The following is a 72089-nucleotide window of genomic DNA, read 5'->3' on the forward strand; positions in this document are numbered from 1 at the left end:
ACGGCTCCCAACGCATCCCAAACGCCTCCGCACGCCTGATCCTCGACATCCCGTGCCGCAGCCACATCACACCCCACCTGAGAGACCTGCACTGGCTCCTCATCAACAAGAGGATAGCCATCAAGCTCCTCACCCACGCACACAAGGCACTCCAGGACAGCGTACCTCAACAGCCAACTCAGCCTCTACACCCCGTTCCGCCAGCTCCGGAGACCGCGCCCTCACCACTGTCCCCCGCATCCAAAGAGTGACCACCAGCGGCAGATCACTCTCCCACCTCGCCGCCAAGACGTGGAACACCCTCCCCATCCGCCTATGGCAGACCAAAGACCTCCTAACCTTCAGGAGACTCCGCAAGACCTGGCTCTTCGAACAGTAGCAGCGTTCCCCACCCAGCGCCGTGAGACCCTCATGGGTATGTAGTGCGCTTTACAAATGCTAGGATTGATTGAACGTAGATCTATGTAGGAGAGTGATGTCGGGGAGTCACCACCCTACTCACCCACACTGGCAGGTTGATCTTGGGCAGCCCTCCTCCAATCTCTCTTGAGAAGTAGGGATGGGCTTATTGATGCTTCTAGGTCAGCATCACTGGATTCCAATCAGGTGGAGTTCTAGCATTGAAGAACTAGGCAGGACTCAGAACCACATTCAGGAAAAATCACATCAGGGTCAAACCTAGGCTGCATAAATGTTGTCCTACAAATTGCAGAAATAGCTCTCCATTTTATTTTTCATTTCCATTCATAAGCAGAACATCTTCAATTCTGAAGTGCCAACCAACCAGATGAGGCCAGGTTTTGTCACTTTTAGATAGGGGCAGATGTGCTCTACTCTCTACGTGCACCACAATACTGGTGGCTAGGTTCTATCACCCAAAGGTACTAGGGGCTGCCCCTGTGTGAAAACATGGGAATCAAACAGCCGGACCTTGGTAAGAAAAGGTGGGTAGAAAATACTTTGAGCATCATCAACTGTATAAAAAATACATATGCTTGTGATGAATTATAGGAAATCCTAATTATAAGAGAATAATACAATGGGTTCTATACTTCTGTATGTTCAGATGTTCACGATTAGTGGTGCGAGCACAATCAGTCAATGATCACGAACACTGCAATCTATTCAAACAAATGATAAACACAGATGGCCCTTCACCAGAAGTCAGTGTATTTAATTTTCACCAACAGTACGTGTCATTATTGTAAATTTCTGCCACCAGCAAAGACCTAGGGTTGAGGGCCAAGACTATGGCATGTTTGAGGCCTATTTAGGATAATCCCAGTCCCTGGAGCCTCCAAAAGGGGCGCTGGGGATTATGGCCAACTCAAACTGGGCCAAATATGAAAACTACAGAGGAACTTAATTAATGAAAGAAAACATTTCAATAAGAGGGACAGCTGTTCCAGTTAGGAGCCCATACACACATCCCTGCATCTGAGATAGTTATGCAGTCCTTGAGGACAGCCATAATGATTCAACCTGGCACATTTACCAGCAGAGCTATTCAATAGATTGCACCTTTCACTCCAGGAAGAGCCGACACCTGAACAGACGATGTTCCAACAGTGCCATTGTATCTCTGGATGTACATTTGTTTCACCATCCACAGAGAAGGTTACCAACCTAGTTCTTCATCGGAGCTGCATTAAACAGCAAACATTGTACTACTCTCCTGGGCAAACACATTAAAATGATCAATTCTGACCGCAAAACAAAAAGTGGAATTTAAAAGTGGAAATAGCTGAACCCCACACAAGAATCACTACTAAATATGAAAAGTTGCCACAACGTTGGAGCACCAGTAAAGCCTTCCAGAAGTGAAATTTAAAATATATTTTTTCAAGAGTAGGACACGTGGATTTTGATGCCCTTCATATTTAAAAAAAACAAATGGTCTGCTTTATAATGGAATTTAAGTGACCCATCAAAACCCTTGGTATTTCATGAACAATATTCCAGTACTGTTATCTAGGACCTGATAAATGTGATGGCGGAGAGTAATCATTTACCATCTTCTGTCACTACAAGTGGGCAATGCTGTACTAGGTTTTAGGATTGCTCAAGTCAATAATGTTCCTTTGCTTTGTAGCAAACTAACCTTTAATCCAACTGATTTTGGACTTAAGTGTCACTATTCCCCATGACACACCAAGCAGAACGGTGCAGTGACTTGAAAGTTTGCAACCAAGAAAATTTAATGTGGCGATAATGAGCACGAATCACGGCAAAAGCAGACTCAGGGTAGCATCTGCCAAAGGTCAGTAAATGCAGTTCCTAAACTAGGTTAGACGGGCATCTATTATTTATATGGTTTGATAAGGTCAATGTGCGGTGCAGTACCTGCAATTTGGTAATGCATATTCTTCCTTGTGAGAGAACTTCTCATATACCTATTGCCTTCTAGTAAAACAATTGTTAATCCGGTGGTAGGATTTAATGTCCAGAAGTGAAGAGTTCAGGAACCAGGCAGCTAAATCCAGTGTTTACAAGTTGAGATGTACCACTTTCTCTTTCATCCTGGCTATTAAGTAAAGTCTGAACAGCGAACGTCTACACAGTTGCTCCACTATTAGAAGCACATCTATTAAAAGTGCCAATGCTAAACAGAAGTTATTTTTTGCTGTGGCCTGTTACAGCTCACAGATATCTTTGAGAATTAGGGACATTTTTGGAAAGATGTAGAGAAAAGTCTTTGAATATTTCCTCAAAAGTAAATGCTCTTGGAACTAGCCTGATGGACCTGGACAGTTTTGTAATGTTGCAATTTCAGCCATTCCAAAAAAGTCCATCAACGCTTTTCCTCAGAGATGGAGATCACTGCATAGGACTGATGTGTGAATCTCTGATGATTCTCTTTCAGCATGTTCTTGCTAGTTCGGCATTCCTAGGGGGCAGATCATTACAATGGAGAGGTTTCCTACAGTGAGCGAATGCAAGATGGCCAACGCTTCACTGCAGAGGGACCTTACCAGTCACTATTTAATTTGCTGATAGACAATTGTTATATTTTCTGTTTATACCAGCAAAATATTGTTTTTAATGCTGACCAAAAGGACTCTATATTAAGATGAGCAACCCTTGGTTCCATCAAATTTATGTTCTACAACAGCTCACTTTAGGACCGCATCCCCTGAATCTGCAGTAGGCCAAAATGATTCACCTTTCTCCTACGACGGGCTATACAAAAGCCATTTTTGAGGTGGAACTCCTTTTACCACAGTTCCTAAAGAATGATTAGAGAGGTTACAGGGGTTACCCTTTAAGCTCTTATACCTCTGCTTCGGGGCAGATCCCAGTGACGTGTGACTTTGGCCGGTCAGTGGTTATCCTTCGATTTGTGACATCAGTCACTGAGTAGATCACATAAATACACTACTGGGCCAGAGGCTACAAGACTTGTATGTGAACCCTTTAAAACGACCATTTTGGGAGTCTGTAGTCACCTTCAGGCTCCTACATCTCCACATTTGGGTGGATCCACCAGACCTACAACTGCGGTATCTATTATTTCCAAGAGTAGTGGCATCTTCGAAGTTTGATAGAGACCATAGATCCACTACTGTGACTGACTGTGGTTATTTTAAGTGTTGCATTAGAAATAATAAATAATAATAATAATACAATAATACCAATGCAATACAATCTTTTTGTTCTTTAGCCACCATGGCAAAGATTGGCAAACTGTCATTGAAAGTGCCAATTTATCCCTCATTTTCCAATAGCCGTACACTCTTGATACGTCACAGAAGTTCTAAAAAACGTTTCTATGCATTCTCATACTGCAAACTTACAATACCTAACTTCCACAGGAAAGAATTCCATGCAAGCATACAACAAAAATATTGCAGATCCCTGTTGAAACATTGCATATTCCATTCTTAAATTACTTTAGAAATACTTCTCAATCAATTGGCTCTCTTCCACTTTCACCTTTGCTCTCATTGCTGCCTCCAACTTCCAACACTCCAACACTGCCATCTACCATGTTATAAACCAGACCATCCTTTTAGTCAACCTATTGACATTCAACAAGGTACAGTCACTTAGTTGCGCATAATCCTACACCAATTTTCACAACCATCATAGCCTTCTGAATTACAGACCACCCCTTTTGTGAACATTTGGAGATTTTCACCGTTACCATATTCCTAACTTCAATGTCATGCCTTCAAATGCACTACACCCAATATCTCTTAATTCTGATTAGTTACCTCCTACACTTAAACACCAACTGGGTCACTCCTTTTCATCCTGGCAAGATTCAGTTTGTTATCTGGCAGGGTCTTCTCATTACATCAAACAGACTAACCTTTATCACACTACTAGCCATTGCTCTACATGACCATACCAATTCTTCAAGCATGCTCTCACTATTTATCCCAATACACAAAGTTACTTGCTCATTTCCATATTTCATATCATTCACCCTTTTCTTCATCGCTTTGCACTTGGGAGTACAGCATAAAGTGCAAAAGTGGTGCACACGTCCCTCAAAAACGATTTAATTACAAAGAAACAAAATTGAGTTCATTGTATAAGCAGAATATTCTTTAATGCGCCCTCCTTTAAAACCAGCCTCCTCTTTGGTTGATATTTCGCCCACAATCTTTACCTCCTACCGGTTTAAAAAAACATCTCTACACTGATAAACCCGTTTTTCCTCAATCCATCAATCAGTATTTTAATATTTACAGTCTCTCGGACATCAACGCATTGCATCCTTGAGGGGCTACAAAGCGAGACATTAGTCTACAGCACTTATTCTCAATGCAAGTCAAATTATTTACTACGTTCACCATCTGTTCATCCTAATCTGGCCACCAATAACTATCTCTTATTCTAGACTTGTGTTACATACCTTTTTTTCTCACTCATGCCAAGCCACAATTATTGTACTTATTAAAGCACCAGTGGATAGGGGCTGGGCATACAACTCTCACTTCTAGTTATATGTAATTCAAATACAGATATTGACACTGCAGCAAAGTGGAATGATCTCTTCTTTACCTTACACCCATTCTGTAAACTCCTCATATCCTTTCTCAACACTTCATCTTCCTATATATCTTATTCCATTCTTCCCAAGTGTGGTATGATTATTTGTGGAAGAAACCATCCCTTTATAATCAAATCACCTGTTCCTTGTTATTCTCATTGATCCCTTCCAATTTACCTAGACCCCTGGTCAATCAGTCTGGCACATTAACTTCCTTACAAGGATTGCCATTCATGCTTATCTATTACCCACTTCCTAAACCTAGATGAGGCACAACCCAAAAATACTGGCATCAGCAAATAAAAACATGTTCTGATCTGAGTAATGTTTAAATGACACAAAGTACAAGGAGAATCAAACCTCAGATGCATGCAAGTGCCTCCAACTTAATCTGAATATTTCACACAACTTTTAAGCCCTTAATGCATGAGAAACCAATACTGCACACCGCCTTTCCTTGAGTGCGAATAGCCCCAAAACCTTTCATACTCATATGTGCCAGCAACAGAGACTCCGTCTATCATGTGTAACTACTAATAGGCTCCTGGCTTTCTTTAATTTCTGAAAATGATCCTCACAAGTTTTCCATTTCTTGTACAGTCACCACATAATTTCATTTCCCCCCAGAAAAATTGGTTGTCGAACTTGAAATAACATTCCAAAAGACATGGATTAAATCTTAATTGATCCTCATCATATGCACTTGTTAAAACTGCCTCAGGTGATTCTTTTTTCAGTTTGATATCTGCTTATGTTAATGTGTACAATAAATAAAGTACACTTTGAAAAGGTTTCCAATTTTATTGATAAACCCATCTCCTTCAGAACCTCCAATACCAATTTATACAACCGATCAGGTTCTGCTTCACAAGCTGCACATCAAAATAGAATTCTGAAAATACATCCCCCCTCACATTACACCCATTAGCCTTTAAGACATTTGATGTAAACAGCTAGTCATAGCATGTGACTGTAGGTGACTGCCATTTCATGGGAGCTTTCTGTGGCAGACCAGTTCCTCTAGGAATCCGGAAAACTCCTCTTATTCCGCGAGTTAACTTTGAGGAGTAAATAAAGGCATAAACCTTAGTTAATTCTCTCAAGATTAAAATAGTTAGTGTTTTCTCTTCACAAACAACTTGACTGAGTGCTTTGACACTGATCCTGATTGCAAATCCACCAGAGCCTCAATTTCTACTACATCATACTGCTCAAAGTTGAACAGAGGTGGCAGCATGTAACAACCCGTCTTCCTGTTGCCTTTTTTGAACATAATGCTTTCAGAAAGAGTAGAACTAAAAGCAACTGTAGTTCTACTAGGTTTATTTTTGCAAGACACCACCAACTGCATACTCTTAAAAAAACAGGATATCGAATGTTCCTGGTCTCCAAGACACATTCACTCCTGGTCTGTCACTTCTGGAGCAATGCGACTATCAGGAAAGCACAGGACCCACAAGAGTGAAAGCACAGGATCCACAAGAGTGAAGGCCTCAATGAGATTCCCACAATAGGCACCTTTTGTCAGATTACCAGAATGAAACCTGGATTCTATCAATAGGTGTGTGAGCACCTCAGTTAAGCAACCCAAAATCTGAATGTCTGACTCTAGTGGGCTGGAGTAGGAATGTAGCTGAATGTACAATGGTAAGCACAACCACAGGTTCAGAGTGTCAGTTGGTGCACCCTGCTGCAGCCCAGCTTTTTGGAGCTCTGAAACTGCAGTTATGAACATTCAGCTCTACTGACATGCAACACGGTCACAATAAGGAGAGAGTGTAAAACGCAAGTGTGTTAACCAATTGCTGTGCTCTGTATGACTTAAAAGATGCAGACCTTTTAATGGGTGCTTTGCAAAGCACAGACAGGTGTGCCATAAGGGTGGCTATGTAAAATGCAGGTTTAAGTCATTTGAAGATAAAAGCAGATTGCCCCCTCCCCAATTAAAATGCTTTAAATAACGATCATATCAATAAAAACAATGCTGAGAGTAAACTTTTTTTTTCCAGCAGGTCTGCTTCCATCCTTTATGGCAATATCCTCAACTTCAGCTCTGTCCTTAGTCAGGTGAGGACCCTCGGCTTTTATGAATTGCAGTTTCTTTTTCACCTGTATGCCAGCCGGCACCACAAAAGCGGAAAGTGCGCTTTCCTTTCCCACAGAGTTTGTTACTTTAGCACCGTGAACAGCGGGCAATTCTTCATGAGCAGCATTTGGCATTTCAACCCCAGGGTCCTAATTCAGCAGAACATTGAACGAAATTTATTGTGAGAGCAGTCCTTGGCTCACCCTTCACAAGGCACTGTTAAATCTAATCCATGCTCCCAAACATCCGCTTTAGGAGAAGTACTTGGTCCTTCCATTTATATTCTGTTACTTTAGCAACAAGTCCACCAGCCATGATTGAAGGAGCAGTTACTTAATCTTAAAATGCGGAGAGCCTGCGAATGTTACTTCAGCAAGTGTTATAAAAGAAGCCCTTTCCAGCGCTTTGATCTTTGGAGCAGCAACCTTTACACAAGGCTAGTAGAATTGTTCAGTGTGATATAGGGGTATAACACTTTTGTAAAACCACCAATGTCCAGCATTTCAGGAGTCCGCAGTACTAAAGCACTCCTCTAACCCTCATGTCACCTCACAAGCAATGACCTGGGAGAGCAGACAATATTCATTGTGAAGGCATTCTAGAACGAAGATCTGCTGATTGAGGACAAGGCACAAGATCTGTGGATTCACCCTGCCTAATCTATGACAGGTGTCCATCAACCCATAATGTCAGATTGTTATTCTGTTGTGTTGCTGGGTCCTTAACACTTGCCAGTAAATTTCATGTGACAAAAGGAACAATGTGGCTTCCTCCAAGAATCAGAATTTCTTAGGTTTCACAGGTTCCTCTTTTCGTCGGTTATGCCCAAATATCTCACGGAAGAAGGCGGTCCAGCCACCCCCTTTCTTCATTTCGTCAGCATATCCAGCGCTCTTCGGTCGAGGGAAACCCTAGGGAGAAAAATCACAAAGTGAGAGAATGGCAAAGGGAGGTTAGGTAGGGACAAGGCCTAGCTTAGGAACTAACAAACAGTTTGCAAAGGTAACCACCCCACTGTCTGTAAAAGCTTTAAAAATATCCTAACAACGAATGTATGATGTTCCAAGTTAAACAGGGTGAATATATCTGACACACAAGTGCTCTCCGCAAACATTCAGTCAAATAAGTACACCCAACCTTACTACTTACATTTCTTCAAATAAGAAAAAATATGTCTCCAGCTCACAGGCGGAGGGTACGGATGAAGCAGGTTAGTACTCTACAGATATGGAGTGTATTTTTATTTCACAGCCCGTAAATATACTGTGAAAATTAGCAAAAGCACAGTATTTGTCTGCTTTGAAAAAAATGTAAAATAGCAAATACAAGAGGAAATTACTTCAATGAACCACAGAGCTGTTTAATGTATTCCCATGTGATTTTTAAATAATCTGGGCCAAAATGCCCTCTTAAAAAATTGTATCGGGGATTTTGTGCAAAAATCTTATTCAAATAGCAGCTCTTGGCCCCTCCTGAATCTTAAATTATGAACAAATGGCCAGCATTTTTCCCTACTCAAAATGGCAATCCTTGTCGAATGTATTTGATGCTGAACAGAAAACATAAGATCCCAGCAGTTGCCGCAATATTTATCACTTTTTGAGGTCTAATTGGATAAAGAAGTTTGCACAGGTTTTGGAACAGTCGCTCAAGATATGTACCAAGGAGAATGGTTGTGAAGTCGCAACCAGGCACTGCACATGATACATGTTGTGGTGCATGTATCCTATGTTGTTGCCCGCATCTGCATGATAAACATTGATTTTCTGGTATATGTGCCAGATGCTGATCTTGCTTTTTCTAGATATTTTCAGAGCCCCATTGGCCTTGCTGCCGATTTTGTATGGTATGTACTACCTGGTTTGTCTTTGAATTCCTGGTAAGCACTAAAGTACTGCCTACTCAGTTTCTGTATGCTGTGTAAGAACCCTCTTTTGATTAAGCGATTTTAGGTGTGATATATGTGGTAGGGTCTTCATCCATGTACTGACGACCTTCCTCTGTGAAAGTGAGTTGCCTGTGTTGTGACCTTAACTGATTGGGAATGGAGTGGCTCCTTGAGTTGTGGTGGTGGTGGTTGTGGTGGTGGTGGTGGTAGGTGTGTGCCAGTGATGGAGGATGGTATGGACAATAAACTCCGCTCTAACGGAGTTGTAGTTTTTATGTGAAAGGATTGCGCATCTGTATAGAAATGTGTGTACTGTATACATTGTCCTCTAAGGTGTGTCGCCCCCATACAGTGGTTGGTATCTGTATGGGCAGTGAGTGTGACAGTGTCTGTACTGGCTCTGTGAGTAGGGTTGCCATGATGTGCGGTGTAGAGTGAACCTATGTTGTTCTGCATCTGTGCAGGTGGGTTGGTATGTCTGTGCATCCCTGTCAATCAACCCCCCCCCCCACCCCAGGCTCAGTATGGAAGTTATAAAGAGGGTGGAAATGTAAACTGTGTTTTGTGTATGAGGTTCTGTAGTTGAGTCAGTTATCTGAAGGGTGGGGACCGGGGGTATTGTGAAGAGTGGCTTTCAGAATGCTTGTTACCATGGTTCTCATTTCTGAACGCTAAAAAGAAAGGGGAAAATAGGTATTTTGAGTGTAGGCTTTTATAACATTACAAAAACTTTCAGCACTGAGATTGTTACATTGATGAATCAGTTCTGATTATCTCAGAATGGGGCAAAAAGTAGTGGGCAGTGATGGGGGAGATCTTTTCTCAAAGGGCAGAATAGATAGTAGGGGAACTATATAGTAAACAAGCAGTGGGGAACTATATAGTAAACAAGCAGTGGCAATGTCAAACGGTCTCACCTTTGAGACCTATTGGTTTTGAAAATTGTTTTCAACCCTACTGTACAGGAAACGGGCGGGAGAATGCAAAACTGGGAGCTGAGTAGTGTTCGGAGTGGGGTGGAAGCACTCTAGGGCGGGAGCTGAAAAACACATGCACTCTTGTGGAGTGCTTAAGAAACAAGCATTTGCAATGCAATAGGTCTCGCAAATTTCCCAGAGTTTGAGGTATTGCATTTTAAATGACAATGCCTTTTATGTACTTGAAGCAAATCCATTTTTGAGGGAAGTGAAGCTAATGGGAAGAGAGGAGAGGATGTAAGGTGTAAAACTGTGCCCTGGTACATGAAAGGAGATGCTAGAGAGGGGGTTTGGACTTGGAGGTGCAGGATGGAGGGTGAGAAGGGACAGTGGGGAGGAAGCAAACAAGGGTGAGCACATCCCGGAGGAAGTGGGGAGGAAGCACACAGGGTGAGCACATCACAGAGGGAAGTGGGGAGGAGTACACGTGGGCGAGCACAACATGGAGGGAAGTGGGGAGGAAGCAAACATGGGTGAGCACATGACGGAGGGAAGTGGGGAATAAGCACACAGGGTATGCACATGACGGAGGGAAGTGGGGAGGAAGCACACATGGGTGAGCACATCAGAGGGAAGGAAGCAAAGAAGTGTCACGGAGGGAACACTGGATCTCACTATCACTCAAACGCGGAGTCTCACTATCACTCAAACCCTGAATCTCACTCCACGTGCCCAATACTGTGTAAGGAGAACAGCGTGTGTTGTAAAGCGCACGGACCCCTGCCGCTGGGAAGGAGGCGCTATTGAAAATGTGAAATCTGAAGCTGCGGGTCCAAGGGTTCCTGTCCTGAGCCGGCAAGCCACTCAAAGAAGCGCGGGCCACGTTTGTAAGGCAGTGGGCGGTTTCTTAAAATAACAAATGCACGTGGACTTGTGTGCGGCGTGTGCAACAGAAAATGCGGCACACTATTTGCATCAGGGTACACAGGGCATTAAATGCTCGCTGGGCCTAAATAATGAGGAGAAAAAAAAATCGTCTCACTTTTGAAATTGGAAAAGTGTGACTACATCCGAGGGAAAATTAGTTTGCACATTTGTACACCAAGTAATAACAAGCGTTACCTTTTTGACAGTGTCATTAGCCTATTCAAACAAGAGGGCATCAGATTGCATTCAATGTGTTGACTGGGGTAAAAGGTCAAGATCACCAAAAGAAAAATTCTGCACACTAGACTGCAGTATCTGATTATTATGAGGGTCACCCACTTGGGATATCGCAGCTACCATATTTAAATGCATAAATGGCAGTTACACTAAAAAAGGTCAATATACAGACTAGGAAATGGCCAAGTGGATGAGTCTATCCCCTGTCCTAAATGAGCAATGTCTCGATCAATGTAGGTGGCTTCCTTCCGTCGCCTGGGCAAAATGGACACAATGGAGCCATGACACAGAGCAGCGGCTCTGACAGGGCCCAAAATACCACTCAGGTTCCCTGGACTGCAAGAAGCACTGTTTCACTATAACGCTTCTCATCTACTAGCCCATCGATAGGAGTAGGCCCATAGAAGGATTTTTGCTGCTCCTACTAGGGCAAGGAATTACTTGCAGCTCCGTGCCCTTGGAATGGGGCCACATTTGCTTGTTTGGTTTGCTGGTGCCTTCTGCTCTTGGCACCTCAGAGAGCCACCCTGGCGGTGCACCGAGCTTCAGCGTGTACAGGAAGGGGCAGTACACATCCTGAAATAGAGGCACACATGGGTGTGCACCGACCAGCTCAAGATATAAACGCTGGGGGCGGTTGCAGGAACAGCAGCAATGCCCCAGAAAACACCAGTGCGCCCGTCATCTCTCTTAAAAACACCCAGAGAGGCGACTAACGCCGTCCGCTCAGCAGGAGGTGGGGGATGTCTGAATACACTGTAGTTCTTTACAATGCTTTAGTTATACTATCTCAAGAGCGATAACAAGCAAACACACTTGTTTATCAAGACTGGCTTGAGAGTGGACCAACCCAGTGATTGCAGTGAGCGCTGTTCGCATCAGGCATCGGAGAGGAGTGGATGACTCAGCGAGCGGTAACCGCGGTCTAATCCCAGGGCATCACTTATCCCTCCGCGACTGCACAGGCAGCTGCTTCCCTTCATGCGCTCAAAGAATCTAGCGTGCGATACTGGAAAGATTAGCGGGGCAGGATGCGCTCGCAGGAACCTCCATGCTGTGAACACATATACAGGAAAGCCTCGCACGATGCAATGCATCCTAGAGTATGGAGGGGTTACATTTGCAGAAAAAGGTCTTTAAATCTTTTGTACGTTGAATAAAAGTTACATTGTGTCAAGATAGGAGGTAAGCGTAAAACACACTGTCTGCTATCTTCAAGGCCTCTTCACTGGACCACACTCACTGTGCTGATTAGTTTACTCACAATCTTGAATGTTAAAAACAACAAGCGGCAGTAAAAGCGATCGCGAAAAACACGCCCGCCAGTGGTGCACACGCCACAGTGAAAATGTGTTTTGAATTATTGTGCCCGTGTCTGGGCACGATAATTGAAACCAAATGGCCTTTGTGTGCGTAATAGACACCAATAGGCGATGGGTGGAGCAATGCACCCGCCTTTGGCCTATTGCGTGCTGGGTTTGTAAAATATACGCACGCAAAGCCAATAACATGCCACAAAAGGAAAAGCACCCGCTCGTGCGTGTGCCATTCCTAGGGCAGTCTCCTAGACCCCATTTTTAGTTACTAAATGTCTCGTGCTACGCACTGCAACGCTAGGCGTGAGACCTAAAAAGTGATCAGTGGAAGGACACAAGTAAATTGGACATGCTCTGGAGGAGCAAGGCAACCCAATGAATAAGAATCAAGCAAATGAGAGACAGGAAGCCAACTAATGTACAACCAAGTCTCTGGCACTCATATACAATAGTAGATATAGGATAAATTATTTAAGTGTAAGTCCATAGAAAAAGGTCCATTAATAACAATTGCAGAGGAGTTCCATATTGCTTTTAATTTTCTTTGTGTTGTAAATCACTCAGCATAGAACAACCAGCCGACACGTGTTTTGTCAGGGTGTCAATTAACCTCTGACTCTTCAGGGCTGCGCTGGTGTGAGCAAGGTGGTGTCGTCGACATACCGGTGTTAATTCCAACCCGGTGTGTCTAAACAGGCAGGTATTTGTACTTTCGTCAAGTATGAAGGAATATCTGTGTTTGGATGCGCCAGTTGGTGTAATCGAAATGCTGGTGTTAATTCCAACTCGGCACGTCTAAACTTGCATGTAATCGTATTAAAGAGGTAGTGTTCAGTTGAAAGCATAGGCTGTAGTCACCGGAGTCACGTCCAATCCACGTGACAAGAGACTGAGAGCCCCCGAATAGTAAGCCCACAATATGTCTCACAACGATGCATGGGCTGTCTAGTGTGCTTGAGCTTAAAAGGAACCACGCTTTTCAAGCTTTTAGTAAGTTGTTTCTCCTATGATTACTGATGGTGGGTATTTCAGAATTAATACAAATATTTAATTATAAAAAGAACAATTCACCATTCACCAAACAGCCCCAGCAAATACCATACAAATAATGTTACAAAGCTAGGCACAGTCTTCAAATGATATCCTGACTAATAAACACACGGTTCACACAGTCCTCGTCTAAAACACTTAAGAGAAAAACACTGCACGTGTCCAACAGGAGATATAGTAATGCATAGAAAGGGATAGCAACTTCCCGTAAAAGGGCAGTGTTGATTCAAAACACGAGGAAGCCCATAAACATAGTAACATCACCTCCATGCATATGAAAATACTAATGCAAGGACAAAGGCTGGAGAGGAAAAGATGGTCAAGCTCCCGAGATATATAAAAGGACAGAATAAATTAAATCAATAATAACATTTAAAAAAAATTATAAAAAACACACACCAACATAACATTTCTATTCACCTTAATGGTCATGTCAAACTCGTCGCTCATCCTACGCAGCTCACGCCCGTAGCGCATAGCCTTCCACAGATTAGGCGGTGCAGATTGGGATCGTCCCCTAATACCCCCAGCCTCCTCAGGGGTCTCAGCATCAGAGGGTTCAGAGGACAAGCGCACCCTCGAATTCCCGGTTTCAGCTGTGGAAAGAAGAAAAGAGAATGGCAGAATGCTAAGAAGACAGTAAACACTACGTGGAGTCTTTTTTGGACAGGCATTCGCAAGAAGGTTCTTAGTTTTGGGAAATTACTTGCTAGCATATTAAACGAGAAGTGTGGAACCTGGGAGGTTAGATGCAATCTTTCTATTTCAGGCTGCATCATCTTTTTTTATTTTATCCATTTCAGGAGATTGAATAGGTCTGTTATTACATAATTTGAATTAAGAAATCAAGAGATACTGCCCAATCAAAAGACATGGGCTTTATGTTGCATGGATTCTGTTCACCCTACCTGGGGAATTAGAAGTAGTTGTGTTTGTTAATGCAGCGAAGAAAGTGTCTGTTGCCAGCTGGGCATTGCAGCACATGGGCAGACTCTATTATGGGAGAGCGCGAAATTACGGAAAAATGTAGTTGCATGCAATTACAGCAGTTATGAGAAATTACGCAAAATGTATCTCTCACTTGCAAAATTACCTGAAGCGGTACAAATGTAACTAAGAAATGTAATTTTCATTTGATTTCCAGTCGCTTGCATTCAAAACACTAATGCTTGCTTATGAATTTGTAGTTTTGCACATAAAAATCACCAGGTCTGCTCGGATAAAAAAAACATCTACCTGAATCGTTTGTGGACTACCCACATTGAAGGACCTGCAGCTTGCAATCAAAATACTAATGATCACATTCTACCTGAAATGCCAAAGCGTTCTAAAATTACCTTAACGGCACATATGTAAAATTTTCTCCCAAAATTACGCAAAGTGGCGTAATCTCCGTAATTCTGCATACATTATGTTATGGAAAATGATGTCTATTATGTCAGTGTAATTAAGATTTCACCCAGGCCTAGTCTACATTACACAGATAGGTTGCACCATATTTAAAAACGTGCTGTTCCCACTCACTAAAAAGTTGCTTCACCCATCACAACACATGCTGCATTTTTTTTGTAGTTGGTGGCAGATGTCATCTTTTTAAATCTTCCATTTACCAATGACCATACTAGATACCAGATCCCTTTGCTTAGAAAATAATAATAAAACTGATCCGTGGTCTTTTCTGACTTGCGTGCCCTAAAAACATAACCTTCCAGTACATAGTGTGAGCGGTGAAATTCTCTGTAGCTCCTGAACAAAACCAGTATTGTCAGGCACTCAATTCTGGGCCACACCTTTCAGAAACAGCCATGTCCTTGTGCAAGAAAACATTTAATAGTAAAAGTGTACAGCTTCCCTTACCCTGGTTGATCTCAAACCTAAATAGAGAATACAGTGCATTGGTAAATGCTGAGAAATAACTGGCTTTAATGAAAACTGGGACATCCTCAACAAGCATTTGCCGTGCAATAGGTATCGCATCATTCAAGTTTAAGCTATTGGCATTGCTAAAAATAATGCAACACCAATAGCTCAAACATTCAGTAATGTGAGACCTATTGCATTGAAAATGCTTGTTATAAGCAGGGATGTAGGACGCAGAATTCCATGAGAAGAATAATAGAAGGAAATAGGGCTGGCCTCCCCCGTGAAAGGTGGAGGAGGGACAGAGGAATATGAGGCTGAATGTTAGGGGGATCAAGAGTAAAAATTGAGGGGAGATTATGATTAATTGAGATGCCGAGCACTTCTGTTCCAAATTGCCTGCATGAAAGCTAGTACCGTGGAGCTGCTGTTTGACTGCACTGAATGCAAAAATCAGACTGATGTAGCAAGATAGACAGACGGATATGTAGATAGATGGATATGTAGACCGAGAGATAGATATGTAGATAGATAGATATGTAGACAGACAGAAAGATAGATAAATAGATGGATATGTAGACAGACAGACAGACAGACAGACCGACCGATAGATGGATATGTAGACAGATAGACAGACCGACAGACAGACATATATATTGCATTCTATGCTCTGTGTTTCTGTGAACTTCTAAATGAAATATAATATGTTGTTACATCATGTTGTAGTACATTATGTTCTAGAGGTAGGTAAAGCATGCACTGTCATTATAATAGCCACTCGGCGCTGTTGCTTTAAATCTACAGAGGATGTGCACGTGCACACTCCAGTTTTGTTGCCTGTCGCTTATGTATGTGTAGTATTATGGAAAATATAAATCGTAACAGCCAGAGATGTTTCTTTTAAGTGACGGAAGAAGGTCTATCATGTCTATGCCGAAGCATTTGTTTATCCCGTTGCGTTAATCATGGGGTAAAACATTAATCTTAAAATGAATGACTCATGGGAAATAGGCCCACGTCCGTAGGGGCTATTATCGCGTTAATACTGTTCATAAACAATAGAATTTGAATGTAACGGTTATATATCTCAATCTGTTATATATCTAAACGCTGATCTAAAACAGTCTCCTCGGAAAAGCATGCAGCCCTCTCAGACTTCGAGACAACTTGGAGGGGAAGGTGGAAATGTTTTCTTAATCAGGTTTTGAGGGGTTTGGTGGAATAACGTCTCTATACACAGCTTAAATAGAGATTGCTGAACCTTAAACATGCAATTAGATTCAGTTTAACTTGTTGTTTATTATTCATTTTTCTCATACAGAGGCACAAGTCGAAAAGGTGATTTGCGCAAGATCACACCTTTGAACTCCCAAGTTTTCCCTTTCTCTTAAGTAAATCACCCAGTCCGGTATTACTGTTCTCGCATTTTGTGTCGTGTAACCCTGCATCTATAATGGGCAAGGGAAAAGGACAAGTCCCAGAATCCAAAGAATAGTGCCCTAACTGTACAAGCTACTCACACCTGACAAGGAAGAACTTCAGAGAAAGAAAATGTCATTATATCCTCAAGATAACATTGTGTCACTTAGGAAGAAACACAAATATACATAAGTCAGCACGAGGAGGAAAACGAGACAACACATAATTTTGCTACATCCGCAAGCCTAGCTGCTTAACACAACTAATATCCCATGTCAGAACTCTCCTGTCAATAGCAGGCGTCACACTGACAGGAGAGCGGCCGATGCTGCAAGCACGCCTCTCAGTGCTCATCCCCGAAGAGAGGAGCAGTGTTCTGAGCATGCTGTGTCTAGCTGTCTGTCAAGATGATTTTGCAGCCTGCCGTCACCTGCTGTGCAGCAGAGAGAGAGCTGCAACAACAGCATTCGCCGCTCCAGGGAGCACTGCTAGCTGCAGTGGCACGCCTTCCTCTATTATGGAAAGCCCAGAGTTGCTCTTACCTCTGCTTCTTTGCTCAGTCTTTGATTTTCCCCGTTGAACTTCGCCCATTACTAGAAGGCTCCCGTGCAGGCACTACGGAGATCTGCTGCAGCGGCATGTTGACGGTGCTGCAGGTCACCCGCACCTGATTGGACGCCTTGTTTCTTCACATCCCCGGCCCAGCCCACCTGTGTAATTGTTCATATCCTTCTTTAGGGAAGCCCGATGCTCAACTGCGAAGCGAAAACAGCATTCCAGTGACGACCACAAATCACGCCAGGGTCCTCGTTTGAAAAGTAAATCAGATCACGCATGAAAGAAAACTAGTGGTGCGCACGCACCACAGAGGAGCGGGGCTAGGGAGCGCGGCAGCGACGCGAGACACACCGACGGGAATGGGCGGGGCAAAGGCGGGACATGCACCCGCCTTTGCCCAATTGCATGTCTTATTTGTGTAAAAAAGACACGCTCAAGCCAATGGCAGCGGGCGAAAGCCTGATCACACGCACGAGCATGTGGTCAGCTTTCAGAACCCCGTACAAGAGGTTGCGAGCAATGCTGCGTACTCCAACGTTAGGCGCGAGACCTAAAAAGGCAAGTTTGATCAATGGCAGCAACCAAAGAAAACAAGATAAGCGTTTACTTCACACCTATTTATAGGGTGCAGGTAATACAGATACAAGAAGCATTTCCTACTTTAACCAACTGCCCCATTAATGGGACCAGATATTTTTCAGAGCAAATTCTACTGATGTAGGTGCTGTTTTTCTTCCAGCACCAATATGACACAGACACTGCATTAACCCTTTGTCCCTCTCGACGTGATAACTCACTTAATGCAGCCCATTGTGCCTCCAATCACAACCCTTTCCCGCATACAACATTCCTTACCCTCCTCCTCACTTGCTGCTCCTTTTTATGCTTTCAATCTATGGGAAGACGCAGTGCGCGTGCTCCAGCGTCTCCTACTTTGCCGCTTGGTGTCAGCGGTGTATGAGAGGCTGCGCAGACCGATACTCAGCAGGCTGGATCCTTGGGGTCTGCAGTCCAGTCATAATGGGGAGCAGGGCTGGACTGGGAACCGAAAGCTCTGGAAAATGTTGCCAGACCAACCCCTGCCCGGCTCGTAGCGAATGACTGCAGCGAGCGAACCAGACCACACTAAGTGGATTGGGGGGGGGGGGGGGGGGGGGGGTTCTCCCCGCAAGAAAACTTTGGAAAAAGACAAGACCAAAATGGTGAATTTTACAGCACATTTTTCATTACATATTTAATTGTATCAACTTTCAAATCACAGTTAATAGTAGATGATGACGTTAAAGAGCACCAGGTTATCCACCCAGTCATATGTACCCACAGACATTCTTACAGAGAGCACCAAAAATAGAAACGAGTTGAGAATCAGAGAGAACAAAGTAAAAGTGAGACCAGCTCCCACATGGCGTGTAGCGAGTAAGTGCAGTGAGCAACAACTATTAGGGGGGATTGGGGGGGTTCGACCCCCAAGAAAATCTTGGAAAAAGACAGACCAAAATGGTGTATTTTACAGCACATTTTTCATTGCATATTCAATTGTATCAACTTTCAAAGCATAGTAAATAGTAGATGATGACCTTAAAGAGCACAAGGTTACCCACCCAGTCATATGTACCCATAGACATTCTTTCAGAGAGCACCAAAAATAGACACGAGCACTCAGGCCACTGAGGCCAGAAACTGTGGAAATGTCACACATAAGCACCTAGGCACGGAGGACAGAAACTGAAAATGTCACACAAAAGCATCTGATAACTAGCACCTAGGGCACAGAGGCCAGAAACGCCACACCCAGGCCTGGTCACACCAGGCCAGAAAGCATGGAAACGTTACACATAAGCACCCAGGCCAGTAAGCATGTATATGCCACCCAAGCCTCCAGGTCACTGAGGAAACTATGGAAATAGCACACATAAGCACCCAGGCCAGAAAGCATGGCAATATCAGACATAAGCACCCAGGACAGAAAGCTTGGAAACGTCTCACACGGCACCCTGGCCAGAAAGCATGAAAAATTAACACAAAGACACCCAGGCCAATGGCACTGGAACACTTTTCAGAGTGTAGGTGCTGTCATCAATGTTGCCTGTACATCACTCATGTCTTGGGATTGTGAAAAACACAAGAATCACACAAAGAACAAGGGTAGCAATTGAGTCTCACCTACTCCGGGACATGTAAAACTTAAAAGTATATGCCAAACCATTTAAGTACACTGCACTCTGCATACTGCACCCTGCTGTAAGGTCAGGGCTTGCGCTAGTGGTGACATGACATCCTGGTGACATATGTTTTAAAAGGGAATATTTTTAGGTCTGGCAAAAGCTTCCTTTTGCCATGTCAAAAATTGCAATTTTACAACTGCACAGGCAGACTGCAATGGCAGGGCCTGGCCTTGACACATGTTTAAATAGGCTACTTAAGTGGGTGCAGGGCCACAATAAGTGTTGCAGGCCCACCCAGCAGCATTTAATTTACAGTCCCTGGGTACATGTAGAATCATATTTCTAAGGACTTACAAATAAATTACATTTTTCAATTGGGTGCAAGCCAATTTTACCATGTTTAAAGGAAAGAGCGCAAGCACTTTAGCAGTGGTTAGCGGTGGTAAAGAGCACTGAGCCCTAAGAGCCAACAAAAATGGCCTTTTGATGTAATAAAGCAGGTCAAACCTGAATTTAATTTGGAGGATTCTGAGGCTAACAAGGACTTATCTAGCCATGTCTCAGCAGTCAGTAGGAACATTATTTATCTAAGAAACACTTCTCTCTGTCCATATAATTTCATGGTCATCTCCTTCTCTTTTTGTGTCTTTCTGTCTTCCTTATTCGTCTAGGTATTGTTTTTGACTTTCTGCTATTTTTCACCTCTTTTCTGTTATTTTTCTTTCATCTTGTGTGCCGTTTTCTGCTCTTTCTGTTCCCTCCTCCAACCCCTCGTTTGACCCAATAGGAACGCATTCATATTTATACTGACTGCAAATTATGTTTTGCACTGGTTGGTCCATGCAATCGGTACAAAAAGGGCATGTCGACAATAATTACTCAGTCTCAGGTGCTATGCGCATAACCCAGTCCCTACATTTTATTTGTTGATAAACGACCCTCAAGCTTAGTGATCTTATTTCCAGTGGATTCCAGTCCGAGGTTTTAGACTGTAAGGTGCAGTGGTAATCACCTCATTGTCTTGCTTGAGTACTCCGAGGTTGCTATACTTTTCTGCACTACAGATCTAGAAGTATAAATTGGCTTAAAAAAGACCATGTTTTATTTCATTTAGGGCGTGTGCCTAGAAGTGCACCTTGAGTTAAAAATAACGCAAGTAATGCTTTTCTCTGGGAATCAAAGAAAATGCAGTCTACCGAATGATGGGGTGACATGATCAAATTGTCTCAAATCCCTCTCACTCTAGAATGGAGGGCCTGCCTGGAGCGGTGATATCTAGTACTAGGAGAGGCCAGGACACACATCTAAATCGATATAGATTATTAGGCATCATCATCATTCTTAGTCCTAATACTGATAACAAAGTAGAAATATTCTGAAACACATAGACAAAAACAGACTTCACCAGTCAGACTTGACGCCAGTGGGCGTTTGGAAAATTGCTTTAGGTACATTTGTTAGTTCTATGCTTTGAATGACTTTGCTCATCAGCCGCAAGCGTAAAAAGTGCAAATGCCTACAAATCTACCTGTGCGCATTTAAGAACATGCACTATTAGAGAGAGGATTCCAAAACAGGCATGACAACCAGAGCATGGGTAGAAGGAATTAGCCTAATGATCCAAAAATTAGCCCGGCAATTTGGAACCTGGTCAGTCACGAGTTGTTGTTGTGGGCGGCATCGAAAGTATTTACGATAGGCAGATAGCAGAATAGAAATAGCTTTATAAATACAGGATTACGCATTCGAAATACAAGAGAGAAGACAAGCTACTGTTTTCAAGTCATCGGAGCACAGTTGCAATCTCCTTCAATAAACAATTTATCTTCATTTGCTTTGTCATTTCCAATTTGTTGCAATCCTAGTAGGGTAAAATAAGTAATTACCTTAACTGAATTTTTCCCCCTATTTTAGACTGCGGCACAACCAGCAGTCTACATCAGAGACTTGTGTTGCAGTCCAGCCTGTGCACAAGCCAAAGCCAAGTCCTCACCTCACTCTGCTGAGGACGCTCTCAAACTGGAGGAGCAATCTACTGACACTGCACAGTACCGTGCCGGGGCCTAGTAGCTATTCTATAAGCCACGGTCCGATTTGCTTTTTAATCCCGGCTGGCGGCCGCCCGCCCACCTGTGCCCATGATGAATCATGATCAGGAAGGATGGTAGATGCCCATTGCCTGATGTCACCACCCTGAGTGGACGGACTATGGACGACACACACGAGGACAGAGACAGACACTCACCGGCTGCGACCTACGGGCGGCAGAGAGGAGACAGAGCAGAACTGAAGACAGCCTCAGCCAAATGCAAACGTTTAATTGCGCGAGCCTCGCCCTGCCTCAATGTGCATGACAAAATTGCAGCCCCCACCCTAAGACCACGCAGACACGGAGATGCATGTTGATCAGCGCACTGCGCAGGCTGCGCGCCGGCACCATCACCTGCCTGCCTAGGCTGCCAGTGGCACAATGCGGCCCCCGGGGGAAAGCAGGTCGGCAGACCAGTCTTTTCCCCGGGGTGTTCGCGCGATACCAGGACAAGGCAGGAAGTAGTTAGGGGGCTTAGGCCAGGGGTGGGAGGGGTTAGGAGGTTATTTAAGGGGACAGGAGGGGGAAGGACTTCCTCTTCCTGTCCCCGGTGCCTCAGGGAAAAGAAGTCAGTTTTAGGAGCTGTAGGTGGAGTGTGAATTAGGGGTAGTTTGGTTGCGTTCTGGTGCCCCAGAGCGACCTGGTTGGGTGGTTTTGCTGTGTCCAGCTAGGCGGGATATCCATTTAGGCAAATTTTCGGGTTTTTGTCCTCGGGTCCCGGTACGTCGTACGCGGGTGCCGTATCTCACGCATCTCGCGGACGGGCCGAGGGTGCCGAATCCCACGCATCTCGCGGACTGACTGGATTTGGGGTTGCCAAACCTCACGCATCTCGCGGTAGGTAAAAAAAAATCACTTTTAGTGACATGGCAGCACCTGATGCAGAGGCAGTGAGGGCTGCATTACTGGTTCTGGGACGGGCAGGACGGTCGGACCTCCTGCAACCAGGGGTCTTGGACCAGGCTTGGGTGGGGATGACCCGCACGCCCCGGTCGGCGTCCGCAGGGGTGGCTGCAGCTGTCCCAGCTTGTATGGACGAGCCCGCTGGGGCTCGGGCGGGCGCGCCTAAAAAGGCTAGGGGTAAGAAGCAACAGGAGGCGCCCAAGACAGGGGGGAGGCGGCTCAGCCTCCCGGCTAAGATTGAGTCCATTGAGGCCTTTTACGGTGGGGATGGTGGGGCGTCCGGGACTCCGCTGGCACTGGGTGCCGGGGGGTCGGGGAGTGTGGGGCCACTGGTGGGGTACGAGGAGAGCAGTGAGGGCAGTGGGGGGGGAGGATCTGGGTGAGTGGGAGGCGGCGGCTGGTGAGGATTTTGCGCTCACCCTGTCGGGAGGGGAGTCTGGGGGGGGAGGAGGAGTTCACCATCCTGGAGCAACCGGTTGACCTTTCGGGGGGCCGGAAAGGGGTTGTCAAGCAGCAGGGTTCCAAGGGCAAAGGCCCGTTGAAGGCGCAGCAGCAGCCTGGGGCAGTGGGTGCTGCGGCACCCGTGCCTGGGGGGGGGGGGCCTGGGGGTGCCTGGGCGGTCGTCCATTTATGACAGGTGGGAGCACATGTCCGAGGAAGAGAGGGCCCGCGACCAGCGTCGCGTCATTTCCGAGTATGAGAGAGAGTGGCAGCGTTTGAGGGAGGCGAAGGGGGCGAAGGCGGGTGGGGCGCTCAAGGGCGAGGGGGCCCTGGCGCCTGCGCGTGGTAAAGGGACGACTGGAGGTGGAGGCAGGGGGGCCCCTGGGTCACTAGGGCAGTGGGTCTGGGTGGACGGTTCAGGGACTGCCTTGACGGATCAGAGACCTGTTGGCACCGGGGCCTCCCCGAGCGCATACGGCTCGGGGGGGGGTGGGGACAAGCCGGCGGGGCCAGCTGGCAGAGGCCGGGGTGGGCCGGCGGGGCGCAAAACGGCCTCCAAACGCCGGGGCGAAGAAGCAGGGGGGTCCGCGGCGGCCTGCCCTCCATCGAGGGAGCGGGCACCATCGATGCTGGAATGCGAGTTTATGCCTGGTGTGAAAGGAAAGGGTGCCAAGAGAGTGGTGACTGAAGTGGTGCCGCTGGATGTTCAGGATGAGTGTTTGGACTATGGGGATGAGGAGGATGAGTTGGAAGAGGGTGAATTGCGCGAGTCGGAGTGTGTTGACAGGGCTAAGGTGGCATCTGCCACGGTGGGTGTTTCCCATGAGGCACGAGATGGCGCCAGTCGGGCCACCAGGGGGATCATGAAGCCGGCGGACGCACGGCGACGGGAGACGGACGCTCCTGCAACATTGTCAGGTGAGGGATCTTGGTGGGACGCATGGACTGACGGGGGGAAGGGAGGGAGGAAGAAACCCTGCCGGTCGGTGGGGGTGGGGGATGGGTCGGTGAGGACGGGGGCCTATGTTGGGGCGGAGCCAGTGGCGGCTGCCGGGGGGAAGCAGGTCACGACGGCCAGTGCGCAAACCGACAAGGTGGAGGATTTGGGGGGCAAAGATGATGGCGTGGGGAAGCTCCCCAAGAAGTTGCCTTATATGGGTTTGGCCGTGCCACTGGGATCGCATCTGTCAGAGAAAACGAAGGGAAAAATTTGGAGGCACGAGTATGTGGATGTGTTTAAACTGCTACATAGGGAGATTCAGGCGAAGGAAGGGTCTAAGGAGGAGGAATGGGAGCTGACCAGGCGGCCGAGGGTGCCGGTTACGATGGAGAATTGGACGTCGGCTTTCCTGATTTACGCGAGTATATATTGCGAAAAGCATGGTGATCGGGCGATTGCTCTGTTCAAGTATATGGACGTGATTAGGAAGGCGCAGCTGCATTTCGGGGGTTTTGCTTGGCTGAGCTACGACGAGGAGTTTAGGGCCAGGATCAGCGTCAATCCGGACAAGCCGTGGGGGGAGGTGGACCAGGAGCTTTGGATTCAATGGATGTCTTCGACGCAGGCGGCGGCTTCCACTCATACGGCTAGCGGTCTTCCGGTGACTCATCGGTCTTTTCAGTCGCGCCCCGCCCAGTCTGGGGCGGGTAGCCAGGGAAGTTCAGGTGGTTCGGGAAACCAGGCAGTGTGGTCCGGGGCTGCGGGACAACAGTACAAGCCAGTGTCTTCAGGAGCCTGTTGGGGTTTTAACAAAGGTTTCTGCAACCGCCCCTCCTGTAAGTTCAAGCATGAGTGTTCGAAGTGCGGGGGGCGGCATGCAGTTACACAATGCTTCACGTTGGCTTCGCCGTCAGAGCAGTGGAAGCTTACCAAGGGTAGGGGGTCAGCCTGGGCCGAAGGGCCCATACTCCGGTTAGGTTGGAGGCCATGTGTCCATGGCTCTCACGGTATCCTGATAAAGAAGCGGCGCTGCGTTTGTACTGGAGTTTCATGGAAGGTTTTCGGATTGGTTATCAGGGGCCGAGGGAGAGACGTTGGGCTGAGAACTTGCGGTCAGCCAAGGAGTTGCCGGAGGTAGTGGCGCGTAAATTGGAGAAGGAGGTTTCGTGGGCAGGATTGCGGGTCCTATTGCTGACTGGCCAATGTCGGATCTCATTGTTTCACCTCTTGGGGTGGTGCCCAAGAAAGACCCGGGGGAGTTTCGATTGATTCATCACTTGTCTTGGCCTGAGGGAGGATCGGTGAATGATTTCATTGCTGAGGAGGACTCAAGAGTACTGTATGCGTCGGTGGATGATGCCATAGGCTTGGTGAGGTCCTGTGGGAAGGGGGCGGAGTTGGCCAAGTGTGACATCAAGTCGGCCTTTCGCCTCCTCCCCATTCACCCCGCAGATTTTTCATTGTTGGGCATGCAGTTTGGAGGGTCCATCTTCGTGGACATGGTTCTACCGATGGGTTGTGCGATTTCCTGCGCGCTTTTCGAGACTTTCAGCTCCTTTTTGCAGTGGGCCTTTGTGGACCGCAGTGGACACCGGCTGGTGTCTCACTATTTGGATGACTTTCTGTTCGTGGGCGCGGGTCACTCTGGCACTTGCGGTGCGGCCTTGGGGCAGTTTCAGTTGTTGGCACAGGAATTTGGGGTGCCTTTGGCACCGGAGAAGACTGAAGGGCCTAGTTGTTGCCTGACTTTTCTCGGGATTGAGTTGGATTCGGAGGCTTGGCAGGCAAGGCTACCGGTACGGAAGGTGGGGGAGATGCAGGAAGCTTTGAGAGGTGCGATCGAGGTTCGGAAGCTGGAGTTGAGGTCCGTGCAGCGCCTGTTGGGGTTGCTGACCTTTGCGTGCAGGGTGGTGAGGGCAGGAAGTACGTTTTGCAGGCGGCTCGGCATGGCCATGTCGGGGGCGGCCCTCCCGCATCACAGGATCAGGATCACGCTGAGGGTCCGGTCGGACTTGCGAGTGTGGCTGGTTTTTCTGGAGGACTTCAATGGTGTGTCCTTGGATTTTGCGCGTGACCGGATGGTGTGGCAGATTCAGCTCTACTCTGACGCGGCGGGTGCTGCTGGCTTCGGAATTTTCTGGGACGGCCGCTGGTGTGCAGAGCAGTGGCCGGCTCATTGGCTGCGACAGGGCAGGAGCATTGCGTTTTTGGAGTTCTTCCCCTTGTTGGTTGCTTTGCTGGTGTGGGGCCCGGAGTTCAGGAACAGGTCGGTGTTGTTTCATGTTGACAATATGACTGTAGTGGACTTGGTGAATAACCAGAAGGCAAGGGACCTGAGGGTGCTGCGCTTGCTGCGAAGTTTCATGCTGCTGTGTCTGCGTTACAATGTGCTGTTCCGCGCGCAACATGTGCCAGGCGTCAGTAACGAAATTGCGGATGCGTTATCTCGTTCGCAGTGGCAGCGCTTCAGGGAGCTGGCGCCGGGAGCGGAAGCTTGCAAGACCAAGGTGCCGGAGGGTATCTGGGCCTGGGGGGAGTGAGAGTGGTTGGGTTAGTTGAGAGGTCGATAGCGCGATCCACTAGGCGGGCGTACAGGTTGGCGTGGGCTGAGTTTGGGTCCTTGGTGGGGGGAGCGATAGGAGTGAGACGATTGTCCAAGGAAGAGTGTGAGCGTGCCGTGGTGCGCTTTGTGTTGGATTGCATGGATAAAAGGCTGTCGCAGACGACGATTGCTGGCAAGTTGGCGGGCGTATCTTTCTACAGCATGGTATACTTGGGTTTTGATCCAGCTAGGGCGGATCTGCTGAGCCGAATGTTGAAAGGTTGGGGTCGGGTGAGGGCGGAGATGGGTGGGGGGGAATTGCCACGGGAGGCGGTCACGTTTGAGTTGTTGGTGCAGGTTTTGAGGGAGTTGCATTTCTGTTGTTATGACGGGGACGAGGTGGCGCTCTTCCGTTTATGTATGATTTGGATGTTTTTTGGTGCATTTCGGGTGTCTGAGTTGCTGGGGACGCGTGGGGTGCCGGGCCGAGTGTTTGCGGACGTGCGTGTGGACGGGTCTCGTTTGGGTATATGGTTGGGTCGTTCCAAGACAGACCAGTTGGGTCGGGCAAATGGGTGTGGTTGTCAGAGAGTGGGTGTGAGGGTGTGTGCCCCGTGCGTGAATGGCTGGCATTTTGTGGTCGAGTGCGGAGCTTGGAGGGGGAGATTTTTGTGCATGTGTCGCGAAAGCGCTTGACGTCCTCCCAGTTGTTGGCGGTTCTGCGGATGGCTTTGCGGAAGTTGGGCAGGGACCCGGCGCGTTTTGGCACGCACTCGTTTCGGATCGGGGCGGCCACGGCTGCGGCGGGTTTGGGTTGGTCGTGGGAGGAGATCCGGAGGATTGGTCGGTGGAGGTCGAGTTGCTGCGAGCGCTATGTGCGTAAATGAGGGTGGGGCGTGCTGCTTGGCCGGCTGCACTGTTTTATGGTTGTTGTTTCTCTTGTTCTGCTGAGGTACTAATCTCTTTCTCTTCGTAGGTTGGGTTCGTGGGCCGGGGGCCAAGACGGTCACCTGGATCGTTGGGCACTCTTTTGTGCACTGGGGGGAGAAGTATGCTGCCAGGCGGGTGTACGGCCGTAACCTGGGCCTGAGGAGCAGTTATCATGAAGTGCAATGGTGGGGTAAGAGCGGAATGGGTTGGGGAGAATTGCTACCATGGCTCACAAAGAAAGTGGCGCAGCTGGGCTGCCCGGACATGCTCATCATCCACTTGGGAGAGAATGACTTAGTGAAGCAGTCGGGGGTGTCACTTTTGCACTTGATGCAGAGGGATTTGGATGCAATGAGACGCAATCTGGCTGGCGCCTGTATTGTGTGGACTGAATTTGTTCCGCGACGGATCTGGAGGGGTGCGCTTAAGCCTGCGGCAGTCGAACGGGCACGCAGGAAACTGAACAGGGCTATGAGACTCTTTTGTGCAGATAAGGGGATCCAAGTGCTGGCTCATGTCGGGCTTCAGCTGGAGCAGCCACTTCTTTTCCGGGACGACGGCGTGCACCTTTCTCACATGGGGAATGCCTTTTACCTAATGGAGTTGCGCGACCTGATTAGCCATTTGTGGAATGAATCTATCTGGTGTCCGAGAGTATGAGTTCGAAAGGTGCACGTGTGGGGGGGGGCAGGTAACCGCCCTCCGGGGGTTCCCTGGGTGGCGGGAACTGGGAGGGGTGGGGAGTCCATGACGGGCAGAATCACCCTTTCAGGGAGGGGGTTACAGGTGCAGGATGGGGGAGTGGTAGACGGGAGTGCGATGGATGGAGATGACAGAGGAGTTGGAAAGTGAAAGGGGGAAAGTGAATGAGATGCAAAGAGGTCATGGTGTGAAGGGGGAGTGGCTGGTGAAGCACGTGAGTGGATGATGGGGTGAATGGCAGGATGTTGGGGGATTGTTAAAAGTTAATGTGTTATGTTTATTGCTGATGTCATGCCTGTCCTAATAAATGGCCTTTTACGCTAACTGATGCGTGGAGTGGTTATTTGCGCGACTGAGTGCCATAAATCAATGCATGCCGCTCGGCTTGGCCATTGATAAATGCCACATGGATCAGATCAGATGGCAGTCTTTTAGTTCAGTCTCAGTCTGACTGACTCGCACAGAGAGTCTCGGCCCGAAAATCGGCCGCACTCAGAGGGGGCCAGTTTTGCTGGATTGGCCCCAGCAAAACCGGCCACCTCTGGAAAAAACGGTCCCCACACCATCTGGCCTACCGGTGGATAGCCCGGTGCCCGGAATCACCAGTCCGGCCCTAATGGGGAGAAGATTCCTGCACTGGAAGCTGTAGCTGGCAGCGAGTACAGTGAGCGGAGGAGGAGTCTGCCTGTGCTGCAGCTTCCGAGTTTTCTTCTTTCACTCTTCTTGTGTCGCCTGGGGCGGAGGTCTGCTGTGTTTGCCTCCAGCCAGCTGGGGGGCATATCTCGGTTGCCAGGGACCCAGAGACTCATTAGCAACCACTACTAAGTGCTATATATGGTGACTCCAGCTTTATTTCTTTGTTTTTAGGGGATTTACATGGCTCGGTACCCTCATCGCGGTCCTGGAACGGCTTTCAGGGGCCTGGTTCAGACTTTGCTCCTCTACCTGCTTGCAGTGCGGCAGGTAGAGGAGGCATACGCTTGGAATCCCCGGGGCTAATGGGCACCTGGGGAGGCCACAAATTAAGTACAAATTGAATTATTAAAAATTATGGAACACTCTGGCCTACCCCTGGGTTGCTGCACTGGGTTATCAGCTTGGTAAGTGCGGCAGAGATTACGGCATGCGGTGGGTGTCCCCGAGAGCAGCTAAGCTCCGGCAGGAGACGCGGATGTGAGCACCTCTATCGGGAAGTTAGGGCTGTAAGCGCTATTGTGGAGGTCGTGGTGAAGTACAGACAGGCACCCCTGCGTCTCTGCTGTGTATGTTAGGAGACGTCATTTCCTACGGTGGTTGGTTACCACCAATGACACTAGGATGTTTTGTGTATGTCTTGTGTGCCACAAGTCGGTTTGTTAGGTTTGTCGGCCATGCACCACTTGTGTTGCACTAACCACTTTTGCATGTGTGTATGGCATATTTTTTATTTAGTTTTGGAGGCATCATTACTGTATATGCATACTTTATTCAAGTACCGTTGTTTCTTTCTCTATTTTGAATCTGATTAGGTTGGTTCCGTGATTTGAATTATTAAGGTACCTCATTGAAAGGTCAAGAAAGTGAGTGGTTCATTTTCCATAACCAACCTCGTAGATAGTGCATCAAGATGGGTCCTGTAGAATTGCTGCATGATTTATACATATAAGGCGAGAAACATGTTGACCATGACTACACACACACATAGGCACCTGAGACCATTATAATCTGCGGTCCCTTCTCTGGTTTTAATTGAGACGAGTGGGCTCGCAGACTATAACACATTGTGGAGCACCACCTCGCCTCATTTTATTTCTCCTCACGTCACCTCACATCTACACCACTAGGCCCCTACACGCACTTCACCTATATAGCTTGGGAAAAATATCCGAAAAAGAGCCCCTCATAGGGTGCCTATCAGGCATTGCAGAGCCGGCCTGACAAGGAGCAAGCCTTATAATTAAGCATGACACCCAAATGGGTGCGTGAGGGCCCCACTTCCCAAATTGGGAGTCACCCACACTCCACTCCTGAGCAAGGGTGTTGACCAACCTAGCCTCCTTCTCTTCTCTTCTCTTGTGGAAAAGTAGATTTTGCCATGTTCTGTGTCCCTACTCATCCATCATATGTTATGTGTGCATGACCAATATGCATATGTTATTCCCCATGGTCCGATTAAAGACGCAATTACAGTTGTGTCCACCTCTAGTATGCCAGTTTCCAGTCCTCGTGAATACTACGAATATCAGGCCTATGTAAAGTAATGTTGCCACGTTTCTCAGTGTGCACGTTATTCCATTATAAAGTCCCCGTTTCCAGGCCTCAAAAGGGCCCGGACATCAGATTCAGCTCCTGTCTCCTGAAAGCCTCGCTGAGGAGCGATACAGCCCCCACCTGTATCCTCGACCCTTCACTTACTTCCTGCCTCGCAGTGCCCGGTGCAGCTTGGCTCTGCCTCTGAGTCTGCCAAGAGTGTGTTATGATTCCCGCTATCAGTTCAGTCCTTCTTCTCTGCATTCCTAAGCTACTGAACTGCATCAATAGTTTCCGTCATTGTCTAGCCTATTCGGCTCCACGTTAGAGAAATACTGTATTAATGGTCATTTAATATTCTTCATCACGCACTACATGTAGAATAATGCATGGTCCAGTCTTAGAGTCAAGTTAGCTTTTCCCCTCATGACTTCTAGTTTATATCAACATGTTCCCTAAACATCAGATACCAGATAGGGTTTAGGTACATGTCGCTCCGACCCTCCAGACTCTAGTCTCTGCTCCTAGCACAGAGTTCGTAGCCCCCAGCTTCTCCTAGTAACACGTCATTGCCAGTTTTCGCGCACCATTAGGTTAGAGGTCCCGGCTCCTTAGGTAGCCCCCTCCAATGTTTCCGCCCATTTATGACATATTCTGTTACGTTTGCATCACATGCCTAAGTATACTCCCAGTTACACCTCTTTCTACTGTTATCTTTCGCGACTGCTACGCGTCACGCCTTCTGCTCCACCCACTGTTACGCCTACTGCAATGTAATGCTATGTGTTTGCGCTATGTATATAAGTTGATGTATTGTTATTAAAAGTTAGCGCGCTCATCCCAGATCAAGCCCCGGCAGCTGCTGGGCCCCAGTTGTCCTGCTGGGCCCTATCACCTCTGTTCCTATGCAGGTTGTCCTGATCCTGTCCTTATGCTGTAATAAACCTGCAGAAACTCCTACTACCTCGAATCTTGACTCTTATTTTATTGAGCTATCTGTTATTCATTCATTCATTCAAAAATAGATCCGGTATTATTTATTTATATACCACATAATGGCGCCCAAATAGGGACTTGCCCTTTCCCCACGCGTCGGTGAAGCCACGCCGACCCCCTGACCCTCTGCAGCCGTGACGGAACCATACCGGCCACGTGCAGATATTTCTGCTTCAAGTATCCCTCAGGCCCACGGAGGAGACGGAGGAGGCGGTCCAGCATCCGAACGAGACGGTGGAGGAACGCGGCGAGTCCCGACCAGAGCCCAAGCCGAGAGTCCAAGGTCCGAGGTATCCGGAGGCCCACCCGTAACTGAAGTCCGAAGTCCGAAGTTCGTCGTCGTAGCAGTCCAGTCCCGTCCGAGGCCTTCCGTTCCGTGCTGCCCGGTGAGTACCATTGCTGGGGTAGTATCTAGACAGGACCAATCTAAATTGACTCCTGGTCCGTGTGACTCTCAAGCCAGGTGTAGTGTTACCCCGAATCAGGCAGTACAGATTGCCACCCGAGGCTGTAGCAGCCTTATCCAAAATTATTGACGAGCTCATGGCTCAAGGAGTAGTTGTAGAAACTGACTCCAATGTATGTAATTCTCCGATCATTCCAGTCATGAAACGTACTGATCCAAATGCACCCCCAGTATATCGATTAGTGATTGATTTACGAGAGCTTAATAAATGTATTATTCCGCAGTACCCAGTTGTCCCAGACATCTCTTCCCTATTGACAGCCATTGATTCCGAAGCCATGTTCTTCACTGTCATTGACCTCAAGAATGCATTTTTCAGTGTTCCGATTCATCTAGACAGCCAGTTTCTTTTCGGATTTTGTTTAAATGGAAGGAGCTATATGTTCACACGCGCTCCTCAAGGTTACACAGAAAGTCCTAGTATTTACAGTCAAGCACTCAAGAGACAACTAGACAATATTCACATGCCAACTGACACTGCCCTGCTCCAGTATGTCGATGATCTACTGATCACAGCCCGTTCTGAACGTGACTGCGAGCGAGCATCCCTTACAGTCTTGTATTTTCTAGCCGAGATGGGGCACAAGGTGTCACCTTCGAAGCTTCAATTCTGTGTCCAGCAAGTGGTATACTTAGGACACTTGCTGTCCAAGAGGGGTAGGCAGTTGACACCAGACCGTATCCAGTTAATAGCGAGTCTTCCCCAGCCCAGAACCCAGAAGGAGGTACGTGCCTTTATCGGCCTTACTTCTTATTGTAGACAATGGATTCCCCAGTATGCATTTCTAGCCAAGCCACTGATACAGTTAACGACACAGGAGGCAGCCGTATCGACTGTCCTCCCTTGGACATCTGACCATACACTTAGTTTCAACGAGTTAAAGAAAGCCCTATGTCAAGCTCCAGTTCTAGCTACACCGAACTACAGTAAGCCTTTTACACTTTTCGTTACTGAACGCGAAGGTACAGCATTATCTGTTCTCACACAAGATCAAGCAGGACAATACAAGCCCTGTGCTTATTTTTCGAGCACATTAGATCCAGTCGCCCAGGCGTTGCCTGCGTGCCTCAAGTCAGTTGCAGCCACAGCACTAGCTATCAGACAAAGTGATTCCATAGTTTTAGGGCATTCCCTGACAGTACAAGTTCCACACTCCGTAGAAGTTCTTTTAAACCGAACACAAACACAGCACTTGACAATTGCACGTTTAACAGGTTATGAATTGACACTGTTCCAGCCACACATAGAAATCAGACGCTGCAACGTTCTGAATCCTGCTACACTGTTACCATCAGTTAATTCAAATCTAGACCCACATGATTGTGTGGAAGTAGTTAACATTACCACAAAACCAAGACAAGACCTGACAGACATTCCGTTACCAGACCCCGACCTGACACTTTATGTGGATGGTTCATGTATGAGAACTAGTACAGGAGAACTAGTCGCAGCATATGCAGTAACTACTGACACCGAAGTTATTGAAACACACCGTATTGATACCCTGTCCGCTCAAGCAGCAGAGCTAGTCGCTCTGACACAAGCCTGTATACATGCCAAGAACCTGAAAGTAAATGTTTACACAGATTCACGTTACGCATTCGGAGTTGTACACGACTTCGGAGTGCTCTGGCAGGAGAGAGGTTTCATGACTTCTCATGGAACCAAGATTCAGCATGGTCTCCTTATTCAAGCCCTGTTAGATGCCATACATTTACCGACATTTATTGCTATCATGAAATGCAAAGCACATACGAAAGTTACTGACATTATTTCTCAAGGTAACGATCTAGCAGACCGCACAGCCAAGCTTACAGCACAGACTCCAGACACTCCAGTTAACATGACACATACTCCAGATCCGATTACATGCATGACAGTTAAGGACCCTACACAAGATGTCATAGATATCCAGTTACATGCTACTCCCGATGAAATCAAGAAATGGTCTGAACAAGGAGGGGTCCAGACAGATCAAGGATGGTTAACGAAGGGTAGAGCCACATGGTTTCTCCCCGATTCTATGGTTCAAGTCATTATTAATACCGCACATAGTCCAGCACATCTAGGAGAAAAAGCTATGTTAGACAGTATTCAGAACATTTGGTTCAACAAGCATTTACGAGCTGCAGCCAAGCAGAAAGTCCGTACCTGTATGATATGTTGTCAGTTTAATCCAGGTAAAAGTGTCCCGGTGGAACAAGGTGGTTTCCAGCCCCCTGACCACCCTTTTGAGGTCCTCCAGATGGATTATATTCAGATGGAGCGATGTCGAGGTTTCAAGTATGTCCTTGTAGTTGTATGCGCTTTGTCCAGGTGGACAGAAGCATATCCAGTCCCAGATTACACAGCCGCGACCACTGCCAAGCAGTTGGTTCGTGAATTCTTCCCTAGATACGGACTCCCTAGAGTCGTATATTCTGATAATGGCCAGCCATTCTCCTCAGAGTTAATGAAGCACGTTTCCCTGTTGTTAGGGTACCAGTGGAAGTTTCATTGTGTACGCCATCCTGAAGCAGCCGGTCTGGTCGAGAGACATAATCAGACCCTGAAAATCCGTATTGCCAAAGTTTGTAAAGAAAAAGGTGTGGACTGGCTAGTAGCTCTGCCAGTCGCCCTGTTTTATATGCGCATGGTCGCACATTCTAGATCAGGTCTGTCCCCGTATGAGGTCGTATTCGGCCACCCCCCTAACATGTGGGGTACTCCTAGACCCCGAAGTATTACCGATGTTTCATGTAATATGCTGACAGATTACCTAGCTTCCTTGATGTCTGCCCTCAACTCATGTCGTTCACAGGTTGCCGCCGCATTTCCAGACAATACCGAGGTGGCACCGCACGAGATCGTTCCAGGCTCCTTGGTGATGATCAGAAATTTTGACAGATCAAGTCCGCTGGAACCACGTTGGAAGGAGCCACGTCAGGTCCTCTTGACCACCCGTACTGCCGTCAAGTTGGAAGGCAGAAAAGGATGGATCCACCTTTCTCATATTAAACTTTTTAAAGGATTGAAATCCGTTTCTAAAAACATTTCCCAGGATTCGAAAGATTGCCAGAATATTGCTCTTAAGGACTGTCCCGCAAAAGACATTATTACAACCCCTCCCTTGTTAGAGAAAACTCCGCAACAGGAGTATAAGTTAAAGCTCAGGTCTAGTAAAATAAGTCAGTCAGTTTGATTGTATAAGTCCTCCCCTAGGTGAAACGGTTAGACTGTTTCTGACATGTATAAAATAGACCCCCATAGTGAGAGAGTCAGTCGAAGTTCAATTCAATGTATCGTTTTTCTGAGTTTCGTATTATTCATCAGCATAATGATTTCCTGCACCAGCTATGCGTTCTATCTGTATTTTCCAGTTTCTCATGCTAATATGTCTGCTAATACTACAGTAGAGCACACGTTTAGTGATCTACCTCCTCACGAATATTCATACCGCCTCGCTATGCGCAACAACACATTTATCCGTATGTTACATTATTCACACCAGACCAGCAATGCCACTAATTGTTGGGTGTGTGGTCGACTCCCCCCTTTTCAGACACCGAAGGGAGTTCTGCCACTCTTTCCTTATCCATTCTCACATAATGGTTCGTGTGGAGCATGGTCCACGTTAACGTCATCCTCAACAGATATGTCTTTTCTTAACAGTACATGTTTTCCAGACAAGAAAGGTCTCCCCCACAGAACAGGTTTAGATCTAGAAAATGAAGTATATAATTTAGGTAATTATTCGTCGAATTTCATGGTCCTGAATGTTCAGTCTGATACTACTCCAGACTTACCTGCTATTTCAGTACTACCTGTCAAAGGCGAATTATGTGTCCGTAGTTATGGTTCCATACATGTAGGTCATAGTGAATGTACTACTGTTATCCAGTATAGTGACAGTGGGAAATCTGTTTTCAAAGCTTCACGTCATTCTTATTTTGTGGTCAAACTGCATATGTCCGTCTGCCCCTCGATTGGGAGGGAACCTGTTACATTGCCTTCCTACTGCCACCTGTTTTCCTAGCCCCATCTGATTATCACAGAAACACACATCTAGTACACATTAGACATAGAAGGGAGTCCCCAATTGTCGATTATACTGAAACTACTCTAGAACAGTATACAGATTTCAATAAAGGTTTCTTCTTTTTCGTAGGACCTGTCCAGAATAGTAAACTGATCCGTAGGTTAACAAGAACCCTTGAAGCTGTAGTAAATGAGACTGCCTCTGCTCTAGGTAACTTAACCGAAGAACAATCTGCTATGAGATTTGTCGTTTTGCAAAATCGTCTCGTCCTTGACGTCATACTGGCCGATAGGGGCGGGGCCTGTAGAGTCATCGGATCTAGTTGCTGCATTTTCATTCCAAATAACGCGCCGTCTGTTTATTCAGCTATAACCAGACTTCATAAAATTGCCCATCTGTTACACCAAGATCCAGGCACCTGGACATGGTCCGGTTGGTTCTGGAATATAATTTCCGCGTGGGGATGGAAAGTCCTGTCCTTTTTAGGTATTGCAGTAACGATCATATTTAGCTGCTGCCTCTGTATACAATGTGGCCCTGCGATTTGCAGCATGTGTGCTACCTCTTGTATTCCTAGTCCCAAGCCCCGTTCTAAATCCCGTTCCAAGACAATTCGAGACGAGCAAATGGTACTGTATGAAATGATAGATGGTATCATGAATATTGATGTTTCCTGATGGAAACGTAGTGACAAGGAGGGAATGTGGAAAAGTAAATTTTGCCATGTTCTGTGTCCCTACTCATCCATCATATGTTATGTGTGCATGACCAATATGCATATGTTATTCCCCATGGTCCGATTAAAGACGCAATTACAGTTGTGTCCACCTCTAGTATGCCAGTTTCCAGTCCTCGTGAATACTACGAATATCAGGCCTATGTAAAGTAATGTTGCCACGTTTCTCAGTGTGCACGTTATTCCATTATAAAGTCCCCGTTTCCAGGCCTCAAAAGGGCCCGGACATCAGATTCAGCTCCTGTCTCCTGAAAGCCTCGCTGAGGAGCGATACAGCCCCCACCTGTATCCTCGACCCTTCACTTACTTCCTGCCTCGCAGTGCCCGGTGCAGCTTGGCTCTGCCTCTGAGTCTGCCAAGAGTGTGTTATGATTCCAGCTATCAGTTCAGTCCTTCTTCTCTGCATTCCTAAGCTACTGAACTGCATCAATAGTTTCCGTCATTGTCTAGCCTATTCGGCTCCACGTTAGAGAAATACTGTATTAATGGTCATTTAATATTCTTCATCACGCACTACATGTAGAATAATGCATGGTCCAGTCTTAGAGTCAAGTTAGCTTTTCCCCTCATGACTTCTAGTTTATATCAACATGTTCCCTAAACATCAGATACCAGATAGGGTTTAGGTACATGTCGCTCCGACCCTCCAGACTCTAGTCTCTGCTCCTAGCACAGAGTTCGTAGCCCCCAGCTTCTCCTAGTAACACGTCATTGCCAGTTTTCGCGCACCATTAGGTTAGAGGTCCCGGCTCCTTAGGTAGCCCCCTCCAATGTTTCCGCCCATTTATGACATATTCTGTTACGTTTGCATCACATGCCTAAGTATACTCCCAGTTACACCTCTTTCTACTGTTATCTTTCGCGACTGCTACGCGTCACGCCTTCTGCTCCACCCACTGTTACGCCTACTGCAATGTAATGCTATGTGTTTGCGCTATGTATATAAGTTGATGTATTGTTATTAAAAGTTAGCGCGCTCATCCCAGATCAAGCCCCGGCAGCTGCTGGGCCCCAGTTGTCCTGCTGGGCCCTATCACCTCTGTTCCTATGCAGGTTGTCCTGATCCTGTCCTTATGCTGTAATAAACCTGCAGAAACTCCTACTACCTCGAATCTTGACTCTTATTTTATTGAGCTATCTGTTATTCATTCATTCATTCAAAAATAGATCCGGTATTATTTATTTATATACCACACTCTCCCTACCAAACAGGAACTGGATACTCTTTCAGTGCTGTTAGGAGAAGGCAGGCAAGCAGCCTAGAGCTACAGCTCAAAGGTGCAGGTATGGTCTGTAGTATCTTGGCCACCTTCATGAGGGGGTATAGGTCAAGTCAAGGGGATTGAGCAGTTCTTTATAATGAGGGAGTTTGTCTTCAAAAATGTGGGCTTCTTGATTGAAATCGGATGATGCCTTGCGTATTTGATTAATTATGCCCTAGGATTTCCAATAAGTATTCAGAGCGTTTGTTCTGGTTTGCAGAGGCGCGTGTTTCAAGCTTAACAGGTATTTCATCTTAAGCCATGGGCTATGGCTCCTTGGGCATGGTCTTGTGCTGTTAGTGTCAAAGGCCGCTCTCATGCGAGAGTTCGAGTTCCCACCGGTGGCAAAGTGTCAGATGATCTTCCTTGAAGTTATGTGTATTCATGTCTGTGATTTTCTGTTTCTATTCCCTGGATTATAAGTTAGAGATTGGTATGAGATTCGTTACACATGCCTAGGTGCTTTTACTTCAATTTGCTGCTTGTCGTATGTATAGATGTGGGCGAACAATACTGTGTCTGTGACTTTTATACAATTTGTGCTGCGGACACACTGAAATACTGATCATGCCTACAGGTAATTAGCTTTGTCACACCCTTATGCTTGATTGATGTGTTGAGTGTTAGAGTGTTACTTGGAGCCTAGTGATAATGGTCTTACGCTCTCAATCTGAAGATAAAAGGGGTTGAAGTGCCTGCATGCGCTGATGGCTAATTATGACCTTTCTTATTGATTTTTGGGCTCCGATTACGCTTTATAATGATGCGGTCATCTGTGTTGCCTGTATTTTGTGTTTCAGGGCCATATAAGGTTCAGTGGGAAATTCAGTCATTCGGCTGGTGTTGGTCGTTCAGCTGGGGTTGAATCTAAAGCACGTCAACGAATGGGTGGCGTCCATGCCTTTCAAGATGCTGACCTTACAGTTGTTCATTCCGCTGGTGTCGCTGGGAGACTTCATGGCAGAGATCAGCTTTTAAGATGCATCTCCACATTTCTGTCATAGGTTTCTGAGGTTGCAATGGGGTTACAGCATCATTTCCAGTTCTGGGTTTTCCGTTCAGTCTGATGTTTGTTACCCTAGTATTGGCCACAGTTTTTGCTAGTCTGCGGTGCCATCCGCTGGGTTGACATGGCTTGGTGCCGAAGGCGGAGTCACCCCGCCGGAAGTCTGCGGTACCTATCTCCGGGGGAGGGTGTTGTGAAAATGTCTAGGCTGCTAGAAGCATCCAGCAAGTGGTTTTGCTTTGTTTGTAGTGGGAAATTCAAATTACTTACAGCATTTGTCTGCCGGTTTTCTCGGTCTGCTACTGTATTCATGTCGTGTGGTGATTGGTCAAGCAAGTTGCAGGCCATTATTAAGGGTTGGTCCGTTTCATCTGCAGGAGAGTTCCTTCTTTCTTTTTCTGCCCGACTGTTTGGTCAAGGGGACGTCTCTTTCCCAGACTTGTTTTCCAGTTTGGCCATTGTGGGCTCTTCTTTCATCTCATGGCTTAAGTGAATGAAAGGACGTCACAGCTGGCTCAGACTCGGAATCGTGTTTTCTTTAGAGGACCGGTTCCGGACATTGCCTGTGTCAAGGGTGTTAATGTTTTGGTCACATCTGAGACTTATTGTCGCCACATGTTCGGGAGGTGGGTCCCTGGATGAGGTGCTTGGCGATCTGGCTGCCACGGTGTTCTTGGTGCTCCGGGCTCGGTGGCACCTCCGTGTCCTTGTGTGGTTCTTTCTGAAGCTCTATGTTCTAGATGTACAGGTTTTGTCCTGCCTTTGGCCTACGATTTAGGAGATCCGGAGGGGACTGGGCTGGTACCTGATGGCATCCTACCTCCTTTTGCTTGTGCTCTCCAGACAAAATGATGTTCTCTACAGATGCGGGCCAAAGTGATTGGGGGGCCTGGTCGGGGGCTCACCGGGTCTGAGATCTGCGAGGTGTCTTCTTGTGTGATTGTTCTTCCACCTGTAGGGTACTGATGGCAATTCGGCAGGCCCTCCTTCTCTTTTCCCCTTGGCTGGGGCAAGATCTTCTTAATTCCACGGACTTCTCCACTGCCGAGTGCTCTGTCAATTGGCAGGCAGGGATGGGAGCTCTGTCTTTGTCGACTGTTGCTGATCAGATGTTCCGGAGGACTTAATTATCTATGGAGTCTATCCGGGCTGTCTTTGTTCAGTGAGTTCTGCACTGTCGGTGGATTGCCTGAGCGGGGAGTTTCCATCTTCTCTGGCATTCGGTCTTTCTTCCCGGGTGTTTGTCTAGGTGTGTCGGTTGTGAGGTCACCCTCAAGTGGTTCTATTTGTGAGCCACTTTACAGCCTTACTCTCTGGTTTGTATTTCCAACCGCTGGGAGGAGTCCACCTCGGGGCGGCCGGCCTGCAGTGTCCCTTGGCCAGGGGGCCTGATTTTGGCATTCCTCCATACCTTTGGTCCAGCGGTTTCTGATACGGGTACGGAGGGTTCTGGTGGCTCCGACATGGCCTTGCTCTTTCTGGTTTCTTCTTCGGCTGGTGATGAAGGTGAAACTGGAGTGGTAGCTTGCTTTGGTCCTTCCCCCCCCCCCCTGTGGGTTCCATGTCTCTGGGTGCAGTTGTTGGCAAAACTCAAACTGACAGATTGGAGACTGCACAGGAGTTTTGCTTGGATTGGATCTCACAGCTTCTGTGCAGGCGACATTGTAAGATGTTTCAAGCTTGGTGTGGTCGGGTGAGTTTGGTTCCTCGCTCCGTTTTTCTATTCCTCAGGAGTTGGGGTTTTGCCATTCCTTAGGAGTTGGGGTTTCTCCATAATAGTTTTCAGTTGGGTCTTGGCCCTTCCACTCTTATTGGTCAGTGGGTCGCTGGGATGGCATTCCGATCCCCTTAGGTTGGTCTGGTGGACATGCAGACTCTGGTCTCTGGGTTCTTTGAGAAATTTCTCAGTTATTCTCAGTCTGTGGCCTTCAGGTACTTGTTTCTCTCCTTTATTTCGGGTGTTTGGGGTCAAGATTGTGCTTCAGCTGGGTCCAGGATTTGTACCCAAAGTGGAGTCTTCATTTCTTCTTCAGCAGGATGTGTTTCTTCTGGTGTTCTTTCCTGACCCTACGTTTCCTGATGTGGAGGCTCTTCGTTTCGCCTGAGGTGAGTAGGGCGGTGTTACTCTTCCTGGAACAGGTGTTGGGAGTCTTGGGTCTCCTCTGCTTTATTTGTGCTCCTTCCCGGAACGAGGAAGCCTTCAACTCAGACCATGAGCTGGTGGAACTTCTCTGTGTATCTACTGGGCTGGCTTATGAGCAGTTCGGTCAGTTTTCTCTGGTGATCCAGAGGAGGTTGACTAGGGCGTGTCCACTTCCATGGATGAGGTGTAGGGGACCTTCTTTGCAGGGGTTTTGTCTAGATGCCTCGTGGGCTGTTCCTTTGACCTTGGTGACTTGTTTTCTGGTGGTCCAAAGGTTCTGGATTTGTTGGGGGGTCCAGGGTGCTGGCTTCCGTGTTGTACGCCATTTTTTGCCTTTGGTTTAAACTTGTTTTGCATGTTCTGTGCAGTTGTTCTGGTCTGTTTATTGGCTCGGGTATATCTCACTAAGTGAGTCATTGCAGCAAGAGGGATGAATGGGTAATGCTGCGTTGACTTATTGTGAAAAGCATTGACTTATTGTGAAAAGCATTACTCAGAGTCCTTCTCGCACCATGATAACTCCGGACCTCTGACATATGGTGCTCACTTATGTAAGTGTAGCACCCTGCACTAATCCAGACAACCATTATGTTGATTTTAGTGGTCTTAGACAACATTAGAAAGCTCTCTAAGTGGTAGTTGTGGAGAGCAGCCTTCAGGCTTAGTCCAGAAAGAGTGTAAAGCAGCTTGTTTTACCAGTACTTAATATTATAGTTTAGGTTAAGTAAAAAAGAACCATACAGTGTAGTTATTAAAAAAATATGTATTTATTATTAGCACTCACTAACAATACAATAGTTCCTACCAGGAGATAATTGCACAATACTTTGATAATAGGACTTGTAAATCGCACAGAATACGCAGTGGTCTCCAGGGGGAGACCAAACCATATACTAAAATAGTGGAATGCGAACCAAGACCTAAGTCCTGATTGGACCCAGTAGAGTTATGGGGACCCAAGGAACCACCCAATGTGAATATCTAGGAATCCCATGGAGGTTGTGTGCAGAGTGGGAGTACAGCCACGTGCTCAATGTTAATCAATAGGTAAGCTGCGGTTGCAATTTTAAAGAAGAAGGACCCTTCCCAGCGGACCCTGAAGAAACCCTGTGGAATATGGAAGTATTGGACTTGGCCCTTTTTGGCTAAAGTTCCTTAAACTTTTTGCCTTCCTCCTACACCTTTTTCTGACATCATGTTGCCAACTTAGATGCTTTGGGCACTTTGCCACTGCTGATTAGTGTCAAAGTGCAAGTGCTCCCTGTATAAAGTGTTATGGTAATTGGTTGTCCATAATTGGTATGTTTGTCTTACTAGCAAAGTCCCAAGTAAAGCGCACTTTGTTTGCCAGGGCAGGTAATGCAAACGCTACTAGTTGGCCTGTAGCACTAATTAAGCCACCCACACAAGTAGCCCTAAAAAGAGATCTCAGACCTGCCACTGCAGTGTCTGCGTGCAGTTTGTTAACTGCCTTGTTGTCCTGACAAGTGCACCCACTTGCCAGGCCTTACCCTTCCCTTTTTATGCACATCAGACACCCCTATTGTAGGCCCAAGGTACCCCCCTGGACATGGTGCAGTGTATGTGAAAGGTAGGACATGTACTGAAGTGTGTACCATGTCCTGACAGTGAAATACTGCCAAATGTGTTTTTCACTGTTGCAAAGCCATCTTGCCCATAGGACAGAATGGGGAATGCTGCGTCACATGTTTCCAGCATATCTTCCTAAATGCATAAGCTGGAGAGATGGAATTTAGTGTGCCTGAAGTCAGAATTTAATAACACACCTTTTTGTGAAGATGTTTTTTAAATTGTGTGTTTAGAAACCACGGTTTTAGAAGTGGCGGGTTTCTGGTCCTAACCATCCTGCGTGCCTCTGCCTGGTTGTGTATTGACTGTCTGTGTTTGGATGTGACCGGGTCTGGGGAGTGTCCTGACACCAGAGAGTAGTAGGTGAGACAGCAACAGGATGGCCTGCATTTGGTGTGGTGGGAGGAGTAGACCCTTTGATGCGCAGAGGGCTGTGCTGCTGGCACAAAAGAATGGCTTCACCTCCTACGGAGTGTCTGAGGCCAGACCCTAACTATCAAAGAAAGGTGACCACTGGCAGGAAGACACCAAAGTATGGATTGGACCAGGCTCAGAGCCCCCTGAACACAAAGACTTCAAATGCATTTAGCTGTATAAATGTGACAGCTGAAACCCCTGAAATCAACACTGAACTCAAGCCTGAAAAAGGATTGAGACTACTTCGTGATCAAGAGGAACCACTGCCAAAGCAGAACAGCTGAAGAGACTTAAGAGAAGGACTGCCCTTGCGGTGTGTTCTGGGGCTGGCCTGCAGTTTGCTGATTTGACTAAGGCGAGGACAAGGGGCTTTGCTGTGTGCTGTGTCCCCCTGCTTGAAAGAACTTTGCTGTGTGCTGTGTCCTGAAGTAACTTGTCTCCAAGGGCCCGAGAGGAGCTGGCTCCCTGTTGTGGAAACTCAGGAACATCAAAGTTTCCAAGTGTGTCTCAACGACGCTGTGTGTGTGTGTGTGTGTGCACTTTTTGTAGGATGGGACCTTCGTAAGAATTTCCCCGTGACCGTGTGCCCCGGAGCAGTCTTGCGCTCTGCTTCGATCAACAGCATGACCAGAAGTGTTGTGATCGTTATCGCCATCAGCCCGGACCGTCATCCCAAGGGGGAGCTGTGAGAAATCACCGCCGCCGGCCCGAGCCTGCCTTTGCCAAGGACAGACCTGTGAACCTTCACCATCGTGGGTCCGAGGTCCTTTGCCCAAGATCAATGGAAGCCGATCAGCTGCGAGCCAGTCATCTCGTGGCCCGACTCTCACTGCGAAAAGCAGCCACCGCCAACCCAAAGCCGCACAGCGTGATGCCCAAGCCACAAGGAGAGGAAAGCGAGACTGCACCCCTACCCCCAGGTAACCCTCAGCGAGCGTGCGTGTGTCCCTGCCTGGGGCGGAGTGCATGCTACGAGAGACCGCTCTCAGCCTTTCCCATCTTTGCAGTGCGAGCCTCCGCCCAAGTCAGAATCGCGGCCCGTACTCGCAGAGGATTGGCAGTACCGGGGTCGGATTGTGGAGCTGCCCTTTGTTTCCTTCGCAACAGTATTGGGGCATATTTTGGCAGTCGCTGACCGCAAGTTAGCCAAGAGTGGCATAGAGACCTTCACAAGCACCGCGATCTGTGCCGAATTGCTTTTACGATCCGCATTAGTACGTGCACTACGAACTGCATTATTACTTACTTTTCGGATCTGCATTAGTACTTGCACTTCGAACTGCCTTATTAATTGCTTTTACGATCCGCATTAGCACTTGCATTACGGACTGCATTATTACTAGCTTTACGAACCACATTAGTACTTGCACTAAGGACGGTCTTATTTCTACATTACAAACTGCATTACGAACTGCATAGCATTACATTAGGACTGCACTAGATCGTGAACTGCTCATTAATACCGCAAGAACCTACAAGTGATTGTTGGCCTAATAACCGGCCCAGTGAAATAATACGAATACGCATATGATGGATAATTTTATCGTTTGGTCTCATCGTATTTCTTCTTGATAAAGATACAGCTATTTTCCTAAATCAGTGTTGTGTCCATTTGTGGTGTTATCACTGTGTTACTGGGAGTGTGGTTACAAATAGTTTACAGATTGCCTTGGAGATAAGCCTGGCTGCTCATGCCAAGCTACTGGAGGGTGAGCAGGGGTTATCTAAGAGTGTATCCCTACTTTCCTTGACAAGAATCGAGAGTCCCTATTTGGACTAAGGTACCTACCTCAGCCAACTAGAGACCCCCAGTTCTAACAGGAAGGTTGGAGAGTCACCCCACCAGTGGATATCCCAGGAACCAGGATACCCACACCAGGGAAGCTGGGTCCATAGGTGTCAAGTGACATTGGAACCTGCCATAGACCACAATGGAGGACTTCAGGAAAGGTGCTGGAGAAGACGACAACGGAGTCCGGTGGAAACCAAAGGTGGATTCAAGGTGAGAAGAACCTGCAAGCAGAGAGGACAGTCTATGCCACTCAGAGGTGACCAAGAGGCACAGAAGACGAATGCCCACCGATGTCTGTGGGTGCAGGGGAGTTGAATGTGCCCCTGAAGTTGTAGCTGTTATAGACCAGGGAAAGCAGGGGAGGACCAGGTGCTGTGCACGAGCTGTCCCACGTCGCATGTCAGGTGCCAACTGGTCAGTGTCGGGTTGGGGCACCAACAAGCCTTGGCAAAAGCACACAACGTAGTCGAAGAAAAAGAGGCAGTGTCGGGACCAGCAAGGTCCAAGTGACTCACCACGAGCAGGTAAGCCAGTGCAGATCCAGAGCATGCAGGGGAGCTGACTGGAGCCAAAGAAGACCCATGAGAGGACCAACAGGCCGGAGGCACAGGAGTCGCAAGAGGACCTCGAGCAGCTCACCAAAAGATGAAGACCCACGGTGCAGTGGACACGATGCAGGCGAAGATCTTGCCTGCAGGAGATGCTTGAGGTAAGAGCTTCTTGGAGTCCGAAGATCTCTAGTGGAGAGAGTCAACAAGTGTTGGCAACGGCAAGTCGACGCGGTGCACAGGGGTTCTGGTCTAGCCGTTCCGACGAGGGTTACTGGCCTCAAACTTGGTGACCGTGCAGGCCTCGAGGGATTTGCAGAACCACCACCTATTCTACTGAGTCTTTCGGAGTCCGTGGGAGCTCAGGATCAGCAGACCGGTCAGCTGCATTGCAGTGCCTGCAGATGCAGGGGAGTGCCTCCTTCGCTCCAAGGGAGATTCCTTCAGGTGTCTTGGATGTTCACAGGTCCAGTGAAGAACTTGTATGGAGCACAGGCACAGACGTTGCAGCAGACTTGCAGGATGAGAAGACCAGGAGCAGCAGGAGTATTACCATTTGCAGTCTCGGTTCACAACGCAAAGCCCAGCGAGGTCCCAGACGGGTGATGTTGAAGTGGTATGTGATCTGAATCTTGTCCCACGACGAATCTCGGGACCCACCCACAGGTAAGCCCTTAAGTACCCTAAGGAAAGGGTTACAAAGATTCAGGGGTCCCTACCAGAGGAGGGGCTGGACAATGGGGAGGATACGCCCATTTCCTTTGTCCAGTTTCGCGCCAGAGAGGGAGCCAAGTCACCCTGAACTTCTTTGAGCTGGAGTATGCAGGGAGGGCACCAAATGTGCCCTTCAAGCGGCCTCAGTGGTGCTGGCAAGCGCTCCAACCCTGTCCCAATACACTAAGTCCTGTCTGGGAGGTGGTCACCCCTTCCTGTGACAAGATACCTATAGTCCTGCCTTCCTCTGCTTGAGCTTGGCTCAGCAGCTGGAGGGCAGAATCGTGTCTCTGGGCGGCAGCAGCCATAGTTTGCTGTCCGGGTGTAGAAACCTGGTACAGGGAGTAATGAGGGCCTCCAGGAGGATCTTTGTAGAAACATGTTTGATACCAAACATGACCGGGTTCGTTACAGCCAATTTACAGATGGTCATCGCGTAATGACGCATGGCCACTCTATGTATCTTAATGGCTGATGCACTTGCAACCTGGGAGAATGTACTCCGAAGGTTGTAGGAGTGTCCTGCTCAGACACGGGGCACTCTCACACTTAGAATCAGGCACCCTGCCTTCAGGATTACAAGGCCTACCTTATAGGTTTTAAGTGCAGTGACCTCAGATGTAAGGCGCCTAGCACCATCTTACACAGGCTGCAATGGCATGCATGTAGTTACAATTTGAGTGGTCACTCATGGGTGGCATAATACATGCTTAAGGCCATGGGAGACCCCTGGTGTACCTATGCCCTGGATACCTTAGTACCACATACTGGGGGCTTATTAGGGTACACTAGTAGCCAACCTGGAGTGTACCCAAGTACTCACCATGTCCAATGTAGGGGATAAGCCCAGAGACTGGGTCCCTGATAACCAGGATCCTAGTCAGACTAGTCATTAAAACATAATGACACCAGCAAAAAGTGGGGGTGACCATGAAAGCAGATCCTAATTTCCTACACCCTGACATACTTTTCAGCCAGTCCAACTGTGTGGTGTTTGGGCTTGGTATGGAACAGGAAGCAAGGAGGTGGGGAGGGAATTTTATATGGGGGAAAGAGTTGTGATCGGAGGCACAGAGAACTCACTAAGTGAGTCATCACGGCGCGAGAAGGACTCAGAGTAATGCTATTACTGTTAAGTAAATGTAGCATTACAAGATTGCCAAATTCTAATGCTGGATCAGTCTTATTGAAGATTCACGAGACATGCAAAATACATTGGTTGTACTGGAAATATCAAATTATTTTTCTCAAAAGCAAATAAGGGTTGCTGGCTAATGACATGGACAGCGACATTCAATGACATCAACTTGAAGCCCACAGATGAATCCTCTCCACTTTCCCAGACTGATCTTTTACAACACTTGGTTTAGAAGCACACAAGGCATTGTAAGGAAAAAAAAAAATAACTGGGATGAAGGCCTAAATAGTTTACACAAGGCTGGAAAATGCAATGTATCAGCTGTAAAAATCCAACAACAACAAAAATCAACCCAGGAACCCTGGGTAAAAACTTGGGCACACAATTAGTAAACCATTTATGATAGTATGGAGCTTTATGGAAACCAATGACATCAAGGCTCTGTTGCCACTAAAGGGAACAGTCAGTTGAAGCTCTGCTGGCTGGCAGAGGAGACTATCAGTGTGGTCTGAGAAAAAGAAAAACCACACTAACTTATTGACTTCTTTTGCAGATTAGGTACCATCATTCGGCAACAAACGCCAGCTTCAGGAGACACCAGATCATGACCACAGAGGAGACAACAACCAACAAAGTCCTCCTGTTAAATTTCGAGCACCAATGTAACATTTGGACATCAGGTGTAAGCGATTGTTCATTTTTTATTGTTACAAGGGATTTATTAAATAATTTTTTGCCTGATTTTGCCTAATCGCATGACACTAAGCTAAGAAGCACTTACAAGAGCATGGACTCCAGCTCACACACCTGCCCATGCGACATTACTACTCAACAAGTGTTCAATGTGTTAAGCACCATACCAATATACTCATGTTTTGCATTATATAAAGCACATTAACGTGATATCATTACATGAAATGCACAATTAAAAATACGCACTGCTCCACAATGTGGCACAGCCACTTCTTAAGTACCAAGGAATGGAACACAGACAGCATCCAGAACAATGCCCACAATCTACACTTTTTACTAACATATGCAGGGCATACTCTCTATTAGGAGAAGAGAAAAAACACACACAACTGAACAAAACATTGCCTGTGCACGGGCAACAAAACTAGAAACTGTTTCCCATTATCATCAACTATTCTTACGAAGCTTGCAGTATATAAATGTCTGCCTCATCAAAATGTTAATATCTCTTTTGGTAATTCAGAACTTCTTTAATATATGCAATAGCTTAAATATTTGAAATATAAACTCCTTTAAGCTCCTTCGCTGTCTAATACAAAAAGCAGCACTCTACTTAATTTGCCCCATTTCACAGCTTTATAATAAAGCAATCTAGAACTATATACAAGCAACACAAAAATGATGTTCAAGTAATGGCAACAAGGCGTGTATAGATACTGTCTCGACCACTTACATGGGCGAGTCTGGGATTGTAAACATAAATCTGGAAACTCAAACCACCCCTATGCCACAACTTCAGACAATGGTAGCTCAATGCAAACAGCCAGGCAGCTAAATTGATGTGTGCATCACACACAATCCTCGCAACCCACAGTATGATGAAAGCGCTTGTAGTGGAACAGGGGTCAACAGTAATCTTTTATAGGAGCAAAACAGCTCTTGTGCATGGTATGACCTGCACTCACGTCCAGGTGTGCACACAATCCTAATTAAGCAATTCTGTCCAAAATTATGCAGGCCCAATGCACCTGCACAGTAAACACCTACAACAGGCACTAACAGTACAGGCTACTTACATGTTGATATCACAAAAAAGGAGCAGAACAGGTCTAGGGGTGGTGTGTGGCCATGACAGAAATCGTGAAACACTTAGGTGTGTATGTGAAAAGATGTTGCTATATGACAAGCACTAGAACACTGGCTTGTACACGTCCCATCAGGCCACCCTCGTGGTGGAATGTCATCATGTGGGAAGTGATGGTCACTCTCAATTGCAACTGACCATAGAGTGTCGGAAATCGAAGTCATGATACTTATCAAAAAAAAGTGAAGATGAAAATAATAATATTAATCATAAACACAGAGTGCAGTGCTGAAATGATCGTGATGAGTAAAATTGACTACCAGGACTCAGGAAATGTTCTAACTGCAGTCAAGGTGTCAAGATTAAAAACACGCTGAGCAGTAGTAGACTGGAACTGCTCGTTAGCGCTGTGCAGAGTGGTCGACATGTTTCAGCCTATGGGGGGAAGTTCCCCAGCTTTCTTCAGGATTTCTTCAGGACCTATAATATTTAATGCTACTGCAACTTATAGTGATTTGTGAATACAAAAATACCACAAACAGTACATATCTACCAGGAACTTAACAGTCCAATGTTCACTGGAGAGAGAGACATAATTTCTTCCTGTCAAAAAAACAAAGGTATAGAATAGTCACTCAACTATCCAAGGTTACACCCACATACACACATCTGCATGATTACACAATCGCCGTACATTTAAACACACCTGCGTGAATAATTTACATTCCGCATAATACAAGAAGCATAATAGCTTAATCACGCAGAGGCATTGCCTCATGGTGATACTCACCCAGCTTTGTGTGGGTGAAGACCTCACCTCGCCCGGCAACCGCTCGGGAGAATGAGGCCCCGCTCTGTAGTGTAGAAATAGGACATAGTTAGCACACAATCTATACTATGCCCAGCCAAATTACACTACACATAAACCCAACAGACGTGTGATAGACACCTATCTGCCCGACCAACACTCTGCCAAAAACCTGCATGCGCAGAGAGATTACCTTTGTGCCAAAAAGCAGTGTAAGTGCTGATAAACATCACTGGCTGTCTATCTTTAAAATCCAATAGAGGACAATCATTTCCACAACATGGTCGGGATGCATATTGGGTCTTTAGCAAAGAAAACAACCAATCAATTGATCGCTATTTAGTGGAGTATGGGGAAACAATTTATATAATTTAGACTCCAAAAAAGGGGAGGGAAAACTCCTTGGGTGACTATCTTTGAGCTCCCCCCTCCAGTCAGGCTCTTTAAATGCCCAAATCGTGTGAGCAAGGTCTTTATGAAACAGAAACTGTCTAGGCTACTAAAGATAAGGTTATCTTAATACAAACAAAATGAATGCAGCCAAAAACGTCTCGCGTCTCACCTGTCCGTCGGTGCCCCTCGTTAAGGTCCGAGCGGAAGTGGAGGTGTTTGTTAATGCCGCCCTCCTGTTTTATAATGAACGAAGGAATTTGTTAATAAGTCACATGGGGCTCCAAATCTAATCTGAAATGTTACCAAAGTGTCCTCGTTGGTCAGACACAATACGAATCTCTCGAGAAACTGAGAAAAGTATAGTTTGTTCGTGTCTCTTCATCTGAGTGTGGACACGGTTTTGCGCAAGCGCGTAGTGAAAATGCAGTTTCCTCGCGCATGCGTAGTAACAATAAGGGACGCGAAACTGTCGGCATATTTGTAAACATCGCCCCCACCATGGAATGATGTTATACCATTTGAACTGGTTATAATGATAGGGAAAACTGAAATAATTTTCCTCAAGTGTAGGACATATATGATTATTGGTCTGATGTCCAATTTATCTTAGCAACGCAGGATCGAGCTAAATACACTGACTGTTAGACATGTGCATATTTAAGAGACGGACAAGGTGCTGACGGAAGGATGGAGACATTTGGCAGAGATGGTGCCTTAAAGACTATGCGTACACTGAAAAAACGTAATTCTCAGGAGGGGCGTGGTCTCAAGGATGGACAGTCAATGATTATTAGAATCTGACTATCATAGATACCATAGGGGTCCTCCAGTAATGAAATGAATTGGATGCAAAAGTCATTTAGATGTCGCAACAAAGGAATAGAGTTGGAAAAGTACGGCAGGGTCGGTGCCACACACAATTAAGTTGGGTGAGCCCAAGTGTAAACAAAAACACGTTTACATCAATAGCAAGACCCGCAACAGGAAAGTTGCTCTTAATACTTAAAACATAAAGGTGTGGAGGGTCGAGGGGAATATTTAACGACCTGTCTGCTGAAACCCCTATTCTTAATACATATCACAAAAAAGGAGCAGAACAGGTCTAGGGGTGGTGTGTGGCCATGACAGAAATCGTGAAACACTTAGGTGTGTATGTGAAAAGATGTTGCTATATGACAAGCACTAGAACACTGGCTTGTACACGTCCCATCAGGCCACCCTCGTGGTGGAATGTCATCATGTGGGAAGTGATGGTCACTCAATTGCAACTGACCATAGAGTGTCGGAAATCGAAGTCATGATACTTATCAAAAAAAAGTGAAGATGAAAATAATAATATTAATCATAAACACAGAGTGAAGTGCTGAAATGATCGTGATGAGTAAAATTGACTACCAGGACTCAGGAAATGTTCTAACTGCAGTCAAGGTGTCAAGATTAAAAACACGCTGAGCAGTAGTAGACTGGAACTGCTCGTTAGCGCTGTGCAGAGTGGTCGACATGTTTCAGCCTATGGGGGGAAGTTCCCCAGCTTTCTTCAGGACCTATAATATTTAATGCTACTGCAACTTATAGTGATTTGTGAATACAAAAATACCACAAACAGTACATATCTACCAGGAACTTAACAGTCCAATGTTCACTGGAGAGAGAGACATAATTTCTTCCTGTCAAAAAAACAAAGGTATAGAATAGTCACTCAACTATCCAAGGTTACACCCACATACACACATCTGCATGATTACACAATCGCCGTACATTTAAACACACCTGCGTGAATAATTTACATTCCGCATAATACAAGAAGCATAATAGCTTAATCACGCAGAGGCATTGCCTCATGGTAATACTCACCCAGCTTTGTGTGGGTGAAGACCTCACCTCGCCCGGCAACCGCTCGGGAGAATGAGGCCCCGCTCTGTAGTGTAGAAATAGGACATAGTTAGCACACAATCTATACTATGCCCAGCCAAATTACACTACACATAAACCCAACAGACGTGTGATAGACACCTATCTGCCCGACCAACACTCTGCCAAAAACCTGCATGCGCAGAGAGATAACCTTTGTGCCAAAAAGCAGTGTAAGTGCTGATAAACATCACTGGCTGTCTATCTTTAAAATCCAATAGAGGACAATCATTTCCACGGCGATTGTGTAATCATGCAGATGTGTGTATGTGGGTGTAACCTTGGATAGTTGAGTGACTATTCTATACCTTTGTTTTTTTGACAGGAAGAAATTATGTCTCTCTCTCCAGTGAACATTGGACTGTTAAGTTCCTGGTAGATATGTGCTGTTTGTGGTATTTTTGTATTCACAAATCACTATAAGTTGCAGTAGCATTAAATATTATAGGTCCTGAAGAAAGCTGGGGAACTTCCCCCCATAGGCTGAAACATGTCGACCACTCTGCACAGCGCTAACGAGCAGTTCCAGTCTACTACTGCTCAGTGTGTTTTTAATCTTGACACCTTGACTGCAGTTAGAACATTTCCTGAGTCCTGGTAGTCAATTTTACTCATCACGATCATTTCAGCACTGCACTCTGTGTTTATGATTAATATTATTATTTTCATCTTCACTTTTTTTTTTTTGATAAGTATCATGACTTCGATTTCCGACACTCTATGGTCAGTTGCAATTGAGAGTGACCATCACTTCCCACATGATGACATTCCACCACGAGGGTGGCCTGATGGGACGTGTACAAGCCAGTGTTCTAGTGCTTGTCATATAGCAACATCTTTTCACATACACACCTAAGTGTTTCACGATTTCTGTCATGGCCACACACCACCCCTAGACCTGTTCTGCTCCTTTTTTGTGATATGTATTAAGAATAGGGGTTTCAGCAGACAGGTCGTTAAATATTCCCCTCGACCCTCCACACCTTTATGTTTTAAGTATTAAGAGCAACTTTCCTGTTGCGGGTCTTGCTATTGATGTAAACGTGTTTTTGTTTACACTTGGGCTCACCCAACTTAATTGTGTGTGGCACCGACCCTGCCGTACTTTTCCAACTCTATTCCTTTGTTGCGACATCTAAATGACTTTTGCATCCAATTCATTTCATTACTGGAGGACCCCTATGGTATCTATGATAGTCAGATTCTAATAATCATTGACTGTCCATCCTTGAGACCACGCCCCTCCTGAGAATTACGTTTTTTCAGTGTACGCATAGTCTTTAAGGCACCATCTCTGCCAAATGTCTCCATCCTTCCGTCAGCACCTTGTCCGTCTCTTAAATATGCACATGTCTAACAGTCAGTGTATTTAGCTCGATCCTGCGTTGCTAAGATAAATTGGAAATCAGACCAATAATCATATATGTCCTACACTTAATGGTATTTTCCTCATTTCAGTTTTCCCTATCATTATAACCAGTTCAAATGGTAGAACATCATTCCATGGTGGGGGCGATGTTTACAAATATGCCAACAGTTTCGCATCCCTTATTGTTACTACGCATGCGCGAGGAAACTGCATTTTCACTACGCGCTTGCGCAAAACCGTGTCCACACTCAGATGAAGAGACACGAACAAACTATACTTTTCTCAGTTTCTCGAGAGATTCGTATTGTGTCTGACCAACGAGGACACTTTGGTAACATTTCAGATTAGATTTGGAGCCCCATGTGACTTATTAACAAATTCCTTCGTTCATTATAAAACAGGAGGGCGGCATTAACAAACACCTCCACTTCCGCTCGGACCTTAACGAGGGGCACCGACGGACAGGTGAGACGCGAGACGTTTTTGGCTGCATTCATTTTGTTTGTATTAAGATAACCTTATCTTTAGTAGCCTAGACAGTTTCTGTTTCATAAAGACCTTGCTCACACGATTTGGGCATTTAAAGAGCCTGACTGGAGGGGGGAGCTCAAAGATAGTCACCCAAGGAGTTTTCCCTCCCCTTTTTTGGAGTCTAAATTATATAAATTGTTTCCCCATACTCCACTAAATAGCGATCAATTGATTGGTTGTTTTCTTTGCTAAAGACCCAATATGCATCCCGACCATGTTGTGGAAATGATTGTCCTCTATTGGATTTTAAAGATAGACAGCCAGTGATGTTTATCAGCACTTACACTGCTTTTTGGCACAAAGGTTATCTCTCTGCGCATGCAGGTTTTTGGCAGAGTGTTGGTCGGGCAGATAGGTGTCTATCACACGTCTGTTGGGTTTATGTGTAGTGTAATTTGGCTGGGCATAGTATAGATTGTGTGCTAACTATGTCCTATTTCTACACTACAGAGCGGGGCCTCATTCTCCCGAGCGGTTGCCGGGCGAGGTGAGGTCTTCACCCACACAAAGCTGGGTGAGTATCACCATGAGGCAATGCCTCTGCGTGATTAAGCTATTATGCTTCTTGTATTATGCGGAATGTAAATTATTCACGCAGGTGTGTTTAAATGTACGGCGATTGTGTAAACATGCAGATGTGTGTATGTGGGTGTAACCTTGGATAGTTGAGTGACTATTCTATACCTTTGTTTTTTTGACAGGAAGAAATTATGTCTCTCTCTCCAGTGAACATTGGACTGTTAAGTTCCTGGTAGATATGTACTGTTTGTGGTATTTTTGTATTCACAAATCACTATAAGTTGCAGTAGCATTAAATATTATAGGTCCTGAAGAAAGCTGGGGAACTTCCCCCCATAGGCTGAAACATGTCGACCACTCTGCACAGCGCTAACGAGCAGTTCCAGTCTACTACTGCTCAGCGTGTTTTTAATCTTGACACCTTGACTGCAGTTAGAACATTTCCTGAGTCCTGGTAGTCAATTTTACTCATCACGATCATTTCAGCACTGCACTCTGTGTTTATGATTAATATTATTATTTTCATCTTCACTTTTTTTTTATAAGTATCATTACTTCGATTTCCGACACTCTATGGTCAGTTGCAATTGAGAGTGACCATCACTTCCCACATGATGACATTCCACCACGAGGGTGGCCTGATGGGACGTGTACAAGCCAGTGTTCTAGTGCTTGTCATATAGCAACATCTTTTCACATACACACCTAAGTGTTTCACGATTTCTGTCATGGCCACACACCACCCCTAGACCTGTTCTGCTCCTTTTTTGTGATATGTATTAAGAATAGGGGTTTCAGCAGACAGGTCGTTAAATATTCCCCTCGACCCTCCACACCTTTAAGTTTTAAGTACTTACATGTTGAACCAATTAAGGTGTTTACAGAGCATAAGCTACGCAATACAGCAGTTCACTGCTGAGATGAACACCTCAGTGCCTTGATCCTTACTCTCCTGCCAGCTCAGTAAAGAATCCTATCCAAAGCAAGCTCCACCTGGCCTACGCTTAATGCCTTCCTACAAACAGGAGTACCATGAGTCATATGGTAGTCCCTGCTTCCACACTGGACACTTACCAAAACTTCCTTGCTTAAGCAAGTAGGCAGATTTGGGGGGGCAGAAGTTGTGCAACTACATCTCCTTTGAGCACCCAGTCCTTTCAATTGACACCTGTTCCTGGCTTTAGTTTTTACCCTTCTTCTGCACTGCCCCTTGACCGAATGGCACTGTAGGCAAGTGTAGTTACTACAAACCTAAAGTCCCTTTCTTACCACATAGCCCCTGTAACAAAGTGTGATGCACGGTGTAGAGAAGCTTGAGACACTGTCAGATGGAAAATAAGGAATTTTCTCTGTTCAGAAACAGCTTATGAATTAGTACTCTTTAAATGATATCTATCAAGAATCACTTGTGTTTCTCGTTTTCCTTCCGGTACCAGCTCTCTCTTCCGAAAAAAGTCAAAGCGTTTTTTCCAGAAAGCGACTTCAGAAATGCTGTTCAAGCCATTGCGCTCTTGCATTTGGATGTTGAGGATACCCTACTCCATGGACTCCTAGCCTCCACACTTGTACTCCTTAGGGTGGGCATCCTACACACTCATCCAGTTTATACATATATATTCACATCACCCGCATCCTGATGGAACTTCATACACTCCCTTTGCTAGCCCGCACCATCATCAAAACTAGCTGAATCATTTACAAAGCCATCACAATCTGCACCCCGCTTATCTTGCAGACAAGTGCACCATCTCTGACGATTCTCAGTGCACATGCAGCCAGGACACCATCAGACTGCTAAGAAGTAGAAAAAAGAAGACAAGACACAGGCCATTCCATCTATGCAGCCAGGGTCTGGAACAAAATCCCTGTATCCATTCGCCCGCCCTAATGCTTCATCTCCTCAAGTTAATATTTCTAGCTCAGCTACCAGATGTAACTAAAGAAAACAAGTAAAATAATACAAGTTTCAAAGAACACAACTACAATAACATGCCGATCGTATACCTTTACATGCATTTTAAATGGAAAGCATGGAGGTATGCATGGGAAAACATTGCACAAGTTTCAATTAAGCTAGAGAAATTACATTAACATGCTTAAAAACTTCCAACACCAACGGGTTTGCATTTTGCAATCAGATTGATTTGGTTACCCTACTTAACACTGTGCCTTGACCTGTAGTTCATATATCAAGGAAGTCTCTCAAACAGCAATGCCAAACCTAACCATCTGCATAAGTGTTAAGACTTTCTTAGTGTTATTCACGCATGTGCACACAGTCCTATGTATGCAGCTGTATTTTGCGTCACCATTTAACAGCTGTTTAGCAGTTTTCAAAAGCGTATTTCCTTTAACCACAGCTCCAAGTGAGCCGGGTCCTGCGGTGGCCAGTACAGGCAGTTCTAAAAAGCAGGTGCTGAGACGGGTCCCTATCGATCTATGTTTTTGCCCTCACTATAAGGGTGAAAAACAAATCTTAACTCTGCAGCAGTACCACCCTTCACTAACTTATAACTAACTTCAAAAAGACTCGTTAAAGTTCTTTCACAGTTTCATCATTTCAGAACTGAAGCATTTTCAATATTCTATGTAAGGAAGCCATAGTTGTTGCTTATTTATCTCATGCAACTAAAAGTCATTGTCAAAGCCAATAGTCCTGGCTTGTTCTAGGTGTAATGATACTTGTTGTATTACAAGTCTGGATGCAATGACAAACAGCAAAATACCAGTGAGGCAGCCCACTATGCTAAGCACAGATTTGTAGCTTAGGTGTTTTTAAACCACGCCCTTAGTTACATCGTCCATGCCACTTTGAGAGACCACGTAGTTTTGTTATCCCACTTAAAGCCCTGCCTTGAACATTTAATAACAATTTATCTGGGGATTTAGGCCTAATGAAAAAACTTGATGAGGTTCAAAAGCCCTGAAAAGAAGCCTTTATTAGCTTGTCTGTGAGGAGGATGATCATATTTTGGATTAAAAGTAATGAAGCTCGCAGAGATTCTCCCAAACTGAGGCCTAAGCAGCCCTGGTTTCTCGCCATATAACTAATTTAGCGAGCAATACTTACAGCTGCTGGTTGTTTCAAGAGTGCTTGGATGATGCAGGACAGGAGCCGTGTGGTGTTGCTTGCCCATCTTCGACCTGCCGCCTGAAAGCACTCGCACCGGTTGAGGGTCTGGTCCAAAGACATCGGGGTTCTCCACTACGTCGTCATCGCCCCCAACCTGAAATGCAGTCGCCATGGTTTCGCCGACGTTTCCCTGACACTAATCCAGGGGATAATGAGGCACGAAGAGAGACGGGGTAAGATTTATTGAACAAGTTCGTTTCTGTCTGCACCGAAAAAACACTCCTCGAATGGTCACCGCGCAACCTTGTTGAAGATGAATGCCTAAGGGCAAAACAACATTAAAAATATATACCGAACGTTACTTTACAACTACTGAAGGACATGATAAAAGATACACTAGAGGGCGAAAAGGTAAGATTTCCCATTGCAAATGCGTAAAGAAGGAACTTAGTATCATAAATTGCAACATTCTGATGATGGTTTTAGAGGGAGATTTTTTTTTTTAAATCGGGCAAATTACGCTTCCCCATTCACTTACATTGAAGCAGAGGATATTTTAAGAGGGAAACACCTTAAATAAAGCCATTTTGGGCTTTAAAAAATCAAAGTCTCCAACCTGAATAGGGCCTGTAGGCATGTATACCAACAATTGGTGTTCACTGCCCTTCCGCCACGGATGTTGCTCTATACCAGCACAAACCCAGCGTCGTACCCCCTATTAGAAAGAGGATTAGTTCACTTACCCTTTTGGTCGCCGTCACATTACACTCCGATGTTTTCACAGGCTGCCCTCTGTACCCACCGTCACCCAGGTAACTTTAAGAGAGGCAGCCAATCAGGTGGCAACATACCGAGCAGCCGGGCAAGATTTCCTTCTGAGCTCAAGACAGATGCATTTCTACTTACTTCCGGTGTAGATAGAACCACCTAAAATAGAGGACGGACTACTGCAACAAAGCGACCTGGGTTCCTGCACAGCATTCTAGTAATGCCTGTTCATCTCGGATTTGATGTTTTGACTCACCCGCGAGCGTCTACGAAAGAACTAGAGCGCTAACCCTGTTCATAGAGTTTGGCAAAACTAGGCGCCATGGCGCTGAACAAAACAGTGCAGTAATCCTAATACTTTCCGCTCCAGTAGCTGCACATGTGAAATGCTTACATGCATATTTGAAGCAAAATATCACTCTATTTTAGCTGTCTCCCGCTTGAAGTAGCCTCTTTTAAAATAGATGTCAATGCCGGGGAAAGTCTCAAACTTTTTTTTTCTAAAACGTTGGCATGTATGTAAATGACTTATGTATTGACTTTGACATGAACCATAGTTTCACTCTGCTGCTCTGTTATATTACAGATTTTAAGATGGCAACGAGACATTTCAGAATTACCTTTTTCCTTGATGCGGAAAAACAAAGACCTCAGAAAGTTCGATAAATATTAATAAGAAAAAGATAACACCACTCTTGTGGAGAAGTGTGGCTCAATGGTTAGAGCAGCAGACCCTGATGTAGAGGTCTGGCCCGGGGCGGGTCTTGGGCTCAATTTCCTCGGACCTGATAATTCTCGTCTCAGTGCCTATTCTAATCATGGGTGCAACTCTGGGCAATAGCTTGCTTAATCTCCACACTGGCCCCAACAGCACTGGGATGCCTGGCTTCGCCTTGGGGGTGCCCAGGAGTGGACATTTCACCGGGAAAAGCCAGGAAGGGTTCCACAGCGGTATGCAATACAGCGCCAGGACACCCCCGTTGGGGTATTAGTGCTCTTTACAAGTACAAATTACATTTACTCTTGTCATCTGCCAACAAAATCAATTGCATTGCATAGTTGTCAACTGACATCCTATATGCACCTCGATATCCACACCAGTCTGATAACGAAGGCCATGCTCAGGGCACAGGAATTAAGGCATGAGAAAAACCCTTGTTTAATGTAGATATTATGGGAGGGTATAAAAGCAAATATTATTGTACAGCATGACCAACAAGTGTAGAAATATTAAACCAAAAGAGGAGGGACAATATTCACTTCTGTGCCATTAATAAAATCAAGACTTTCCTTTTAAAAACAGCTCAGAAATTAGTTTTTGATTGCAATGCAAGTGGCTGTATTATGCCTGTGATGCAGTTTAAAGCACTTCAAGAACTTGAAATGAAGCAAGAGCCACTGGCTTAGAATAAAATGTGCATAGACACTCTGGACCTATCGGATCATTTACATTGCTGCCAAGTACCACCATGAGGGGTTAGATTCACACATTTTAATGCTTGTGTCCGCATCACTGCATTAAAATCATTGGCCACATATATATATATAACTCTCCGACACACTTTGGTGATCATGAGCAACTTGGAATGGAATGGAATGGAATATATTCTTATATAGCGCAGACTGTCACCCTACGGGTATCCTGGCGCTTTGATCAAAAAAAGTTAGACCAGTCAGCAACTAGTTTCAAGCATTTGAAGAGAAGGGAAAGGAGCAAGCCCTAGGAAAGAGCCATGTCTTAATGTGATTCCTAAACTTGAGTAAGGAGTCCATTTGTCTAATGTTTTGAGGAAGCTTGTTCCAAAGGAGAGCGGCGGTCACACTAAATGACCTTCCTCCCATCCTGGATCGCTTAAATCTGGGAGTAACCAACAGACTGGCACTTGAAGAACGAAGTTGTCTTTTGGGATGGTACCCGGAGAATTTTTCTTGCAAAGGGACGGGGCCTATATCATGTACCGCTCTGTGGACTAAGCTTAGTGCCTTAAATTGGATCCTTTCCTCAATAGGCAGCCAGTGAAGTTCCCTCAAAGCTTGTGTGGATGAGGCACTTCAAACAAACAGCCTGATGTGCAGCATTTCATCTCTGCACTGCCAATCTACCTGCAAAGCAACTTACCCTGCCGATGGATCTGAAGACTTGTTATGGTGACATGGCACACAGGGATACATTATATCATTCCAGTGCGCAAAAACAGATTGTTCTCCCCTTCTCAGTTCCACTTGGCCTCTCTGAGACATGCTGCTGGATCTTTCAGCACAGGCTAATTGTGAGTTTGTGAGTGAAAGGGGTATGTTTCCTGTAGGCTCTGGCTGGTGAGGGCAGCCACTGAGTGCACAAAAAGTAATTCAATGTGGTAATTCATACAAAGTATTTAAATATTTAGCACTTCTGCCACTTGCCAGTCGAAGACACACTGCTTTAATCCAAGCTATGTGTAGGAAACTGAGCTTTTGTTATAGCTTTCTCCCAACTTTGTGCCCCCTTTTTAGGTACTAGATGCTGGTTTTATTTTTGACTCTAACAGTGCACTGGGGCCTGCTAACCAGACCTCAGTGCCAGTGTTCCTTACCAAAACAAGGTTTTGTCTTATTTTGCTACAATTGGTTAAGGACTTTAGCACCCTTGTTTGTTCCTAGTGAATTGTACCACAGGTACCTATGGCATGAGTGCTAAAGAGGGCCCCAAAGGGCTGCATCATATCTTATACCACCCTAGGGGACCCACACACAAATTCCACACAGACTTCCATTTCAGGCTGCGTGACATGGTGCAAACCATGGGTGAAAACATGAAATTACACACTCCTGTGTGACATGCTAAAGTCACAGCATCTAATATACGTAAGTCACCCCTACAACAGATTTGCCCCTACGATTTCCAGTTCTAGCAATAGACATTACAAGTGAGCAGGAAAACCATCTTAGGGTATGTACTGGGCACTGATCAAAACAAGTTCCCCATCTACATAATGGCTTTACTGAAACCTATGGTGTTTGCTATCAAACACCTCATAATAAACCCACACTGATTCCAGTGATGGAGTTATTAATGCATGCTCCCAGAGGGTATCTTAAAGGTACCCCCTGAAACCTAACAGCCCTCTAGTGTGCTGGCTGCCACCAGCATGCTCTCAGGAGGTCAGGAACAATGCCTGCTCTGGATTCAGGCATTTTAGACCTCCTCCAGGAAGGCTGGTAAATTAGCAATGCAAGACACGGAGCTTCAAAGAGTCCACTGCCTTTGGTATGTGAATCTGGCTCCCCTCAGAGGTAAGGGGAGCCAATCACTCCTGATCAGGGCCCATTTTGCACCAGGACAGGCAGTAAAATTAGTAGTCAGAGAGGTGTGTCCACCTTCAGGATAGTTCCACCCCTAAGTCGGGGTACCGATGTGGAACGAAATTTAAAGTCTGCCATCTTGGTGTTGGCATTATTAGGAACTCTGGGACAGGGTTATGCCCATTTCCCACAGAAAGTGGTCATATAGTTGTCACGTTTGGAGTATTTCTTACCGGCCTTAAGATGGTGGAATGGTTCTCAACTTCGGCTCTTGTAGTTCCTGGTTTATCCGAGATATGGGTGACACCTTCCGATAGCCACGGCCGTGAAAAGCCTAAGCAGCAGTGCCCTCCAGAAGGAGTCCCAAGTGGAAGAAAAACCTGTAGGGGAAAACCTTTGATGATGAGGAGACTCCAACAGAGAAGATATGAGCCGGGAAAAACAGAGAAACCAGAAGCCCAAGATGGAGCAGGAGGAAAACAGGAACTCAAACTGGAGAAGGAGATGCCAAGGGAAGGAGAGCGTCAACGGAAGGAAAGCACCACCAAAAACTAGTGCAGGGAACCAACAGGAGCGAGAACACACCACCAGGAACAAGGAGTGTTGCAATGCAATGAAGGAAAAGATTCTGCCCCTTTTATACCCAAGAACAGGAAGTTAAAAACAGGAAGTGACAAGACAGGAAGTGACCAAATCGGAAGAAGACCGTTGCCATCTTGGACAGGGAAAGGAGTGAAGAGCAGAATAGAAAGGCCACCATGTAAGGAAGGTAGAACAACTTTTCCCCAAGGACCTCTGGGAGCACGACTGTCAAGGAGAGAAGGAAAACAGGCAATAAGATGGCCCCAAAGGAGATTAACTACAAAATGATACCATGCAAACGGTAAGTGCAAGTGTCCCCCAGAAAGGCATAGGAAGCCACAGACTCCACCTGCGCACTGCGGTATTCCTAAAATGTGATGTGAAACGTACCGCTGCGCAAGTCTGTGGCGTGCCCGATGCAAAGAGGCAGCAGGCGGTGCGGGGCGCAACTGGGACGCCAAAATGGCAATAGCGGGCTGCTGTGTTGCTCCGTGAAGTGCTTGAGAAAAAGAGAGAGGCGTCGTGGGAAGCAATGCGGCCACTGAAGAGGAAATGGGCAGCGTCACAGGCAGTGGTTCGGCCTGCGGCGCAACAATAGGGGGCGTAGTGACCTCAGGGGTAGGAAGCCCATTGGCTACTACCCTACACTCCCCTTACAACCCAAAATCACTGAAGAGCTGCGAGAAGCAAGGACTGTGGACAACCAACTGACTTGACGCCAATCCTGCCAGCCTGTCTGCTGTTCCCACCAGATTGCATTAAGGTTATCTCGTCCTGCAGCTGGTGTGCCTCCAAAAGCCCGGGAGGATTGCCTGCCTTCAACAAAGACCCAGGAACTCTAGTGGGGTAGCGGAGCTACTTCCCTGCATCCCACAGGCACTTTAAAAGAACTGTGAGGACTCCAGACTGCCGCAAATCAGACACCGGAAAGCACCATTGCACCTATGGAGAAGATGACCAAAGGTGTTCCCACATCTTCGACCATCGTGAGACCTGAGCCCCCTTGTTGGTTCAGCCTGACTGGTCTCCCAGTACCAGCTTGCAGCCTCTTTTCAACTGGACCGTTCCCCATTAAAGTGAATGCTGTAACACGCCACTGCACCCGAATGCCCCGGAGCCTCCCAAGGTGACCTGTTGGTGGGGCCTTGGACGTTGCCTCATACTCATCTTAAGTCCAGGATATTGGTCCAGTTAGTCGCGATGAAGTGCCCGAATGCAGTACATGTTTTTCCCCCTTAGGATAACATTGGGCACCCAACGCTGAAAAGCACTTGGCTTCCCTAGTGCTGCCCGAGGTAACCTGTTGAAGCTGCCTTGGACCTTGTCCCATACTTACCTTAAGTCCAGGACTTTGGTCACGTAAGTCACTGTGAAGTGCCCGAATGCAGTACATGTTTTTCCACCATGGGATACCATTGGGCACCCGACGCTGAAAAGCACCTCTGCAACCAGCCGCCCCAATGCCGCCTGAGGTGACCTGTTGGTTCTGCCTTGGACCTGGCCCCATACTTACCTTAAGTCCAGGAGATTGGTCCCGTAAGTCGCTGTGAAGTACCTGTATGCAGTTTATGTCTTTCCTCCATAGGTTAACATTACCACTTCAGAAACTGCAGTGTCCATTTTTTAAAACAGTAAAAATTCATAATTCAAAAAGTACTCACCTAATTCCGATGATCTTGGCATCTAAATTCATATAAAAGTATATGCTATTTTTATAAATTGGTGTCGGATTTCTTTTTGAGTGTCGTCTCACTTACTGCCTTTGAGTGTTCAACAAATGCTTAGCATCACCCACTGATATGCCTAACTGCTCACCCGCACTACCACAAAAGAGAGCATTTGGGGTGTCATTTATGTCTCTGTAATTCCATTGGTGATTACCTGGACGCTTTGCACAGTGTACCTCTTTTTGGTCCACTATACAAAGAGCCAGCTTCCTATACTATGTTCCTGTTTATTTACTTTGCTGACGCCTGAGAGGAGGGAGAGTTCTCTGGGAATCCAGCTGCGATTTTAATGATTGAGAACGAGGATTATATTTAAGTAACTTTTTTCTGTATCATAGGAAGTACTTCATTTGTGGCAGTGGTTGCTGATTGGCCACCAGGAGACAGTCCCGAACAGCTGGCAGCAGCCCATCCTGATAGAACACAAGATACAAAATTCTCAGAGGTCGGCATGCTTTCTTGTTACCTGTGCCATGTGCCATGCTGTAGGCACATATAACTGCCTCTGAAGAACTTAATTACCCCACTAGCAGCAGCAGTAGACCACACAGTGGCCTTTTTATTGCATGCACACAGTAGCCTGCTTCTGTGAAGGAGCCCTTAGTCATTGCCCAGGTGGTGTGACTGTCCCCATTCAAGTCCACACTCGATGGCTGTACAACCACAGTTGCTGCAATGACGGTTGGTGTTCCACAGACTTATTGGTAGTATGAGACTCTGACACCCCACCCGGTTCCTGGTGGACTCTGTGTTTTGCTTTGACCCTTACCCCAGCCAAGTGTCGCATGCACACAGAACAGGTACCTGGAACACAGCAAGGGACATATCAATGTAGGGCCAGATAGGACAAACTCCTAGCTCCTGCTCATAATGCCAGGTTGCTGCTTTTGAAGGCACACAAATATTTTTCGCAAATGTGATTTTTTACACACCAGAACATGTAAAGTTCTATGCTGGTAATTTTCATGATGTTCACACTTTGGTGTACTTTTAACAAGCTCTATTTTCTTTTGGCTGTACTGCCACATTATTTGTATGGCTGCTCCTCGAAATACTGAATCTAAGTGGGCTTCTGGCATGGAAAGGGTGCACGCTTTGTTGCAGTGGCAGCTATTCTGTTAAGGCGGAGGAGCATTGCCCTACTGCTTTTTAGCAGTGTAAACAAGGAAAAATAAAATGATAATAACATGATGTTATTATCACTTTATTTTTTCCTACTGAAGCAGTTTTGCGGAGCGGGGCTTGGCTGCTCTGCAAACAGAGCAGGCAGAGGAGTGGTGAGTGCACTCTGTCAGTGCGCATGACGGTTTGGCCGGCCGTCTTGGGCTCAACAAACAGTTATGCGCACTTTACATGTTCTCCACCGGCTGTAATGCATAGCCTGGGTGGAGAACTTGAACAGGCTCCCACTGCCTGTCTGAGTACTGAACCATGGCGCTCAGACCAATCACAACGCTGCTGACAGCAGCCTTGTGATTGGCTTCAGGGATCCTGTGTGCTTCCTGTTTCCGTTCTGGTCGGATGAGACACAGAGAGACAACGGAGGAGAGACGCGGTGAAAAGATAAGGTTTTTTTTCTTTCTCCCCCCCTACTGCCCCGTCACCACTGATCCATGCCAGCCACCACTGCTTTGTAGGCTTCTGCCAAAGGACCAGTGCTTTAAATGCTAGGAGGGAAGCGGGTTACTGTCACGGGGATGGTATGTTACACCCTGTGCTTGAACTGGATAACTCACAAGAATTCTTAATACAGCAGTGGAATCAGGGATGCCCAGGTCATGGCCCATGGCCACCATAGTCCCGATTTTCAAAAAGGGAAACAGGAGCGACCCACAATGTTACCGCCCGATCTCGTTAATAGATGTGACAGTGAAGGTCCTGGGAAGGGCCATCTTTAATCGGTTGACAGATTGGGCGGAGGAACATGATATTATCTCGGATACCCAGTATGGGTTTAGAAATGGCCGATCTACAACGGACCAATGCCTTAATCTATACCACCTGGTGGCCAAGTACACCGTGTCAAGTAAGGGGATGGTGTACTTGGCCTTTATGGACCTGACGGCAGCCTTCGACCGGGTCAATCGGAGGAAACTGTGGGAATCTCTAGGGCTCCTTGGTGTTGACCCAGGCCTGATAAATATTTTGAGAGTGCTCCACCAGAACACCGCGGCACAGGTCTGATTCAATGAAGAGGGGAATACTACTAATCATTTCCCTTGTTCAAGAGGTGTGAGGCAGGGATGTATCCTGGCGCCTTTTCTATTCACATTATACATAAATGGACTGGACAAGGCGCTTGGAGATCGAGGGGTGGACTGTCCGCGTATAGGTAGGAGAGGTATACCGGTCCTACTGTACGCAGATGACGCGGTACTCCTGGCCCACACCGCTCGAGGATTACAGTCCCTTATTGAGGGTTTTGTCAGCTTCATGGAGGATCTAGATCTAACACCCAATCTCACTAAATCATACGTAATGGAATCAGGGAAAAGACCATCTAAGAATTTTATTTTTACAATTGGGTCTCATAAATTAGAAAAAGTGCAGGCATTTAACTATCTATGGATTTTATTTGATATGCACCTTAGTTGTAAAACATTGATTAATGATAAATGTAGCTCACAAATCAGCTCTGTGGGCTCAATTATGAATTTGGCAAAAAGACTAGGCCGCTGGTCACTGAATGAAATAATGCACCTGTACACCTCTGTTGCTGTGCTAGGATCTTGTATGGAAGTGGGGTATGGCGTTCTAGAGATATCACGCTGATCCAAAATGAGGAAAATAAATTCCTGAGAAGGGTTCTGCAGGTACCACAAAGCACGCCTTCCCACATTGTCCATGAGGAGTTAGGCCTCAATAATATTAGCGATAGGCTAAGACTCAAACCCATAACCTGTTGGATTAAAATATGGACGAACCCTGAAGCCACATTGAGTAGGCAAATACTAACGGACTGCATTGCCCTGGATAGGGGATGAATTATACCTTGGCTCAAATATGTAAGGGAAACCTTGAAAGGGTTGGGTTATGTCAAGTATTTTGATGAACCCACTAAACTCACGCCCAAAGACAAGGGCATCATAAAGATGCAATGTTTAAGGCAAACAGCAAATGAAAGGGAGGACAGAGAACTGATGAAATCCTAGGTGAGAGCCCACTTGCTAACTAAATCAACTCCAGGAATGGAATTTTACCTGTCCCATCTGTACAACAAACACGACAGATTCCTAATGACCAGATTCAGGTTGAATCTCTTGCATTACATTTTATCAGTTCCAGCAGGATACACACAAGACATCGAGATAAAGGGCCCGTGCGGCTGCGACCAGTGGTCTCCGCAGGACACCCTTCATTTCGTTTTAATTTGCGCCTTTTACGCGTACCCAAGGACAATGTTTTTAAAAGCTATTTTAAGGCAAATCAGATTCAACCAGGCAAAGGTGGCACTACTGTTTCTGAAACTGTCAGCAGACCCACTAACGCTGTTTAGCATGGTAAATTTTTTAAGATTGGCGGTGAGACTAAGGAACACTAGAGGCGATGAATAACGGTCTATGATCCTTCTTTGTGACAGAAGGGCTGGATGCACTAAGATTGCCCAGGATTCTGTTTTTGCTGTATAAATCGTTTTAATATGACTTTTAAGACATGAAACAATTTTACTGTGAATGTTCATATATTTCCTTATTCTATTATGTAACTTTCAGTGGTTGTAATGCCTTCCTTTTTTTTAATTAATAATGCACTTTGCATGGTATCGTTTTTATACCGAATAAAGTAATTTTTTGAATTTTTTGAATTTGAACTGGATGACAAACAGAAGAAGCAAACCTTTTTCCCAGCACATTTCATTGTATATAACTGCTGTTCACATGGAAATATTTTGATAATGGTCGACTTGTACAAACTGTGGAAACCTTGTATATAATATTCACATTGTCACTTAGGTTTAGGTTCCCTTTGTCACCTGGGACACTATGCGCTAATGTTGTTTTGATGTATGTTTACTCCTAATTTTATTGTTTAAAAATCCATAAAATATACTACACTGGAATCGCTGTGTTAGTGGTTCCTTCGCGCTCTGCCATTATCTAACCCTCTATATTGCGATTGTGCTTATGTATCATAACCTCATAGTATATCATTCCACAGGAACCACTGCTTTTCCTATATGAACTGGATGATTGGCATATGGTTAGGATTTACATGGAAGTTAACACAGGCTTTGAACTTAGGGAGGATTCTTTAAATGGGGAGGTTTTGAAATGTGGGTGGTGTTTTGCAACAATTCAGTTGTTTGAAACAGTGCGCTACCGCCAAGAGCCAACGAAGTTAAAATATTTATGAGCGCCATACGTACAATTTTATCTTTGACATGAAAGCTCAGTATATTTCAGGAGTTGGAAGAGAGTTGCAACTTCAAACATGCCGTGCCATTAGAAGAATGTGATTAGATGATCTGAAAAATGCATGATTCAAAGCTGCTATTGGTACGGTTCATCATTATTATTGCAATGTTAGTATACTACATGAATATGTATTTGCCAACACTTCTTACCGTAAAATTCATCACTTTAAAGTGATACAAGATATTTATTGCATGCTTAAAAAATGTAACCAATTGGGCGGTAGGCCAGCTATTGCTGTGGTAACGAAGAAGCTGACGTTATCCATTTTTTCATCACCTGCTGCAAAATACAGGATTGGAGTCTTATTTTTGAGGAATTGCAGTTTCAACAAGAACTCTGTTAAGTTTATCTGGCAGACTTCCAGCCCTGCCAGGTAACATACATCAGGGGTTAGACTAACGCATTTACGTGCATGTGTCCGCATCACTGTACTAAAATTCATTAGCCACCCATCTTAAAGCTCTCTGGGACCTCACCCAGGCATGCAGTACTATAGTAGTAGGATAGTACTAAAGTGCGCTGGCAGTGTGTTTGCTGTCCATTGCTGCTAGTGGTGAGCGCACAGCACCGTGCTTGCATGCCTTGCTACACTATACACAATCAGTGACCACTACTGGTGCACGCAGGGAATGAATTTTAATTATAATGACACCAGCGGTGTGGCAGCGGATGCCACAATCATGAATGAAAGAGTTGAGCTGGTGGCCAAGACCCTGTGTATCACGTTTTCTGTGTCTTAGCACTCCTAGGCTAAACAATGGCCTGGCAGTGAGGGTGTCCACGTGGATCCGGAGCCTTGCGCCTTTGTGGTCATTTTCCAGAAAGGCACCTGCACCTAGCAAGGCAGGTGGTAATTGGGCACAGTGAGTTTAGGCGGGGGGGGCGACAGCTTTGGTTTCCTTGCCATGCACCCCCTCCCCCCCCACACACATTTGCCACTACATGGAAAGTAGCACCCTTGTTCCACAGCGCTAACATAAAGGAGGTCACGCTCACTGCCAGGGAGGATGTTTTTAAGTCACCTGATCTGTGTGGGTCCAGAGCCTGGAGCCTCCGCAATCAGACATGCCAACCCTCCCGATTCAGGCGTGAGACTACCGATTTGAAGGCTAGCCTCCCGATTCCTACAAGCAAACACCCGATTCTTCGGGGGTTTCGGCTGACAGGGCTTCGTATTGTGTAAAGTGCTAATTCTTCCAGCAAAGAGTGGCGATGCAGGGACTCTCGAAGGGGTGAAAAACTAACAAAGCGTCATTAACAAGGGAATTGTCTTTTAAAGACCTGCAAAGTACTGGGGGGGGGCTGTTTCAGCCCGGGCTGCCACAGGGGGGTGGGGGGTGCATGCACTGCCAACAACCTGCCAGGCCAGTGCCCAACACTTGCATCACCCTCTCTGCCTGCCATTATGCTCCAGGCTTCTAAAAGGTAAGAAAAAAACGTGCATTTGTGTTTCAAATGTCCGATCCTACAGCAGCACACTTCCAAAGCCCATACATGCCAGTAACCCGATTCAGAGCCCCATTCTCCCGATTTTTTTTTTAAATCTCCCACTTTGCTCTCCTGAAATGTTGGCATGTATGTCCGCAATCAAAACCAACCCCCATCCCCGCCTCCAAGTCTGATAGACTACATCAGCGCTGCCGCCCGGGCCTGGCCGGATGAAAACAAGTTTTGACCCTGACCTCCGGGGAGATGGGCATCGGAGTGTTGCTTCTAGTCTGGCTGGCGCTGACAGTCAAATAAAAGGACCATCATACCAGCCAGCCCCAGACTTGAGTGACTGTAGCTGTGAGAGTGATGATTGTCCACGACAACATGAGCCTTGAACTGCCGCTGCCTCCCAATGCCCAGCAGCCCAGCCAAAGAACTTGGAGAAGAAGCATAAACAAACTGCTTAGCCTGGCAAAAACCCTCCCCTAACAGGCAATTGTGGGCTGGCACCAGCAGCAGCTTCTGCCAATCTGGCTTGGAGAAGCAGCGTGGAAAAAAAAATGTTGACACACTTACCTTTCGCTCCCAGATGCCGCAATCTTCTGTTGCCTGGCCGTGCCTCGCTGCACCTTGCACTACAATCCCCAGGAGAAAAGGCTCCTAGACTTCCCATGCAATCCCAGCACTAATCTCATGAAATGACTCCCAGCATGAGAGAAGCGATGGGATTCGGCAGAGCGGGCCAGTTTCATGCTCCAGCAGCAGTGGCGTGTAGCCAGGCCTTAGGCTGCCTGTGGAGGCCCCTGCGTTTGCCTCCCGCGGCGGCCTGATTGAAGAGTGGGGGCGAGGATTCATGCAGCCGCAGGTAAGAGCGGGGTGGGGGGGAGTTGCTGCCAATTCTTGCGGGAGCAACGGCCGCAATTAAGAGCAGAGGATGGGGGGCCGCTCGCCGCCCCCAAAACTCATGCCGCCTGCGGCGGTCCATCCCTACCGCCCCCCAGCTACGCCACTGTCCATCAGGGACTGGGAGCCTGTGCCCCTGAGCACTGCTGATATATTGTAGGATTAACCTGGAGATATCAAACTATGCACATCGGTTTGGCCGGTCGTCGTGGCCAGCCGTTCAAGTTCGACGAGCACACTTTAAGGGCCAAATGTATCAAAGGGTTTCACCCATTCTGTGTTTAAGGGGAAATGTGTTCATACATATGGCTTTATGTGCCTACCACCTGCAACCCCCCCTGCTGCTAAGACTGAGACATAACCCTGCCCCACTCCAGATACCCGGACTGGAAGTGAAAAATAAAATGACAATAAAATAGTTTTATTGTCATTTTATTTTTCTTCTGTCTGCTGGCATTTCACCAGTGGTGTGATGTTCCTCTGCCATAGCGGAGGAGCCACCCCTGACTGGCATCCTAGTTAGGTGAGTCACACCTGACTAGGGTGCTCTCTGAGACTCTGAACTGAAGTTCACCGATGTGCTTAAACCATCCTAGGTCACAATTCCAGTTAGCTTACACCAGACATGTTTTTCTCAATTTGTATTTCACATTGCGATGCATAAAAATAGCTTAAAAGGAGCACATTTCAGATACTTTTCCCTTTTCATAAAAGCCATTGCTTGGTTTTAATCCAGTTAAAGTGTCACTCAAAGTGTCACCCATTTGACACTGGAATGTCAATAATAAGTGCACTGAAACCATGGAAATGCCACTCATAAGCAATCTGAAGCTTGGCAACTATGCCCTTAAGGGTATGTCTTCAAACCTTGCTCTGGCCATTTGGAGGCCACAGCACACCTAACTGAATGAGCCGCAAAATGTCTATTATTAATGCTTGTCAGCGTCATTACTGTTTTGACCCAGCTTGCCAAGGTGGGAGAGGAGGCAGGATTGAAAGTCGTCTTACAAGAAATCAACAACTGAGAAGACAACATTCTTAACTGAGCTACCCTTGACACATACTCTTTAAGACTGCAGACAACATGTAATTTTGGGCAAGGAAAAATAAGGATTCTCAACTGAATGTGATTAATTGTTTATACGTCTCGTTAAGGAAAAGAAAAGAATAATAATATGATTTAGGACCATTAGAATATTCAAAACCCTTCAATACATGCACTCTAACAGATGATCCCCAGCTAACTTATTGTCAACTTGTTCAATTCAAGCAGAACTAGCAGACCTATACCCATTAATAGTATGGAGAGACTTTTCTTGGGAGGCCATACCTTAGAGGCTAGAAAATTAAGAACTGCTGCAACATTTGCCAAAGCAGGATGTAGGTCCTTTCCAAGCATCAGCCAGTGCAAGGTCTCCAAGCTGACATTGAAGCTTAGAAGTTCCTGCATCTAAAGATGATTGATGAGATTGTAAGCAGCTGTTGAGTGCCCAAGGAAGACCAGGATGTGGTAAAAGGTCCATTAATATCAGCTGGCGCACACCGGCATAGCCATATAACTCATCCCTCAAGAGT

General features: G+C 46.2%; 1 protein-coding gene across 2 annotated transcripts; it reads right to left on the minus strand.

The window, feature by feature from the left end:
• Window positions 1-5786: 5786 nt before the first annotated feature.
• On the minus strand, window positions 5787-58312 carry BAD (BCL2 associated agonist of cell death). 2 transcript variants are annotated; one of them, XM_078660743.1, is made up of 4 exons: window positions 58150-58312; window positions 57404-57727; window positions 13841-14016; window positions 5787-7996 (listed from the first exon to the last, which is right to left on the minus strand). In XM_078660743.1, exons 2-4 carry the CDS (start codon window positions 57576-57578, stop codon window positions 7865-7867), a joined length of 483 nt encoding a protein of 160 aa, XP_078516869.1. In that variant the 5' UTR covers window positions 57579-57727; window positions 58150-58312; the 3' UTR covers window positions 5787-7864. The 2 variants fall into 2 exon arrangements, with proteins under 2 accessions (XP_078516869.1, XP_078516870.1); XM_078660744.1 differs by having other exon boundaries at window positions 57404-57602; window positions 58150-58286.
• Between the last annotated feature and the right edge of the window lie 13777 nt (window positions 58313-72089).

Source organism: Lissotriton helveticus, chromosome 9 (assembly GCF_964261635.1).
Source record: "Lissotriton helveticus chromosome 9, aLisHel1.1, whole genome shotgun sequence".
Taxonomy (NCBI): domain Eukaryota; kingdom Metazoa; phylum Chordata; class Amphibia; order Caudata; family Salamandridae; genus Lissotriton; species Lissotriton helveticus.

Excerpts from the sequence above, each read along its gene's own strand:
- BAD (XM_078660743.1), bottom strand. The coding sequence starts at position 57,578 with ATGGCGACTGCATTTCAGGTTGGGGGCGATGACGACGTAGTGGAGAAC. Across the intron at positions 14,017-57,403 it reads TCTTGAAACAACCAGCAGCT|CTGAAACCGGGAATTCGAGG; the intron begins GTAAGTATTGCT and ends TTCTTTCCACAG. Across the intron at positions 7,997-13,840 it reads AGTTTGACATGACCATTAAG|GGTTTCCCTCGACCGAAGAG; the intron begins GTGAATAGAAAT and ends TTTTCTCCCTAG.